At 48.0% G+C, this 71,234-nt stretch overlaps 5 protein-coding genes across 5 annotated transcripts; all 5 read right to left on the reverse strand.

The window, feature by feature from the left end:
- Positions 1-5,736: 5,736 nt before the first annotated feature.
- Positions 5,737-11,432, reverse strand: LOC114251603 (NADH dehydrogenase [ubiquinone] flavoprotein 2, mitochondrial). Its single transcript, XM_028185930.2, has 5 exons — positions 11,322-11,432; positions 9,307-9,494; positions 8,236-8,443; positions 6,693-6,769; positions 5,737-5,866 (listed from the first exon to the last, which is right to left on the reverse strand). The coding sequence occupies exons 1-5, from the start codon at positions 11,412-11,414 to the stop codon at positions 5,737-5,739; spliced, it is 696 nt and encodes a 231-aa protein (XP_028041731.2). The 5' UTR covers positions 11,415-11,432.
- A 10,947-nt stretch (positions 11,433-22,379) lies between these two features.
- LOC149502972 (uncharacterized) lies at positions 22,380-25,122 on the reverse strand. The gene is made up of 2 exons (XM_089727500.1): positions 24,959-25,122; positions 22,380-24,924 (listed from the first exon to the last, which is right to left on the reverse strand). The coding sequence occupies exons 1-2, from the start codon at positions 25,120-25,122 to the stop codon at positions 22,380-22,382; spliced, it is 2,709 nt and encodes a 902-aa protein (XP_089583626.1).
- LOC149502973 (uncharacterized) lies at positions 25,121-28,231 on the reverse strand. The gene is given in 2 exon segments (XM_089727699.1): positions 25,121-25,239; positions 25,242-28,231. Coding segments are annotated over 2 exon segments (2,631 nt in total). The 5' UTR covers positions 27,769-28,231; the 3' UTR covers positions 25,121-25,135.
- Positions 28,232-34,160: 5,929 nt separating this feature from the next.
- Positions 34,161-36,903, reverse strand: LOC149502974 (uncharacterized). Its single transcript, XM_089727501.1, has 2 exons — positions 36,740-36,903; positions 34,161-36,705 (listed from the first exon to the last, which is right to left on the reverse strand). The coding sequence occupies exons 1-2, from the start codon at positions 36,901-36,903 to the stop codon at positions 34,161-34,163; spliced, it is 2,709 nt and encodes a 902-aa protein (XP_089583627.1).
- Positions 36,902-40,326, reverse strand: LOC149502975 (uncharacterized). The gene is given in 2 exon segments (XM_089727700.1): positions 36,902-37,020; positions 37,023-40,326. Coding segments are annotated over 2 exon segments (2,631 nt in total). The 5' UTR covers positions 39,550-40,326; the 3' UTR covers positions 36,902-36,916.
- Positions 40,327-71,234: the final 30,908 nt, after the last annotated feature.

Below are 71,234 nucleotides of genomic sequence, written 5' to 3' on the forward strand. Positions count from 1 at the left end.
GCGTGCCTTTACAGGTCTCATAGCGGAAATTCGGAAATTGACCGGCTCTTCGAGCACCTGCAGGTGTCCACTGACAGAATACTTGAGCAGATTCCTACCGCAGAAATTGCGGTTTTGGGCGACTTTAATGCCCACCACTCTGACTGGCTTGGGTCAACACGTACTGACCATGCGGGAGGGTCTGCTCACGATTTTGCCATTGCCAATGGTCTGACGCAAATGGTACCTTCTCCCACACGTGTGCCGGATGTGGAAGACCATTCGCCTTCCTTATTGGACCTTCTGCTGACCTCTCGCCCCGAACCCATTCGGGTATGGGTCGATGCTCCTCTCGGGTCATCGGACCATTGCCTAGTTCGGAGCGTGGTGCCTCTCACCGTCTCGTCACAACCACTTCCATCTGGTAGACGACGTGTTTGGCACTACAGGTCAGCAGACTGGAACGGGATGCGCTCTTTCTTTGCATCCTACCCATGGGGGCAGATTTGCTTCAAGTCAGAGGATCCTAGCACCTGCGCTGACTCGGTTGCCGGCGTCGTGCTGCAGGGCATGGAATTGTTTGTTCCTAGCTCAGCGGTGCCTGTCGGTGGCAGGTCTCGGCCCTGGTTTGGTGGGTCCTGCCGTGACGCACATCGTCGCAAGCGGGAATGCTACCAGGCTTGGGCTATGGCAAAGGCCGCTAAGGATGTAAACTCTGACTCACTCAAGAAGAAGTACAACTCTGCTTCCAGGTTCTTTAAGAAGAAAATTGCATTGGCAAAGTCAAATTACGTTGGGAGAATTGGCGAGAGACTGGCGCGCCTGCCATCTGGCTCTCGTGCGTTCTGGTCTCTCGCCAAGGCTGTCCAGGGTAATTTCTGTCGGTCGACGCTTCCACCTTTGCGTGGGGAGGATGGTTCATTGGCCTATTCCGCAAGGGAGAAAGCCGATCTTCTTGGCTCTATCTTTGCGGAAAACTCGACTCTTGACGACAGGGGGAACACTCCTCCTACCATCCCGAGGTGTGAAACCACAATGGCGGACGTCCGCTTCACACAGTGTGCTGTGCGGAAAGCACTATTCTCCCTGGATGTCAACAAGTCGAGTGGGCCCGATGGAATATCTCCTATTGTGCTGAAGGTGTGTGCTCCAGAGCTGGCACCGGTTTTAACGCGCTTATTCAGACACTCTTATGTCCTCGGCGTTGTCCCACATTCATGGAAGACGGCTCTAGTACACCCGATCCCTAAAAAAGGCGACCGCTCAGATCCGTCCAACTACAGGCCTATCGCTATCACCTCCTTGCTCTCCAAAATTATGGAATCCATAATCAACCGCCAGCTCATGGGCTACCTGGAAGAGCACCAGCTGATCAGCGACCGCCAATATGGCTTCCGCAAAGGCCGATCAGCTGGTGATCTTTTGGCTTTACTAACTCACCGTTGGGCGCAGGCGGTTGAGAGTAGGGGTGAGGCACTAGGCGTTAGTTTGGACATTGCGAAAGCCTTCGATCGGGTTTGGCATAAAGCCTTACTATCGAAGCTTCCTTCCTATGGGCTTCCTGAGAGACTTTGTAGGTGGATCGGCAGTTTCCTTGCGGAACGGAGAGTTAAAGTCGTCGTTGACGGCTCATGCTCGGACCCCCGGACCGTAAATGCTGGTGTTCCCCAAGGCTGCGTGTTATCCCCGACATTGTTCATTCTGCATATCAATGATTTGTTGCATACCAGTGGCATTCATTGCTATGCGGATGACAGTACCGTGGATGCACTGTATTTCGGCCGCAGCAATATCTCTCGAGATCACGTCGATGAGTGTCGGAACAAACTTGTGTCTGAAATCGAATCATCCTTTGTGAAGATTTCCGATTGGGGGGGACTAAATCTAGTCCAGTTTAACCCTTCTAAGACTCAAGTTTGCGCGTTTACCGCTAAAAAAGCCCCCTTTGTCGCATCGCCACTCTTCGGAAACACTCACCTTTGTGCCAAGCCGAACATGGGCATTCTGGGCGTAGACATTTCGAGTGTTGTCCAGTTTGGCGGTCATTTGGAGAGCAAGGCTAAAATGGCCTCCAAAAAACTCGGAGTACTCAACAGGGCCAAACAGTACTTCAAGCCGGCTCACCGCCTTAAGCTGTATAAGGCGCAGGTGCGGCCTCACATGGAGTATTGTTGCCACCTTTGGGCCGGGGCTCCGGGTTATCAGCTATCTCCCTTTGACCGAATTCAACGTAGGGCATCTCGGATTGTCGACGATCCTGTACTTACCGATCGGCTAGATCCTTTGGCACTGCGTAGGGATTTATCTTCCCTATGCATACTTTACAGAATTTACAATGGGGAGTGTTCCGAGGAGTTGTTCAATTTAATAGAAGCCGCTGATTTTCGCAACCGATCGTCTCGCCGGAACTATCATCCGCACCATCTGGATGGTTGGCGTTCCACTACAATGCGTTTTAAAAACAGTTTTCTGCCACGCACAGTAAATCTCTGGAATTCGTTGCCATCAGCGGTCTTCCCCAACAACTGCGACATTGGGTTATTCAAGAAAAGAGCATATTCTTATCTGAAGGGTAGGCAACGCACTGGCGTAAACGCTGGTGACCGTGGGCGGCGGTGAATCACTTACCATCAGGTGACCCGTCTTGCTCGTTTGCCTCTTACTTGTTATAAAAAAATAAAAAAAAACACTATTTTAATTCAAATTTATTAAAATTTATTTTCTATTTATTAGTTGAATTTTCTATAAAAGCGTATTTTTTTTAAACTATTCTTTATTTTATTGTTCTCTATACACTCCTAATTGGCTAGACTGACTCCAATAAAACTTTCAGGAAGTTTTCAGATTGACCTAGAGAATGATCCGATGTTCGGTATCGATTTAATCAATGTCAAACCATAGATCGACCAGCAAAACGGGCTGGGTTTGACGTAGTTTCATCGTAAAATACAAACAATCTTCATTTAACACTAAGCTATGTTTAATGAATTGAACAGTGATTCCCAAAGTAGTTTGTCTATGTAGACCAGCGGGCTTTTAAGTTAGCCAAAAAAACGGATCTATACGATGTGTAAATGGGTTCTAAAATATAAGGGAACTTATTTGATCTTACATAAGGAGAAGCTTATTGAAAAATATCTAGGCGTATCTAAAATTGTAGTAGTATTACAGAGGGTTTCGTAATATCTAATCCAATTAAACGAAATGAAGAATAATTATATTAATGTCCCTTTAACTCTACACCAAAGAAAATAATTCCTAATCTCTTTATTCGACATAACCGGTACGAAACAACAAACAAAATGTTATCTGCCCATTAAATAACTCCATTCTTCAACACTTTAAGCGCACTAACGTTGTTAGCGAGAACAAAGAAAAAACATTCACAATTTCACCCGCAATATACGAAACAAAAGCTTTCGCGATCCACGAACACTCCTCATTGTTGAACGTAGGAGATAGTTTTCATGTGTAATTAAAGTTTGCCGTTCGGATAATATCGGTTGTGATTGCAGGCAACTACTTAATTACGGCGATCCCCCGGGAACCGATCGACTCGGCCCGCGAACGCCTTCGAAGATTTACTGCTCTTGACCTCATTTGATCCGAGTCTCTGGTCGGCAAACAACTTGTAAATTATTACGACGAGATTAGAATCAAATTAACGAAACTTTACGGTTTGATAGAGCCGATGCGGAAAACAATTTAAACTAATCAAGAATGGGTCAGTCGAGTTCGTTTTTGATTATGACAAACTTTCATAGTTTGCTCGCTGTGTTTTTGTTAAATTAATATAATTGCACATATTTATAGAATAACTAGCTGAACTCGTCCGCTTCGCTGGGCATTTAAAATTAACCTTTTTATTTCTCACCCCCACAAAGATTCTCATCATTAGCGCCCCCGCAACTGGTGTAGGGAGTCCAACACTCATATAAATAATATGTATTTTCTACATGGATACCAAGTTTCAAGTCAATCGGATGCACAGTTCAGTAGTTATAACGGAAAATCCGTAAAAACCACTGTAGATTTATATATTAGTATAGATTTAGTCATTTTTATATTTACGTCATCAGTACTAAAAAAGACAGCAAATTTACAAGCTATTAAAAGATTAAGAAGTCAATATTGAGATCGTCATTAAAACAAATCAGAACGTAAACCTGTACGCTAGTTAATTTAACTAAATGTCTCCACCTATTTATGATGTGAAGCAGTAATGCGTTTCGATTTGAAAGGTTCGATTCGGTTCGGTTCGATTTGAAAAAGGTCAACTGTTGCAATGTAAAACTGAGACTTAAAAGCCTTGTCTCAAGGTCGGTGGCAGCATTTACGTTGTGGATGTCTATGGGCTCCGGTAACCACTTAGCACCAGGTGGGCCGTGAGCTGGTCCATCTGGGATGGCCTATGCCCATTTAGTAAAAAAAAAACTAGGCAAATATCAACGAATTATTACCACCATCCTGCCGAACTGCCACGAAGCAATGTATTGTAATGTATTCAAAAATCATGAAACTCATTAGTTAGTACTTTACTATTGAGATTTTTATACTTGAAGGTGGATAACGTCATTAGCTTTAATTAAAACACCAGGCGGGCCATAAGCTACTACCCATTATGCTTGTAAAAAAGCTGTTTATCCAAATTTCCACAAAATAAACTTTGTCACAAATACCTACTGAATCAGGGAACATTTACATCTGCTCACTCACAGATATTTCGATATATCTAAACATTTTTTTTATTAGTTCATAGTCCGATTTTTCCGACAGGAAAATTGGAATTTTATACGGTCTTTTTTCGGCAGGATATTAAAACGTTCGTGGTGTATCTAAAATTGAAATTCTCATCAGAATATTTCTTGTTTACTCATTTCCTAGGCTAACGGTGCCACGTTTTCCCGTAAACAAAAACATCGCTGTTTTAATTAACTATACCGGGAACATCACGGGTTCGAATTGCAAAATGAAAAAAATATATATCAAAACAATAATACAACAAACTTATCTACGAAACAAGCCTAAAGCACGTACATTTACAAATGTAATGAACGAACCTAAGCAACGAAAAACGATGTCAGCATAAATGAGGAATCAAGCCACGTAGACCGTTAATTAAGGCAAATTCTTGGTGAGAAAGAACTTGAATATTTGCATCAAGGGAACAATCCGGGCAGGAGCGATTTCATTAAAAAAAAAAAACGACAAAAGAATCACGTTCCTTAAGAATTTCATCGCTATCGTGAAGAGGGAGAAAAAGAAAATACAATTAGATTATAAGGGACGGCAAATAAAATTAGTTCGCATCTGAAAGTTCTCGAGGCAGATTTTATTGATACTCGTCCTTCAATAGTAATAGAAATAACTCGTAACATTTTTCATTTATGAAATTTCTCAAAGCGGAAGAAAATAAAGTAAGGTTTAAATTATTATTTTTGTGTTCGTATTATGTACTATATTTAAATGTGTATGTACATAACTGTTTAAAGTAAATTACAAAATACTTTCAAACATTTAGAGCTATCAAAATTAAAGAGTAATCAACTCTCCTGTTAAGGCTGCATAGATGTATTGACCCATCCCTAATTTTATTGTTTCATAAGAAAATTGACCGTGTCGATAGTCGCTAATCAAAAATCCAAAATTAAAAACTCTTTAGAAATTAGTCGAAAATAAAACATATAGCGTTATCTATATTATAAACTTTAATATGTTTTCGATAAAAGTAAGTTTTTTAATATTAAAATAAATACACTATGATCTTGGTGCCGTAGGACAAGGGCATGGCATCAATAGTGCCTGTTGTAATCCCCAACCAGGCGGAGGGGGACACTGCTGTAAGCTTGTTAGGCCGCATGCTGGTTCGGAGGCAAATCTACCATTTCTGTTCAACAAATAATTAGTATCTATTAATCTAAAGTTGTCTATAATGTCTTATTACAAAATATTTACTCTGAAATGCACTTTTACTCTACAATTCAGTTATTTTTTTCCGAATCTCAAGGCAAGATACTATAGTCATCGTCGCCCAAAGGATAAGAAGCCCAGTGCATTCGTATTGAGCGATGAGCCTGTGTCGATCTTCTAATTCCGTTCACAAGCATTAATTATTTTAAGGAAATACGTAATTAACACATGCTTACAATAAATGACTTCGACGATAACATTCCGGTGGATTCAGTGAAGCACTGCTCTTGCTAGGGCTAGTGTTAGCAAATTCTCTCAGGTTGAGCCCGTGCGCTCACTTACCCGCCTGGGCGTAACTGAAATAGCCCCTTAGACTACCAACGAATAGGTAGGAAACGCTTTTTAAAAATGGGATAACGGAACAATATCTTTAATAAAAATCAGCCATACATCAAGCGATACGACTGTTGTATGCTCGCGGATTCGCCCACTATTCAGACGATTTCTGAGACGAAATCTTTCAATTCCAATCTAAAGGATGGTAAAGTCTCATGATGAATGGCAGCATTTAGTATGGTAATGCTCGTGTGCTCCGATAACTACTTAACAACAAATGGACCGTGAACTTATTCATCCATAAACGCAACAAAAGCGAGATATAACTTTTTAAGTGACATACTTTACGTTTACTTCAGTGCCAAACCAAGTAGGCTTAGTAACCTTTATATTTCGGAATCGATCCTAGTCAATATGTATCGATATTTCACAATTAAGAATTTATGACTAAGTAAGTATACACATACTGAGGTCCCGCCGGTGGAATTCCTCCGCATCTCAAGGTCTGTATTATGTTGTAAACATCACATACATCAACGTCTTCCTGTAATTTTGTAAGATGTTGTAAATGTTTTGAATAAATCATATGAAATAATTTGTTTAATTTAAAAAAAAATTGTTAAATATGTGAAACACATATGAACGTGATGAGTATATTTTACTCGATTACTCAATAATAAAGATTTTCAACGTAAAGAATTAGTAGAATTCGTCCCGGCTTCTTGGCATCACTAGCATTTCCAAACGACATTTACTGGTGGTAGAACCTCTTGTGAGCCCGCACGGGTAGGTACCACCACCCGCCTATTTTTGCCGTAAAGCAGTAATGCGTTTTGGTTTGAAGGGTGGGGCAACCATTGTAACTATATTGAGACCTTAGAACTTATATCTCATTGTGGGTGGCGCATTTACGTTGTAGATCTCTATAGGCTCCAGTAACCACTTAACACCAGGTGGACTGTGAGATCGTCCACTCACATAAACAATAAAAAAAAATCCACGTATCCCAGGCTGTGGGATAATGTTTCGCTACTAGAGGCTCTTCAAACCAGTTTATAAACAAACGCACTGTAGATAAACAAAGTATTTCCTGTTACATTGCCGACATGAACGTCAGATATCATTTACTAAATAAAAATATAAGGCGACCCAAGCTTATAGGTTTCTGATTTGTCATCTCTAATAATAATAAGAATATTGGAGATAAATGGAGAAACTTTCAAGAGTAAGATGTTATTTTTTACCTAACACATTATATTAAATTAAAATGATGAAAAACATGAATAATTCAAACTGGACAAGGCTACATTTGCTACATTTGTGTACTACACTACATCAGAAGTGAATGAAGAAAGAGAAGATGAGATTATTGAGATATATGTATATGTACAGAACCGACATAGATGAATGAATGATGACATTATGTATCGAAATGTACATTTGTGTTTCTGTTGCTAAGCAATGATGTGTTCCAGCTTAAAGGGTGGGATAGCCCTTTTAAAATACAATTGGGTCTTCCATCTCGTAGTAAGAGGGGTGATAACATTCACATTCTAATGTTTTAAAGGCCCCACTAACCAAGTGGGCTTTTAGTTCATCTACTCGAAAACAAAAATCAAATACACTTTTACAGTCGTTAAAGTGAGTTCCTTTAACAGTGAAGTGGAAAGGTTCAAAATAATTTGAGATTATCGAACTTCAAAGGAACTTTTATTGAAAACGGAAATGAACTGATTCCAGATCAGAAGGTTGCGTGTTCAAATCACGTCGGGGTCACCAGTGTGAGGTTTTAGTGGTGAGGTTTGTTGTCCGTTGGTTAAGTTGTCCTCCAGAAACCTCATCAGAGCGGTCAATAAAACACTACGTATAATTACATGCTTATTCACATCAGCGACCGCGGTGGATCCCTGTACGTTAACCATGAACTGATGCACGTGTGTTGCTTATTACTATAACTGCATAGTAAGCTAAGCGGGGCGGGGTATCATTCCCCTACAGTTTGATACTTACGTAATAGTCATCATCAACAACAATCATGGGAGCGTTGACGCATGCTCCTTGACATTGGACTGTGTCAACTCCGAACAAGCCATCAGCGGAAACACTCCCGATGCAACAGCAGGTCGCCTGTTCAACTGCGCTCAATATACTGTCTGACCCACGGAGCATACAAGGGGTCGTTATGCAAACTTTAACGTTGAACTTTCCCCTGAACCTTCTAGAACATTGGAAACAAAATCTAACATTGTATTACATTCACTGCAGAAAATTGCATCCACATCGAAAACAGAGGTACTTTTGCTGCTAATAAAACCCGATTGCGCTCCGATGTGACGCGTATATCACGGAAATACACCAATTTATCGAAACTGCTCCCGCGCCAATTGTACGTTGAAAGTACTGACAAAAACCTTCCCTGAAATGCCAAGAACAACATTACCAAGTCAATCGTAAAAATGTTGTTTCTTGCCTGAAAGGTAACGACGAAAAAGACCTTTGCACGGTGAATTTTCTTTTTTTTTAACATCACATGTAATTCTAACTTGTCATTTGAATATACATATATTTTTAATTGAAAGAAAAGACGAATGAGTATTCAACTTTCCCATTAATTGTGTCTTATTTGCTTCAGTTTAGAATACCTAATTATCGCATGGAGCTGTTATTTTTCTCCAGTAATAAGATAAGAGGGGAAGACCAAAGGAGTCTCTGAAATGCAATCGATCCCTAGCGATATCACCAACACTTCATCGTGTCTTGCTGCTCATTCGGTCAATGACCCTAGAATCTTGGTAATGAGTAATAATTCCGTAAACAAAGATCCGTTAAATTTGTAAAAGTTTCAAATGGAACATAGTTAACTTAAGCACCTTTTTTATTGCCTTTTTAGGCAGACGAGCATACGGTCCACCTGATGGTAAGTGGTCATCGTCGCTCATGGACGTCAGCAATGCCAGGGGCAGAGCCAAGCCGCTGCCTACCATTAAGTACTCTCCGCAAGCCTCGTTTGAAGAAGGACATGTCATAGCGCTCGGAAGACACCGTGGAGGGGAGTTCATTCCAAAGCCGGATGGTACCTACCTTTTGTTCATAGTATAGAATGTAGCCCACTCATAGACTCTCATTCTAGGGACGCTTAGTATTTCAGCGACCTTATGCATAGCTGAAATCGGGACCCATCCGATCTGACGCTGTGCTATATCCAAGCAAGCACCAAGAGCCGCTCTTTCAGCTCCTTCTGGATAATTTTGTACTAAAGCGGCAATCCTCTGAAAATGAAAAAGAGAGTGTGAGAGAAGTTCTCATTTTTGGAACGAAGTTCCTTATGGGACGATGCGGAGGGGTACCCTAACCGGGAAAAAACGTCCGTAACGTAAGATTTTATTATTGGCTATACAGTGTCTAATATAGTAGTATAGTCTACGCGATGACGGCTATTATTATTATTCATATAAAGTTGTTTCTTTGTATATTATTATTATATATTTTTTATAAATCATTGTGAATAAAATAAAGTTAATAACTATGTGAAGTAGTTTTATTTTTATTTTTATCAATAAAAAAAATCACAATAAAAAATATATACCCGAATAACTATTTTCTTTATACCTCGAATAGAACTTAAAATTAATATTTTCATAATAAGGAACTTCGTTCCTATCCGGTGTCCCACGACACCACACATCTTTTTTTATTTTATTACTTAGATAGGTGGACGAGCTTATAGACCACCTGGTGTTAAGTGGTTACTGGAGCCCATAGAGATCTACAACGTAAATGCGCCACCCACCTTGAGATATAAGTTCTAAGGTCTCAAGTACAGTTTTACAACGGCTGCCCCACCCTTTAAACCGAAATGCATTACTACTTCACGGCAGAAATAGGCGGGGGGGGGCTGGCACCTACCCGTGCAGACTCACAAGAGGTCCTACCACCAGTATACTACACCAGTATTTATTACACACCAAAACACAAATGACATTAAAAAACAGTCCACAAACATCTGTCAAACCGGAAAGATTCCGGTTTTTGTCACAGAAACAAATCGGATGTTATAAAAAGTGCGGGCATGAAAAAATACAACCTATATTTTAATACAAAATATAAAAATCAACTTATTTTTTCTTATCTTAAGTGGAAAAAATAAATTACATTATAACTCAATCAGTACTATCCCAATAAAAAAAACCAAAAGAATGTATTGTACCTAAAATTATTTGCAAGGTTAATTATTTGTAGCAAAAAATTTTCACGCAAAAAATCATTTTCACTTTGATAAACGAGACGAAAAGCCACGTCAATTCACTACTCAATTCCATTCGTTATAACGGTAGCTCATTATAATTGTATTGATGTTTGTTCAGTTCCAGTCGTCATATTATTTTTAATAAATACACGTTTTGAGTTTACACGTAATTTAGTTTTCATTTCGTAGATAGGTCGGTGTTAAAAATAACAATTTTTACAGCCTTCCTAGTAGTTATCAGGGCCCATAGATATCAAAACGTAAATGCGGCCACTGAACGGGCTAATTAGAGGCCTAGAACCTAAACAAACCTCAGGGACACTTCGGAGAATGGGCAGCATCGTCCTCTTAATATATTCCATACCATACCATATATACATATCATATATACCATACCATATAGGTATACCAGCGTACTGCCCTCATCAGGGGTATTTTACTTGTAGTGGAGCGTATTGTAAGCCCGCACAGAAAGGTAACTCCATCATACTTATTTTTTCCACGAAGTAATCATCCATTCCAGCTTAAAGGAAGCTTCGTCCTCATGAGCCGTGAGCTCAGAAGCGCCCATTAAACAAATCAATTGTAACTAATAAACTACAATATCTAGCTTTCATTTTAACGAACCACTTATGCACCAGTAAAAGAAATTCCCAATGCCCGAATAAAACATAAAATTTGAGCAAAATTGACAATTTGCCAAATTGACAACTAATTAATACCAAAAAACAATTGGACACTGATGTATTATTTTTATGTCCCATTTCTTATAAACACCACATATAATTCACGCTGGGCATCGCTTACCCAATGTGTGAACCAACATTGTAATATAGAAATTCCAGCTCACCGTCATGTTGGCTTCGGTGAATTCAAAAGGTGTCTTGGCATTGTTATCTTCACTATCTCTGTGGACGTTTAACTCTTCACTACAAAGTTTCATCGTAGATGAGACTCCGCGTGTGAGTGTAATCTGTGAAATAGCCGTTCCGTGTTTATTTTATTTAAGACATCACTGTAAGTGGACTGTAAAAAAGATGTTGAATTCCAAGTATTTTATTGTTCTTTTATTATTTTAAAAACGTTTTATGATGAAGTAAGTAATTACTTTTTTGGAACATTTGACAATTTTGACATAATTGCATATCCCTTTTCGAGGTTTCTAGTGTTCGGAATAACCTACATGCTAGCCTTCGACCACATTCAACGCTATTTTCTATTGCCGGGGCAGTAAGTAATGATAATATTTTTAATTACTGAGTACTTTGTACAGCTGATAAGCAACTATCTGCGTATCAATATTTTAATAAAATCTCTCACCTTACGAAAAAAACGTTTGATAGACAACATAATTATTTGTTGAATCCTACTGGGTTTTACGATGGAAAAACCAATTATACTTAAACAGTTCACTTTTAATCTGAAAACCGAAATCACATGTCAATGTCACAGACAAATAAAACGGTAGACAAACTCTTTAAAATTAAATTTAAAGTAGGTATTCGCAGTGAAAAGAAATTCGTGAAGGCGTGCTCTGCGGAGATAAGCTGATTCAATTAATAATGTACATTCAAACGGACCTTGAACCTTCTTCTAAAATAAATGAGAGCTAAATAAAATAAAAACCCTTTTTGTATTTATTACATTGTACATTTCGCAAATTAATTCGTTTTACACATTGTGTTATTATTAGAAATTGGATCACTGGTTGCGATTTTAAAGCATCAAATTACACATTAAGAAGAATAGAATCGCTTTTTTTTTAAGTTGTCCTATGTAATTTAGGCTAACACGCTCAATGAGTACAATAATTGACGGCGTAATATGAGCACACACGATAATGGTTCACCATCCCGCATTTTTCTGTTACGAAGCAATCGCGCGTTTCGGTTCCAAGGTTGAAGCAGCCGTTATAAATAGTAATATACAATTGAGGCCTTAGTGTCTCAAATTGCGATATCCTATTTATCATTTGTGTGGACTTCGGTAACAGCAGGTAACAATATGAGATCGTCCTTTCTAGATGAATGATCACTTAATTCAAAGAATATATTTAAATATCCAAGCGCAGTGAACCCCTTTTTCAGTTTTTTGAACTAGAAACAACACAAAATATTTGCACACTTTGTTTGTTTACCTCGAATACTCGGGCAATAAAAAGAAAACAGAAAGTTTAGGACGCGGCGCGGAAACGTTAGGGAAAGTGTTTTCAACGATATAAAAAGTTGTTAGCCGCCGACCGATATTAACGGATATTGGAAAAAGATGGTAAAGACGAGCGTTGCCGGATCAAGAAGTGGGCACTAATATTCCCTGGGTGCAATATCGGGGTTCATTGCTATAAAATCGCTCGAGGCGAATATCTCGGGAAAGATATTGACCCACTGGTATTCGCTGAGGAAGCAGATATCTGAGGCAATTTCAACATCGTAAGCGATGTTTATCGTGTAACCCACTGACCTATGTAAACTCGTCACATGTCATATCGTTACGTAGCCCCTCGCAAATACCTAACGGTTCGGATAAGTACTTCTGTAGAACTTCAGTAACTGGCTTAACCATCAACTTTAATAGGTCACTTACGGACCAAAACGCACACATAAATTACAACTTCCAAAAGTCAAAAGTTTTCAGTAGTAGTAGTATGCTGGGATTTTTTTTTATTGCTTAGATGTGTGGACGAGCTCACAGCCCACCTGATGTTAAGTGGTTACTGGAGCCCATAGACATCTACAACGTAAATGCGCCACACACCTTGAGATATAGTTCTAAGGTCTCAGTATAGTCACAACGGCTGCCTGACCCTTCAAACCGAAACGCATTACTGCTTCACGGCAGAAATAGGCGGGGCGGTGGTACCTACCCGTGCGGACTCACAAGAGGTCCTACCACCAGGATATGATTGAGATTTGCTAATTTTTCAAGCTACTGACTTTATTTTGCTAAAGTCTAGACGTACTGTTCACTGGCGCTCAAAGTCTAGTTACAAATTCAAACCCAAATAATTTAACAGTGAATTCTTCGCTTACTTCATATAATTCAATGAAATTTCAAGCTCCCTTGCAAATATATAGGAACGTTTTACCAAATTAAATTTATTGTTGACTGCGGCGTCGCTCGTTAGGTGAAAACGCATTTTCAATCAAGCGGCAAAAAATGTTCGACATCTATTTTTAAATCAGCGGTAGGCAGCGCGTCGTAACCTTGTTGCCCTTTCTCAAATATGGACTTGATGTTACAAAATTTGAATATAAGATAACGTTAAAAAGTTGGAAATTACGTCAATATTAATAATGATTAAAACATAATTATGAACAACGACGAAACTCATTAAAAAGTTACACATAATTTTTATACTATGCAACTTTTGGATGAAGCATATAAAATATTTGGTCAAAAGGTCTTAATTTTTCAATGGCCGAAAGTTTTCGTGTCTTTGATAAGATAACTTTTTACTTATGTAATTTTTATTGCAAATATCCGAAAAATCGTAAATCAGCAAAGCTATTGTAGTAAATTTATAGGTTGCCTTAACTTGAGCCGCCAAAATAATAAAGAACTTGATTATGAACATAACGCCTATTCCCTTAAATTTTACAGATAAAAGACATTCTCACTGTTCTATGAATCCAAAAAAAAACTTGGGGCGTAACAGTACCATTTGGCAAGAATATTTCTAATTACAATTTGAATATTGAAAGAGAATTCTTGTCAAAAGGCAAACCATTAGTCATTTTTGTATCTGTTATGTTTTTAATATACCATAACGTTATTAAAGCTTACTATTTCATCATCTGATTACCGTTTTATTACTAGCCTGATCGAAAGACCCTTCATCCCTTTTTAACCAACTATAAAGTTATCTACGATTACCTAATCGAAATAAATCTCTACAGTACTTTTGGTTCACATTCGAATCTAACTGTGAGGTTTGCCTCCAATTTCGTTATAAATATTAATCGATATCATCATACCATATCATCGATATCAAAGTATGATATGGTTCGAACTGGAATATGGTTTTACTGGTGGTAGGACCTCTTGTGAGTCCGCGCGGGTGGGTACCACCACCATGCCTATTTCTGCCGTGAAGCAGTAATGCGTTTCGGTTTGAAGGGTGGGGCAGCCGTCGTTAGTATACTTGAGACCTTAGAACTTGTATCTCAAGGTGGGTGGCGCATTTACGTTGTGGATGTCTATGGGCTCCAGTAACCACTTAACACCTGGTGGGCTGTGAGCTCGTCCACCCATCTAAGCAATAAAAAAAAAAATTAAAAAAAAAAAAATATATATATATATTATTTCACTGAATTGTGAATTTCAGTTACTATTTAGTTCTAAATTTCCAATTAACATCAAATGACGGTTACATGGTACCTGCATTACACTCCAATATGGCATTTTGTTACATTAAAATATCATCTACTATTATAAAAACAATCACAGTAAAATATTGTTAAAAAAGGTAAGTGTATCTAAGTCTAAATCTTTTTGAATTCTGGAGCTAGTTTCGTTTGGGTGATGCTGTTTCGTTTATCGTGATATTGCATACATTAATAGATAATCTTTTTTCATCAATCATCAGATTTTAATCAAATCAAAATGGGACCACGTTCGAATCAAACCCGAGCGATGTAAACAAAAATCAACGTAACCGATTTAGTTAAAGCCGAGTTATTGAAAGGCACCCAAAAAAATCCGAATTCAAAGCTTTACTTTTATTCAAATGAGTAAAACTCACTAAAGTACTCAATAAAATACGTTGCTACATACAACAAAGGTATATGAGATATGTAATTTGTAAATACTAAATAATATATAAATAATAAAAACTAAGATAAAGCTCATGAGAACCCTTATCTTCTCCATATTCTTGTACGCTTCTGAGACGTGGAACCTCAAGGCCCGTACCCGATCGAGAATTGACGCATTTGAAATGTGGTGTGGGCGCAAAATATTGGGCGTATCATGGACGGAGCGCCGAACAAATGTGTCAATTCTCAAGGAGCTAAACATCAAGACCCGTCTATCTGCAATCTGTATGCAGCGTCTCCTCAAGTACTTCGGACACGTGGCCCGACAAAATCCTGAGAACTTAGAAAAATTAATAGTTGTAGGTCACGTGGAAGGAAAGAGAAGTCGAGGAAGATTGCCAACCAGGTGAACGGACATTGTCAAGGAGGCCACAAACACCAGCGTCCCGGGCGCCATTAAGCAGGCCGAATGCAGGCAACATTGGAGGAAGCTGGTGCAAAAACTGGCCCAAGGTGGTCACTACCCTCAGTAATGAGGAAAGGACAAAGAAGAAGAAGAAGAATTTGTAAATTGTAATTCTAATCTATACCAGATTCAATTGATTGTTGGCCTCTTTTAAAAAAAATATGTGTTTGCTCTAGTCACCTCGGTCTATTAAATGAAAGATTGTAAATATGAAGATGCTTATGAACTTTAGCAACCGATTAACACGAGGAAACGATCTGATTATCTGCGGAAAAAAATAATTGAGAACGCAATAGAATAAGGAACTTGAGTTCAAGAAGTTTTGTAATTTGTATTTAAGGATAGAAAATTCAATTTAAAGTATATTCCGGACGGCCACCGCTCAGGTTTCGGCCACCACGTGTGATTTTTAGACTTCTTACTCGTTGAAACGTGGTGGCTCGAGTATTGCCGCAGTGGCTGTCGCGGAACGGGTGCTGGGATTGGTTCGAGGAAAATAACGAAGGCTTCAAGTATGGCGTTCACACGGTCCTCGTGGCTTGACCGGCGCAGGGCGTAGGAGCGAGTCTTTTCTTGTTCGGTTGGCTCTCTCCTCTTCTTCCGGAGAGGTCTTGACTCGTCGGCTCGCTGTCTCGAACTGAATTTGCAGACGGAGGGTCGTCGTATCCCTTTGCGGGGGCACGGAGCGGGCCTCGGGGAAACCCCTCTGCCCGGGCTGAATCTCCCTACCTAATGAGGCAGGGGTGATGCACTGCTGGCTGGTCTTTCTTATTTATCTTTTCCTCTTCCGTCTACACTTCTCTTCTTCTTTCTTCGTCTTCGTTCTTGGGGGCGGTCGCTGCTCTCCTCCATGTTTTTTTTTTTTTTTTTTTTTTTTTTTTTTTTTTTTTTTTTTTTTTTTTTTTTTCTCTCTTACAATACAATCTTAACCTAGCGTAATCTAAACTAGCCTAGCTTAATCTAACTTAGAACAAGTGACGGCAGCGCGCCGCTCCTGCCCTCCGTGGAGTGCCGGGGCAGCGCGAGCCGTCACAACTAAACCTAAACCTAATCTAACTTAACCTAACATAACCTAGCTAACCTAATATGGGGGAGAGAGCTAAGCCGCACTCCACGCTAGAGTCCTCCCCCCCTCTCCCCATTATTATAATTTTGATGGGAGGGAGGACTGTAGCGGGTATAAATACCCCATCCCAAAAGGGGGTGGGGGGTGGGGTCTAAGCCCCTAATGAAAATAAGGCTTCACCTTCGGGGTGCAGCCGCGGTCCCCACATGGGGGACCCGCCAAGCGGGCAAGAGACGTGGGCCTAGAGGCTGATGAAACTCAGCTCCAAGAGGGGCGCTCATAGGTCCTCCCCGGCCTCACAGCCGGCGAGGAGCTTTATCTCCGAACGATCGTCGGGGGTACCAATAGCTCCCGCGGCAACGCCGTACCATCAGGTGGTCTGGCGTGCAGCGGGGCTATGTTGTGGAGATGCTCATGGGGGCCGTTTTCAGCTCGCTCGTACATATTACGAGCGAGCCTAGTCACGAACTCCCTGAGCGACTCCACTCCTAGGTCCCGGGCGATGACGTCATTTCTGACGTACCGCCCGGCCCCGACGATAGTACGGAGGGAAAGACTCTGCTGGGCCTGCAACCTAGATCGCTGGGACGGCGACAACAGGTGATACCAGGCCTCAGCAGCGTATGTGAGGCGGGAACGGACGTATGTCTTGTAAATGGCGAGTTTGGTCCTGGTCGGAAGCCCCGACGCAAGTACCGGCCGCAGCAAGAACCTGGCCGCGCGAGTCTGACCGATGACTCGGTTGACGTGCGCGACCATGCTCAAGGAGCGGTCGATGTCGCATCCGAGATACCGGACCATGGTCCTGAACTCGACATTCACACCTCGGAGACTGAGTTTCTTGGGGACGACTCTGATACGGACCGGACCGTAGAGCAAGGCCGCGGTCTTTCCCACATTGACCGCGACTCTCCAACGGTCCAGCCACTGGGGCAATAAATCCAAAAGCCTCTGCATTCTCATAATGGCTGCAGAGGGGAACGGAGAGGACGAGAAGTAGGCCGAGTCGTCTGCGAACAAGGCCAACTTCACGTCCTCCTCCCACGCTCGAAGGTGACCCTCCAGGGTGGGGATGTCATTGGTGTAGAGGGCGTATAGGATAGGAGATAGGACACTACCCTGAGGAACTCCGGCCGTAATGGGACGCACGGAAGACCGAGCGCCCTCGACCGCGACAAAGAAGGTTCTGCCCTCCAGATACGACCCGAGCAGTCGCACGTGAGTGTGCGGTAGGCCCGCGTCCCGCAGCTTGTGGACCAATCCCTCGTGCCACACACGGTCGAAGGCCTTCTCGATATCGAGAAGGACTGCGACCGTGTATTGGCCCGAGTTACGCCGGTCCGCCAAGTGATGCAGGACACGGGTCAGTTGCAGAGTCGTCGAGTGGCCGCTTCTAAAGCCGAATTGCTCCGGCCTGAGGAGAATATACGGCGATATTCTCCTCAGGAGCGGCCGCTCGAACAACTTGCCCACGTGCGACAGCAAGGTAATCGGTCGGTAACTGGAGGGCTTTCTCCTGTCCTTGCCGGGTTTGGGCAAGACGATAATCTTGCCCAATTTCCAAGTTCCAGGGAAGTGTCCTACCCGGAGAATGGAATTAAACAATCGTGTCATTGCTGACACGATTGAGGGTGGGAGGTTTTGCAGGGCGAGGGGAGGAATACCGTCCTCGCCGGGGGCTTTGCGCCTCTTCATCAACTTGATAAGGAGGCGCACCTCGCTGGGAGTGACTAGATCGTCATCTCCCAGCTCGACTCCCGGCGATTCCGGTTTGAGGAGTTGGATTACACCCTCTGCCACCTCCCGATGGAATGCAACCATCGAGGGTGCAGAGACATTCGGAGTGAACTGCCCCTCCAGCGAGTTGGCCAGGACTTCGGCACGAGCCACCGGTGTAAAACACCGTCTTCCCGCCTCATCCTCCAGGGGACAAGTGGGGGAAGGCTTGTGGGTAAGCCGGCGACAGATGCGGTGAAGGGGGGCCATCGTACGGTCGTCGGACGCGTCCAACAGTCCCCCCTCCCAGGAGTCACCCCGGAAAGTCCGCATCTTAGTCGCCAGCTCATCCTCAAGTCGGTTTAGCTCGCGCTTGATCCTGGGACACCTAGATGTCACCCAGAGCCTTCTCAGTGCCCTCTTCCGACGAATTAACGTCTTGAGGTGCACCGGGAGTACCACTCTGGGCCCCCCGCTGGGTACCAGAGTCGTCGCTTGGTCCAGGGCTCCCCTGATGGTGTCGACGAGACGGGAAGCCGCCGTGTCGACCTCATCAGGGGTAGACGGGTCTCGAAACAAGGATTGGTTGGCCAGCAGTCCCGTAAAGGACTGCCAGTCGACCCTAGGCCTGAGAGGGGATGTCGCGACCCGAGTGAGCCCCAAACCCACCGAGACCAAGATCGGTAGGTGAGGGGTACTCAGGTCGTACAGTGCCTCTATCGCTAGAGGGCACCGTAGCCCCTTGTGAACACACACGTCCAAGACGTCCGGTTGGTACCGGGCCAACGTTGGAACGTGGGTGGGTTCGTTGGGGCCGACCACGCAGTAGTCCCCCCTTTCGGCATCCTCGTACAATCGCCTTCCGGGCGCCGTGATGATTCGGGAGCCCCAAGCGACATGTTTCGCATTGAGGTCCCCGACCACCAAGGCTGGATGGCGATCATGGTTCAAGGCCCGTCTAATATCGTCCTCGACAAAATCAGGACCCGGGGGTCGATACGCGGCATAAATCCGCAATTCGGCCCCCAGTACGTGGACCCTCACCCCGACCGTTCTGGTAGAGGCGAAGGTCAGTAGCTCAAGCTCCTCGTGCACCACGTCCCTCCTGACGAGCGCCGCAGTGCCCCTGAACGGGCGCCCGTTGGAGGTCAGTTCGTCCCGTCGGTACACGAAGTAGTTGGGCATCCTAAAATCTTGTCGAGGTTTGAGTTTGGTCTCGCCCAAGAGGATGACCTGCGGGTCATACTCTTGGGCGAGTCGGATGAGCTCCGGCCTCCGGGACCCTATCCCGTCGGGGTTCCAGTAGATGATGCGCAGCTCTTGGCTAGCCATTGAGCTGCGCTAACATCCGGTAGAACCCCGCGAGCAAGGCCCCGAAGGGACTGGCTCCCGAGGCGATCTCACGGATTACTCCGGAGATCACCTCGGACAGTTTCTCCCACAGGGAGAGGAGCCAGGCAGCGAAGCCGACAGGCTGCGTGTCCTGCCGACCTCTGCGCCTCTCCCGCTGCGGGCGTGGAGGAAGTGGGGGCTGCGAGTCGCCCATAGTATTCGTGTTCTGGGGAGGGTCGGTGACTGTTATCTCCATGGGAGATGGAGGTTGGATCGTCTGGGCAGCTTGTCCTTCACTCATGGCGGCTGCTTCTTCCTTTTCTTTTTTTTTCTTCTCTCTGGCTTTCATTTTTTTCTTTTTGTTTTTTTTTTGAGATTTGGTCAGTACAGTGAGTTGGAGATCAGTCCCTGCCTTGTTGATTGAACGGGGGGCCGGGCGGGGCTTTATGGCCTGTCTTTGAGGGTTCGCCTCTGCCATCAGGGTAGCCGCTGTTGCGCTGGCCTCCACGGTGGCAGGTTGAGTATTAACCGGAGGGAAAAGGGGGGCTTGTGAACTCTTTCCCTTGCCTTTGCCCTTCCGAGATGGACTTGGTGCGGGACGTGGAGCAGGGGTAGGGGCTTGACCGGCGCGCCTCGCTGGCGGTACGGGGGGAGGAATAGTGACCCCCATCATCCGCGCCCTCCTGCGGTAGACCACACACCGCTTGTCAATAGCGGCGTGGCCCTTCCCGCAGTTGGCGCAGATGAAGGGTCCCTCCCTTGGCCTCGGGCAGTCCGCCACGATGTGCTCACCCGCACATCGCACGCAGCGGACCGCTCGGTGGCAGTTGTTGGAGGCGTGTCCGAAGGCCTGGCAGCGATGACACTGCGCAGGTCCTCGGCTTGGACGCCATCCCTCAACTGACACCCCCGGCAAGTACAGCAGTTCTTCAACTGCGTACAAACGGGCGAGGTCATCCTTGGAGAGGTGGTCCAGGGTTACGTAAAAGACGCAACCCGGCCGCCCTCTCTTGGCCCGTATACACCGAGCATAACGAGCCGGAAACCCTAACTCCTTTAAAGAGTCTACGATTTCTGCCGCGTCGGTGTCGGCAGGTAGGCCTCGAATTGCCACTCTCGCGGGAATATCCTCCTCCAACGCGTAACAGTACCATTTAATGGCACTGTCAGCGGAGGAGGCTCCCGCGAGATAGGCTTGGACCACCCTATACTCCTCTGCCGACGCAGGCAGAAATCTGAAGCCTGACCCGTAAGGGCGCACAGAGGGGGCCCGCCCTAAGCGCTCCCTGATGGCCGCCATGTGGCGGGACCAATTGGGGAGCGTTTCCACCATAATGGGTGGATGGCGGCGTGGCTCGTCCCCGGCTCGCGATTTTGTTGGGGCAGAGGCATTCAATTGTGGGCGCAGTGTAGGCTCCGGTCGCGTTGCTGCAATGGTTGCGTATGAAGTCGAGGGCACTGGGGAGGGATTGGGGATGGAGTTGGGTTGAGGGTTGGAGACTGTTGGCTCTAGGTCCATGTACCTGGTTGACTCCAGGTTGCCCACCGTGCAGCCTGTGGTGGGGGCACCCCTGGGCCTGTCCGTCAGGATCGGGGAGATGGTAGGAGAAGGAGACCGAGGAGGCGTACGCAGCTGTTTGTCTGCGTAGACTTCCGCCGTCCCTGTACGCTTCCTTGGCTTGGGAGTTGGTTTGGGGGGTGAAAGGGACTTCGCCCTCGATGAGGAAGAATGAGAGGATTTGGTTGAATCGGTCTCGGATTCTGAGTCGGACGTTTCATGGGAGGAGGACGTCTCCTCAGTGTCCTCGTCCTCATCGTCCTCGTTAATAGATTTGGACGAAGGTCCAATACGTGGCCGTTTGTCTATAGCCTCGGAAGGACTCCGGTCGGACTCGGACCTGGCCTTCTTCCGCGGCCGAGGGGGCCCAGAGCGATCCGTCAAAGGGGGAGACGAAGCTTCCTCCGGACGAATCCTCGGAACCCCCTGGGCCGCGACCGAAGGCCCGGGCCGATCGTCCTTTCCGGAGTCCGGTTCCAGGCCGATAGGTTGGGAGCGATGGCCGAAAATTCCCGCCATCGCTTGACGTCCCCTGTGGGACGGAATTTGCAGCGAGGTAGGCCCTCTATTTATGGTCGCCCACGCGCACTCGTCCAGCGCTATTATGAGTCCGAGCACGGTGGGCGTCTATTGTTCTCTCGGCCGCCTCGCTCGCCTATTGTTTGCCTGGTCGCTCCATTAGCGCTCGCCCGTATTGTGACTCGCTCCTGCGTTCCCACGCCAAATTAAAGACCACGAGGACCAATCTTTATTTACAAAATAATATTTACAATATTAACTTATTTCTATGTTTTAGCTATTTCTATTCTCTCTATTTATTTCACAGTCATTTTTCACATACTATCTATTTTACGGACATTTTTCTATTATAACTATTTATTCTTTAACTTGTTTTAACACACTATTCATTTATTTGTTACGGACATTTTCTATTATTTTACAGCCAACCTATAACTATATTTTCTATCTACTTTTAAAACTATCTATGTCCGTCGTGAACAATATCTGTTCTACATTTATTCATGTCCGTCGCGAACATCCTCCCGCCGTGCAGCGTCGTTCACGTCGCTGCATCCTCCTTGGTGAGCAGCGGACATCGTGGGCAGCACGACGATCTTCTTTGCCGGGCGTCGCAGGATACCGCCGGCGGTGCGCACGTCGACCACTCGTGTGATGCCGTCGGCCCCCGGGTAAACCTCCTGGATGATCCCACGTGGCCAGGTGTTCCGTGGGAGCGTTCCGTCTGCTATTATTACGACGTCGCCTATCTTCAGGGCGGGCCCGCGGCTGTGGGGCTCCCGCCGGTTCTGCAGGTCGGGCAGGTACTCCCGGAGCCAGCGACTCCAGAACACATCTGCCAGACGTTGAGCTGCGCGCCAGTGTGCGCGCCCTATGAGGTCGGCGTCGTCAAACTTGCCCGGCACGGGGACTCGCGCCGGGCCTCCCAGCAGGAAGTGGTTCGGTGTCAGAGGGTCGGGATCGTCGGCGCTCACTGATACGTGGGTGAGAGGTCGGCTGTTTACGGTGAACTCTGCCTCTGCTTGCAGAGTATGAAATATTTCGGGCGTCGGGTGCCTCGGCTGTTCCGTGGCCGAGAGCGCGGCCTTTACTGCCCGTACCATTCTTTCCCAGGCGCCGCCCATGAAAGGCGCGCCCGGTGGGATGAAGCGCCACTGGATAAGTTTTAAGCTCGCTTCATGCTCGGTCGCCTTTTCCAATGCTTGGCGCAGCTCCTTGTCGGCACCTCGTAAGTTGGTGCCGTTGTCGCTCCATATCTCCGTCGGGGCTCCCCGGCGCGCGATCATGCGCCGGAGTGCCATCACCGCTGAGTCCGTGCTGAGGCTCGCTGCCGGTTCTAAATGCACCGCACGCGTAGTGAGACATGTGAAGATGGCCACGTAGTGCTTCTGGGTGCTTCTGCCGGTGGTAACTTGATACGGTCCGAAGTAATCGAGGCCCACGTATGTGAATGGTCGCCGATGGTGTGCCAGTCTGCTTGGTGGGTGATCGCCCGTGGCTGGACGCGGTGGTGTGTCCTTGCGGATACGACACGGGAGGCAATTGTGGATTACGCTCCGTGTCACTGGGCGTAGGCGTAAGACCCAGTACAACTGTCGGCACTCGGCGATCGTAGCTTCGGTTCCGGCGTGGTGCATCTTTCTATGGATGAAGTCTATCATCAGTCTCGTTTCGCGTCGGGATCCGTCTAGCACGAGAGGCGAGGTGATGACGTCAGCTCCCTCAATGTTGCCGATGCGTCCGTTTATTCTCAATATCCCGTCCGCGTAAGTTACGGACAAGTTTCGCAGTCGGCTCGCTGGGGATACTTGTTTCCCTCGCTGGAGCGTCAAAATCTCTTCCTCGAAGGCTGCCCGCTGGCTCTGTCGCCAAATGAGCGTCTCGGCGCGTCGAAGCGTGTCGGCGTCTAAAGTCTTCCATTGAATGACTGCTTGCTCTGGCGTCCGCGGTGTGTTCAGCGGGGTCTTCGAAGTCGTCTTCTTTCTATTTCTCTCCCACGTCGGGTCCGAGCGCGGGTTCCGTCTGGTCCTCTTGTAATAAGTGCGCTCGCGACTTCTGCGGCATAGGTCGACGAATTGCAGTATTCGCCCCGTTGCACGCAGGTACTTTTCCCATTTCGAAAAGCGTCTTGGGTCCGGGATCGCTTCGCCGAGGCTCTCTCTGCTCACGGCGAGCGTTGCGCACTTCTCTTCGCCCGTCTCTTCTGCCCTTTTTGCAGTTCGTTGTACGGGCCAATCATCCGGATGCCGTCTTAGGTATTCCGGGCCTATGAACCAGCGGTGGTTTCTTTCAAAGCCGACGGGTAGTTCTCTAGTGGCGTCGTCGGCGACATTTTCCTTCGTGGGGACCCAGCGCCATTTCTCCGCAGTGCTGTTCTCTTCTATCGCTGCAATGCGGTGAGCGACGAACGGTCGATACGACCTCGACCCCGTTCGTAGCCAGGTCAGTACGGTGGCGCTGTCTGTCCAGAACACTCTCGCGTCTGGTTTTCTATAATGTTTTTCCGTGACGGCCGCGGCCATGCGGCTGCTCATCACGGCGGCTTGTAGCTCGAGACGCAGTATCGGTGTTGGCTTCACGGTTGCGACTCGGGCTTTGGCTAGGGAGGTCCTCATCTCCCTGTCGGGCGTCTCCACGCGCCAGTACAACGCGGCGTCGTGGGCGTACTTGCTCGTGTCCACGTACGTGTGGAGCTTGAGGTCGGCGGCGTCCGGGTACTGCAGTCGGTTCTTCACGTAGATGGCGGCCGCGGGTGAGCTTGTCGCGCCGAAGATGATGAACCTCATCCGGTATTCTATAGGTTCTCGTGAAGGGTCCTCCCTCCACAAGTACCGGAGCGCGTCGCGGTCCTCGCTTCGGACGCCTATCTGTATGATCATCTCCGCGATGTCCGCGGCGACGGCGATGGCGTGCTGCCTGAAGCGTATCATCACTCCGGGCAGCGACTGCAGCAAGTCCGGGTCGGTGAGCAGGAAGTCGTTTGGGCTTCTTCCTTCTATTTTTCGCAGCGGCGTCGTGCACGATGCGAAGCTTCTCCTGCTTCTTGGGATGTGTCACGCCGAAGTGTGGCAAGTACCGGGTTCGCTTCTTCGTACCCGTCGACGGAGTTACTTCGGCGTATCCTTTCGCTACCAGTGCGTCCATTTGTTGTTTGTAGCGCTCTTTTAAGTTTGGATCCTTCTCCAGCTTCTTTTCTACGGACGTCAGGCGATTCAGCGCGGCTTCAAAATTGTTGGGCATCTTCAGGCCCTCCTCACGCCACAGCAGTGCGGTCTCGTAGCGGCCGTCGGGTTGCTGTTGAGTGGTCTCTCGCAGGATCTTCAGCGCGCGCTCGTCTGGGTCGTTCTTCGGTGTCTTGGCGGCGACGGTGAGTCCCTCGATCGCGAAGTAGTGCCTGAGGGCTTCGTCCATGTTCGCGTCGGCCGTCGTCGCGTGTGCCACGAAGTTGACGCGCTGTCTCTTGCCTCCCGGGTGTGCTCCGTGCACGACCCACCCGAGCGGAGTACGAGACGCCACTGGTTGATCGCGTCGTCCCGTCCGCATCTCCTCCGTCACCAGCAGGTGCCAGTTGTCTTGGCCGATCAGTATCTTCGGCGAGGCGTAGCTCGTTTTGAAGTGATGGCGGAGGTCGGTGAGGTGATGGCACGACGCGAGGACTTCGACGTTCAGTCGCTGTGGTGTTAATTTTAAGCCGTTGACTGTCCGTAGATTCAGTTCTTGCGGTTCCCCCGTGCGTCCGCATAACTTCAGCGGGACGCGTCGTGAGCGTGTTGCGTCTATCTTGTTGTCTCCGATGGCAGTGATGAAGAGGGGTTCAATCGGTCCTTTGGCGCCGACTCGTCTCGCGAAGTCTTCGTCAATCAGCGAGATCGTTGACCCGTCGTCCAGCAGGGCCCATGTATCTGCTTCTCCCGCCGGTCCGATAACAGTAATTGGCGTCATCTTTAGGTAGGCTGTCGCTCTGCTTGCGGCCCACGTCGAGGTGACCGCCTCTTCCTTCTCTGCTGGTTTCTGCCATGCTGACTTCTTATGCAACAGCTCGTGGTGCGTGCGTTCACAGCTGTCGACGCCGCACTTCTTCTTTTTGCATACGTGTCCCCGGGACCGGAACCGTAGGCACCGGAAACACAAATTTTCGCGCTTCGCCGTATCCCAGCGCTCGCTGACGGCTGCTCTCTTGAATTCGGGACAATCTTGTGGGATGTGCCCCGGCTTCTGACATGCTGCGCATTTCCTCTCTTCCTTCGCTTGCGTGGTGTGCGTCCTCTGGGGCATGTTCACCATCTTCCGCCGACCGCTGGTGTTCTCCACTCTCGTCTCAGGTTCCGGCTGTGCGTATGGGCTGCACAGGTCCGCCTCGCGCTGTAAGAAGCGCGACAGCTTGACGAGGTCCGGTTCTCCCGCCGGTTGAGTCGCTGAGAATTCGAACCAGCGGTGGCGTAGAGTGGACGGCAGCTTCTCTGATGTGATGTTGGTGAGCTCCGGGTTGTACATATAATGTACGCGGTCGAGGGCCCTCAGAGCGGCGACGACGTTGTTCACCTTATTCGCGAATACGCAGATGTCCCTCGGTGTGTCCGTGCAGCGTGGCAGCGCGCGCAGTCGTTCCAGCTCCGTTGCGGCGATTGCTTCTGGACGTCCGAAGCGCGATTCTAGAGTCCGCATGATCTCGGCGGGCTCGGTGTAATGCAGCAACAAGTTTTCGACCGCTTCTCTTGCTCTTCCTCTTAACGTACGCCGAAGTCTCGCAGTGTTCTCTGCGGCGCTGAAGCTGTCCGCTGATTCGGCGTAGGCGACCTTGAAGGAGAGCCATTCTTGGTGCGATCCACTGTACACTGGAAGCTCCCCGTAGTACCGATGCGATGGTCCGGGCCTGGCTTGGCGGGCGGCCGTCGCGATGGCAGCTGCTAGTTCGGCGATGTCGCTCTTCGGTGCGACAGGTACGGCAATTGGTGCCGCGGCAGGGGCCGGTAGCTTCAGCTGTTCTATTGGTGCGGGAAGTTCCAGTTGCGGTTGCTCGATGGTGGCTGGTGATCCATGTGTTGGCTGCATTACTCTTTCTTCGACTCCGTGTAGCGCGATCGATCGTTGTTGACTGAGCCATGTATCGATGCGCTGTGATTGCTCGTTCTCGTCCTCCGTGAGTGTTGTGCGCGCATCTTCCTCTTCTTCAACGAGCGCTTCGGCTTCTAATGTTGAGATGCGGGCGGCGACGAGCTCTGCTTGGAGTCGGGCTTGTTCTTCCTTGGCGCGGAGATGCTCTTCTTTGAGGCGCGCCATAAGCAACAGCCGTTGTGACTGTTGACTCGACTTTCTTGAAGATCCTCGTACTGGTGGCGCCATCCCGTCGCGGAGTGTGGAGCCTTCTTCTGTCGTCGAGATTTTGGCAGCGGCGTCCGTGATGTGGGACCCGTGTACTATTGAATCGGCCGTGAGCGCTGACTGCTTCTTGTTCTGGCTCGCGGATACGACGCTCTCCGTTGCTGCGTCGCCTGAAGTTGTTGCCGGTGTCGCGGTGCTGGGAGGTCTGACCACTCGACGACAGACCCCGCTGTTCGGTCCCGTTGGCGACGCCGGCGAGTATTGCGTAGGCAATATATGGCGGGAGGGGGGCATCGCTTGTGAGCCCCGCGGCACTCCCGGACACTTTTCCACTTGGGAGGAGGGTGCCGCCATCGGTGGCGGTCCCTGCGTCACTCCCGAACGCGGCGCGGTTGACTGGGAGGAGGTTGCCGCCAACGGTGGCGGCCCCTGCGTCACTCCCGAACGCGGCGCGGCCGTCACAGCTCGTTGCTGTGCGTCTTGCGATGTTGAGCCCGAGACAGCTTCGTTGCCGGGCCGGTCAAGGCGCGACGACCTCATCTTCTCGGACCGTGTGAGCACCATTTCTTCTATCTTCAAATTTCGATTTTCTTCGGTCTTCCCCAAATGAATCCGGCTCTCGAAGGACCAATATTCCGGACGGCCACCGCTCAGATTTCGGCCACCACGTGTGATTTTTAGACTTCTTACTCGTTGAAACGTGGTGGCTCGAGTATTGCCGCAGTGGCTGTCGCGGAACGGGTGCTGGGATTGGTTCGAGGAAAATAACGAAGGCTTCAAGTATGGCGTTCACACGGTCCTCGTGGCTTGACCGGCGCAGGGCGTAGGAGCGAGTCTTTTCTTGTTCGGTTGGCTCTCTCCTCTTCTTCCGGAGAGGTCTTGACTCGTCGGCTCGCTGTCTCGAACTGAATTTGCAGACGGAGGGTCGTCGTATCCCTTTGCGGGGGCACGGAGCGGGCCTCGGGGAAACCCCTCTGCCCGGGCTGAATCTCCCTACCTAATGAGGCAGGGGTGATGCACTGCTGGCTGGTCTTTCTTATTTATCTTTTCCTCTTCCGTCTACACTTCTCTTCTTCTTTCTTCGTCTTCGTTCTTGGGGGCGGTCGCTGCTCTCCTCCATGTTTTTTTTTTTTTTTTTTTTTTTTTTTTTTTTTTTTTTTTTTTTTTTTTTTTTTTCTCTCTTACAATACAATCTTAACCTAGCGTAATCTAAACTAGCCTAGCTTAATCTAACTTAGAACAAGTGACGGCAGCGCGCCGCTCCTGCCCTCCGTGGAGTGCCGGGGCAGCGCGAGCCGTCACAACTAAACCTAAACCTAATCTAACTTAACCTAACATAACCTAGCTAACCTAATATGGGGGAGAGAGCTAAGCCGCACTCCACGCTAGAGTCCTCCCCCCCTCTCCCCATTATTATAATTTTGATGGGAGGGAGGACTGTAGCGGGTATAAATACCCCATCCCAAAAGGGGGTGGGGGGTGGGGTCTAAGCCCCTAATGAAAATAAGGCTTCACCTTCGGGGTGCAGCCGCGGTCCCCACATGGGGGACCCGCCAAGCGGGCAAGAGACGTGGGCCTAGAGGCTGATGAAACTCAGCTCCAAGAGGGGCGCTCATAGGTCCTCCCCGGCCTCACAGCCGGCGAGGAGCTTTATCTCCGAACGATCGTCGGGGGTACCAATAGCTCCCGCGGCAACGCCGTACCATCAGGTGGTCTGGCGTGCAGCGGGGCTATGTTGTGGAGATGCTCATGGGGGCCGTTTTCAGCTCGCTCGTACATATTACGAGCGAGCCTAGTCACGAACTCCCTGAGCGACTCCACTCCTAGGTCCCGGGCGATGACGTCATTTCTGACGTACCGCCCGGCCCCGACGATAGTACGGAGGGAAAGACTCTGCTGGGCCTGCAACCTAGATCGCTGGGACGGCGACAACAGGTGATACCAGGCCTCAGCAGCGTATGTGAGGCGGGAACGGACGTATGTCTTGTAAATGGCGAGTTTGGTCCTGGTCGGAAGCCCCGACGCAAGTACCGGCCGCAGCAAGAACCTGGCCGCGCGAGTCTGACCGATGACTCGGTTGACGTGCGCGACCATGCTCAAGGAGCGGTCGATGTCGCATCCGAGATACCGGACCATGGTCCTGAACTCGACATTCACACCTCGGAGACTGAGTTTCTTGGGGACGACTCTGATACGGACCGGACCGTAGAGCAAGGCCGCGGTCTTTCCCACATTGACCGCGACTCTCCAACGGTCCAGCCACTGGGGCAATAAATCCAAAAGCCTCTGCATTCTCATAATGGCTGCAGAGGGGAACGGAGAGGACGAGAAGTAGGCCGAGTCGTCTGCGAACAAGGCCAACTTCACGTCCTCCTCCCACGCTCGAAGGTGACCCTCCAGGGTGGGGATGTCATTGGTGTAGAGGGCGTATAGGATAGGAGATAGGACACTACCCTGAGGAACTCCGGCCGTAATGGGACGCACGGAAGACCGAGCGCCCTCGACCGCGACAAAGAAGGTTCTGCCCTCCAGATACGACCCGAGCAGTCGCACGTGAGTGTGCGGTAGGCCCGCGTCCCGCAGCTTGTGGACCAATCCCTCGTGCCACACACGGTCGAAGGCCTTCTCGATATCGAGAAGGACTGCGACCGTGTATTGGCCCGAGTTACGCCGGTCCGCCAAGTGATGCAGGACACGGGTCAGTTGCAGAGTCGTCGAGTGGCCGCTTCTAAAGCCGAATTGCTCCGGCCTGAGGAGAATATACGGCGATATTCTCCTCAGGAGCGGCCGCTCGAACAACTTGCCCACGTGCGACAGCAAGGTAATCGGTCGGTAACTGGAGGGCTTTCTCCTGTCCTTGCCGGGTTTGGGCAAGACGATAATCTTGCCCAATTTCCAAGTTCCAGGGAAGTGTCCTACCCGGAGAATGGAATTAAACAATCGTGTCATTGCTGACACGATTGAGGGTGGGAGGTTTTGCAGGGCGAGGGGAGGAATACCGTCCTCGCCGGGGGCTTTGCGCCTCTTCATCAACTTGATAAGGAGGCGCACCTCGCTGGGAGTGACTAGATCGTCATCTCCCAGCTCGACTCCCGGCGATTCCGGTTTGAGGAGTTGGATTACACCCTCTGCCACCTCCCGATGGAATGCAACCATCGAGGGTGCAGAGACATTCGGAGTGAACTGCCCCTCCAGCGAGTTGGCCAGGACTTCGGCACGAGCCACCGGTGTAAAACACCGTCTTCCCGCCTCATCCTCCAGGGGACAAGTGGGGGAAGGCTTGTGGGTAAGCCGGCGACAGATGCGGTGAAGGGGGGCCATCGTACGGTCGTCGGACGCGTCCAACAGTCCCCCCTCCCAGGAGTCACCCCGGAAAGTCCGCATCTTAGTCGCCAGCTCATCCTCAAGTCGGTTTAGCTCGCGCTTGATCCTGGGACACCTAGATGTCACCCAGAGCCTTCTCAGTGCCCTCTTCCGACGAATTAACGTCTTGAGGTGCACCGGGAGTACCACTCTGGGCCCCCCGCTGGGTACCAGAGTCGTCGCTTGGTCCAGGGCTCCCCTGATGGTGTCGACGAGACGGGAAGCCGCCGTGTCGACCTCATCAGGGGTAGACGGGTCTCGAAACAAGGATTGGTTGGCCAGCAGTCCCGTAAAGGACTGCCAGTCGACCCTAGGCCTGAGAGGGGATGTCGCGACCCGAGTGAGCCCCAAACCCACCGAGACCAAGATCGGTAGGTGAGGGGTACTCAGGTCGTACAGTGCCTCTATCGCTAGAGGGCACCGTAGCCCCTTGTGAACACACACGTCCAAGACGTCCGGTTGGTACCGGGCCAACGTTGGAACGTGGGTGGGTTCGTTGGGGCCGACCACGCAGTAGTCCCCCCTTTCGGCATCCTCGTACAATCGCCTTCCGGGCGCCGTGATGATTCGGGAGCCCCAAGCGACATGTTTCGCATTGAGGTCCCCGACCACCAAGGCTGGATGGCGATCATGGTTCAAGGCCCGTCTAATATCGTCCTCGACAAAATCAGGACCCGGGGGTCGATACGCGGCATAAATCCGCAATTCGGCCCCCAGTACGTGGACCCTCACCCCGACCGTTCTGGTAGAGGCGAAGGTCAGTAGCTCAAGCTCCTCGTGCACCACGTCCCTCCTGACGAGCGCCGCAGTGCCCCTGAACGGGCGCCCGTTGGAGGTCAGTTCGTCCCGTCGGTACACGAAGTAGTTGGGCATCCTAAAATCTTGTCGAGGTTTGAGTTTGGTCTCGCCCAAGAGGATGACCTGCGGGTCATACTCTTGGGCGAGTCGGATGAGCTCCGGCCTCCGGGACCCTATCCCGTCGGGGTTCCAGTAGATGATGCGCAGCTCTTGGCTAGCCATTGAGCTGCGCTAACATCCGGTAGAACCCCGCGAGCAAGGCCCCGAAGGGACTGGCTCCCGAGGCGATCTCACGGATTACTCCGGAGATCACCTCGGACAGTTTCTCCCACAGGGAGAGGAGCCAGGCAGCGAAGCCGACAGGCTGCGTGTCCTGCCGACCTCTGCGCCTCTCCCGCTGCGGGCGTGGAGGAAGTGGGGGCTGCGAGTCGCCCATAGTATTCGTGTTCTGGGGAGGGTCGGTGACTGTTATCTCCATGGGAGATGGAGGTTGGATCGTCTGGGCAGCTTGTCCTTCACTCATGGCGGCTGCTTCTTCCTTTTCTTTTTTTTTCTTCTCTCTGGCTTTCATTTTTTTCTTTTTGTTTTTTTTTTGAGATTTGGTCAGTACAGTGAGTTGGAGATCAGTCCCTGCCTTGTTGATTGAACGGGGGGCCGGGCGGGGCTTTATGGCCTGTCTTTGAGGGTTCGCCTCTGCCATCAGGGTAGCCGCTGTTGCGCTGGCCTCCACGGTGGCAGGTTGAGTATTAACCGGAGGGAAAAGGGGGCTTGTGAACTCTTTCCCTTGCCTTTGCCCTTCCGAGATGGACTTGGTGCGGGACGTGGAGCAGGGGTAGGGGCTTGACCGGCGCGCCTCGCTGGCGGTACGGGGGGAGGAATAGTGACCCCCATCATCCGCGCCCTCCTGCGGTAGACCACACACCGCTTGTCAATAGCGGCGTGGCCCTTCCCGCAGTTGGCGCAGATGAAGGGTCCCTCCCTTGGCCTCGGGCAGTCCGCCACGATGTGCTCACCCGCACATCGCACGCAGCGGACCGCTCGGTGGCAGTTGTTGGAGGCGTGTCCGAAGGCCTGGCAGCGATGACACTGCGCAGGTCCTCGGCTTGGACGCCATCCCTCAACTGACACCCCCGGCAAGTACAGCAGTTCTTCAACTGCGTACAAACGGGCGAGGTCATCCTTGGAGAGGTGGTCCAGGGTTACGTAAAAGACGCAACCCGGCCGCCCTCTCTTGGCCCGTATACACCGAGCATAACGAGCCGGAAACCCTAACTCCTTTAAAGAGTCTACGATTTCTGCCGCGTCGGTGTCGGCAGGTAGGCCTCGAATTGCCACTCTCGCGGGAATATCCTCCTCCAACGCGTAACAGTACCATTTAATGGCACTGTCAGCGGAGGAGGCTCCCGCGAGATAGGCTTGGACCACCCTATACTCCTCTGCCGACGCAGGCAGAAATCTGAAGCCTGACCCGTAAGGGCGCACAGAGGGGGCCCGCCCTAAGCGCTCCCTGATGGCCGCCATGTGGCGGGACCAATTGGGGAGCGTTTCCACCATAATGGGTGGATGGCGGCGTGGCTCGTCCCCGGCTCGCGATTTTGTTGGGGCAGAGGCATTCAATTGTGGGCGCAGTGTAGGCTCCGGCCGCGTTGCTGCAATGGTTGCGTATGAAGTCGAGGGCACTGGGGAGGGATTGGGGATGGAGTTGGGTTGAGGGTTGGAGACTGTTGGCTCTAGGTCCATGTACCTGGTTGACTCCAGGTTGCCCACCGTGCAGCCTGTGGTGGGGGCACCCCTGGGCCTGTCCGTCAGGATCGGGGAGATGGTAGGAGAAGGAGACCGAGGAGGCGTACGCAGCTGTTTGTCTGCGTAGACTTCCGCCGTCCCTGTACGCTTCCTTGGCTTGGGAGTTGGTTTGGGGGGTGAAAGGGACTTCGCCCTCGATGAGGAAGAATGAGAGGATTTGGTTGAATCGGTCTCGGATTCTGAGTCGGACGTTTCATGGGAGGAGGACGTCTCCTCAGTGTCCTCGTCCTCATCGTCCTCGTTAATAGATTTGGACGAAGGTCCAATACGTGGCCGTTTGTCTATAGCCTCGGAAGGACTCCGGTCGGACTCGGACCTGGCCTTCTTCCGCGGCCGAGGGGGCCCAGAGCGATCCGTCAAAGGGGGAGACGAAGCTTCCTCCGGACGAATCCTCGGAACCCCCTGGGCCGCGACCGAAGGCCCGGGCCGATCGTCCTTTCCGGAGTCCGGTTCCAGGCCGATAGGTTGGGAGCGATGGCCGAAAATTCCCGCCATCGCTTGACGTCCCCTGTGGGACGGAATTTGCAGCGAGGTAGGCCCTCTATTTATGGTCGCCCACGCGCACTCGTCCAGCGCTATTATGAGTCCGAGCACGGTGGGCGTCTATTGTTCTCTCGGCCGCCTCGCTCGCCTATTGTTTGCCTGGTCGCTCCATTAGCGCTCGCCCGTATTGTGACTCGCTCCTGCGTTCCCACGCCAAATTAAAGACCACGAGGACCAATCTTTATTTACAAAATAATATTTACAATATTAACTTATTTCTATGTTTTAGCTATTTCTATTCTCTCTATTTATTTCACAGTCATTTTTCACATACTATCTATTTTACGGACATTTTTCTATTATAACTATTTATTCTTTAACTTGTTTTAACACACTATTCATTTATTTGTTACGGACATTTTCTATTATTTTACAGCCAACCTATAACTTTATTTTCTATCTACTTTTAAAACTATCTATGTCCGTCGTGAACAATATCTGTTCTACATTTATTCATGTCCGTCGCGAACATCCTCCCGCCGTGCAGCGTCGTTCACGTCGCTGCATCCTCCTTGGTGAGCAGCGGACATCGTGGGCAGCACGACGATCTTCTTTGCCGGGCGTCGCAGGATACCGCCGGCGGTGCGCACGTCGACCACTCGTGTGATGCCGTCGGCCCCCGGGTAAACCTCCTGGATGATCCCACGTGGCCAGGTGTTCCGTGGGAGCGTTCCGTCTGCTATTATTACGACGTCGCCTATCTTCAGGGCGGGCCCGCGGCTGTGGGGCTCCCGCCGGTTCTGCAGGTCGGGCAGGTACTCCCGGAGCCAGCGACTCCAGAACACATCTGCCAGACGTTGAGCTGCGCGCCAGTGTGCGCGCCCTATGAGGTCGGCGTCGTCAAACTTGCCCGGCACGGGGACTCGCGCCGGGCCTCCCAGCAGGAAGTGGTTCGGTGTCAGAGGGTCGGGATCGTCGGCGCTCACTGATACGTGGGTGAGAGGTCGGCTGTTTACGGTGAACTCTGCCTCTGCTTGCAGAGTATGAAATATTTCGGGCGTCGGGTGCCTCGGCTGTTCCGTGGCCGAGAGCGCGGCCTTTACTGCCCGTACCATTCTTTCCCAGGCGCCGCCCATGAAAGGCGCGCCCGGTGGGATGAAGCGCCACTGGATAAGTTTTAAGCTCGCTTCATGCTCGGTCGCCTTTTCCAATGCTTGGCGCAGCTCCTTGTCGGCACCTCGTAAGTTGGTGCCGTTGTCGCTCCATATCTCCGTCGGGGCTCCCCGGCGCGCGATCATGCGCCGGAGTGCCATCACCGCTGAGTCCGTGCTGAGGCTCGCTGCCGGTTCTAAATGCACCGCACGCGTAGTGAGACATGTGAAGATGGCCACGTAGTGCTTCTGGGTGCTTCTGCCGGTGGTAACTTGATACGGTCCGAAGTAATCGAGGCCCACGTATGTGAATGGTCGCCGATGGTGTGCCAGTCTGCTTGGTGGGTGATCGCCCGTGGCTGGACGCGGTGGTGTGTCCTTGCGGATACGACACGGGAGGCAATTGTGGATTACGCTCCGTGTCACTGGGCGTAGGCGTAAGACCCAGTACAACTGTCGGCACTCGGCGATCGTAGCTTCGGTTCCGGCGTGGTGCATCTTTCTATGGATGAAGTCTATCATCAGTCTCGTTTCGCGTCGGGATCCGTCTAGCACGAGAGGCGAGGTGATGACGTCAGCTCCCTCAATGTTGCCGATGCGTCCGTTTATTCTCAATATCCCGTCCGCGTAAGTTACGGACAAGTTTCGCAGTCGGCTCGCTGGGGATACTTGTTTCCCTCGCTGGAGCGTCAAAATCTCTTCCTCGAAGGCTGCCCGCTGGCTCTGTCGCCAAATGAGCGTCTCGGCGCGTCGAAGCGTGTCGGCGTCTAAAGTCTTCCATTGAATGACTGCTTGCTCTGGCGTCCGCGGTGTGTTCAGCGGGGTCTTCGAAGTCGTCTTCTTTCTATTTCTCTCCCACGTCGGGTCCGAGCGCGGGTTCCGTCTGGTCCTCTTGTAATAAGTGCGCTCGCGACTTCTGCGGCATAGGTCGACGAATTGCAGTATTCGCCCCGTTGCACGCAGGTACTTTTCCCATTTCGAAAAGCGTCTTGGGTCCGGGATCGCTTCGCCGAGGCTCTCTCTGCTCACGGCGAGCGTTGCGCACTTCTCTTCGCCCGTCTCTTCTGCCCTTTTTGCAGTTCGTTGTACGGGCCAATCATCCGGATGCCGTCTTAGGTATTCCGGGCCTATGAACCAGCGGTGGTTTCTTTCAAAGCCGACGGGTAGTTCTCTAGTGGCGTCGTCGGCGACATTTTCCTTCGTGGGGACCCAGCGCCATTTCTCCGCAGTGCTGTTCTCTTCTATCGCTGCAATGCGGTGAGCGACGAACGGTCGATACGACCTCGACCCCGTTCGTAGCCAGGTCAGTACGGTGGCGCTGTCTGTCCAGAACACTCTCGCGTCTGGTTTTCTATAATGTTTTTCCGTGACGGCCGCGGCCATGCGGCTGCTCATCACGGCGGCTTGTAGCTCGAGACGCAGTATCGGTGTTGGCTTCACGGTTGCGACTCGGGCTTTGGCTAGGGAGGTCCTCATCTCCCTGTCGGGCGTCTCCACGCGCCAGTACAACGCGGCGTCGTGGGCGTACTTGCTCGTGTCCACGTACGTGTGGAGCTTGAGGTCGGCGGCGTCCGGGTACTGCAGTCGGTTCTTCACGTAGATGGCGGCCGCGGGTGAGCTTGTCGCGCCGAAGATGATGAACCTCATCCGGTATTCTATAGGTTCTCGTGAAGGGTCCTCCCTCCACAAGTACCGGAGCGCGTCGCGGTCCTCGCTTCGGACGCCTATCTGTATGATCATCTCCGCGATGTCCGCGGCGACGGCGATGGCGTGCTGCCTGAAGCGTATCATCACTCCGGGCAGCGACTGCAGCAAGTCCGGGTCGGTGAGCAGGAAGTCGTTTGGGCTTCTTCCTTCTATTTTTCGCAGCGGCGTCGTGCACGATGCGAAGCTTCTCCTGCTTCTTGGGATGTGTCACGCCGAAGTGTGGCAAGTACCGGGTTCGCTTCTTCGTACCCGTCGACGGAGTTACTTCGGCGTATCCTTTCGCTACCAGTGCGTCCATTTGTTGTTTGTAGCGCTCTTTTAAGTTTGGATCCTTCTCCAGCTTCTTTTCTACGGACGTCAGGCGATTCAGCGCGGCTTCAAAATTGTTGGGCATCTTCAGGCCCTCCTCACGCCACAGCAGTGCGGTCTCGTAGCGGCCGTCGGGTTGCTGTTGAGTGGTCTCTCGCAGGATCTTCAGCGCGCGCTCGTCTGGGTCGTTCTTCGGTGTCTTGGCGGCGACGGTGAGTCCCTCGATCGCGAAGTAGTGCCTGAGGGCTTCGTCCATGTTCGCGTCGGCCGTCGTCGCGTGTGCCACGAAGTTGACGCGCTGTCTCTTGCCTCCCGGGTGTGCTCCGTGCACGACCCACCCGAGCGGAGTACGAGACGCCACTGGTTGATCGCGTCGTCCCGTCCGCATCTCCTCCGTCACCAGCAGGTGCCAGTTGTCTTGGCCGATCAGTATCTTCGGCGAGGCGTAGCTCGTTTTGAAGTGATGGCGGAGGTCGGTGAGGTGATGGCACGACGCGAGGACTTCGACGTTCAGTCGCTGTGGTGTTAATTTTAAGCCGTTGACTGTCCGTAGATTCAGTTCTTGCGGTTCCCCCGTGCGTCCGCATAACTTCAGCGGGACGCGTCGTGAGCGTGTTGCGTCTATCTTGTTGTCTCCGATGGCAGTGATGAAGAGGGGTTCAATCGGTCCTTTGGCGCCGACTCGTCTCGCGAAGTCTTCGTCAATCAGCGAGATCGTTGACCCGTCGTCCAGCAGGGCCCATGTATCTGCTTCTCCCGCCGGTCCGATAACAGTAATTGGCGTCATCTTTAGGTAGGCTGTCGCTCTGCTTGCGGCCCACGTCGAGGTGACCGCCTCTTCCTTCTCTGCTGGTTTCTGCCATGCTGACTTCTTATGCAACAGCTCGTGGTGCGTGCGTTCACAGCTGTCGACGCCGCACTTCTTCTTTTTGCATACGTGTCCCCGGGACCGGAACCGTAGGCACCGGAAACACAAATTTTCGCGCTTCGCCGTATCCCAGCGCTCGCTGACGGCTGCTCTCTTGAATTCGGGACAATCTTGTGGGATGTGCCCCGGCTTCTGACATGCTGCGCATTTCCTCTCTTCCTTCGCTTGCGTGGTGTGCGTCCTCTGGGGCATGTTCACCATCTTCCGCCGACCGCTGGTGTTCTCCACTCTCGTCTCAGGTTCCGGCTGTGCGTATGGGCTGCACAGGTCCGCCTCGCGCTGTAAGAAGCGCGACAGCTTGACGAGGTCCGGTTCTCCCGCCGGTTGAGTCGCTGAGAATTCGAACCAGCGGTGGCGTAGAGTGGACGGCAGCTTCTCTGATGTGATGTTGGTGAGCTCCGGGTTGTACATATAATGTACGCGGTCGAGGGCCCTCAGAGCGGCGACGACGTTGTTCACCTTATTCGCGAATACGCAGATGTCCCTCGGTGTGTCCGTGCAGCGTGGCAGCGCGCGCAGTCGTTCCAGCTCCGTTGCGGCGATTGCTTCTGGACGTCCGAAGCGCGATTCTAGAGTCCGCATGATCTCGGCGGGCTCGGTGTAATGCAGCAACAAGTTTTCGACCGCTTCTCTTGCTCTTCCTCTTAACGTACGCCGAAGTCTCGCAGTGTTCTCTGCGGCGCTGAAGCTGTCCGCTGATTCGGCGTAGGCGACCTTGAAGGAGAGCCATTCTTGGTGCGATCCACTGTACACTGGAAGCTCCCCGTAGTACCGATGCGATGGTCCGGGCCTGGCTTGGCGGGCGGCCGTCGCGATGGCAGCTGCTAGTTCGGCGATGTCGCTCTTCGGTGCGACAGGTACGGCAATTGGTGCCGCGGCAGGGGCCGGTAGCTTCAGCTGTTCTATTGGTGCGGGAAGTTCCAGTTGCGGTTGCTCGATGGTGGCTGGTGATCCATGTGTTGGCTGCATTACTCTTTCTTCGACTCCGTGTAGCGCGATCGATCGTTGTTGACTGAGCCATGTATCGATGCGCTGTGATTGCTCGTTCTCGTCCTCCGTGAGTGTTGTGCGCGCATCTTCCTCTTCTTCAACGAGCGCTTCGGCTTCTAATGTTGAGATGCGGGCGGCGACGAGCTCTGCTTGGAGTCGGGCTTGTTCTTCCTTGGCGCGGAGATGCTCTTCTTTGAGGCGCGCCATAAGCAACAGCCGTTGTGACTGTTGACTCGACTTTCTTGAAGATCCTCGTACTGGTGGCGCCATCCCGTCGCGGAGTGTGGAGCCTTCTTCTGTCGTCGAGATTTTGGCAGCGGCGTCCGTGATGTGGGACCCGTGTACTATTGAATCGGCCGTGAGCGCTGACTGCTTCTTGTTCTGGCTCGCGGATACGACGCTCTCCGTTGCTGCGTCGCCTGAAGTTGTTGCCGGTGTCGCGGTGCTGGGAGGTCTGACCACTCGACGACAGACCCCGCTGTTCGGTCCCGTTGGCGACGCCGGCGAGTATTGCGTAGGCAATATATGGCGGGAGGGGGGCATCGCTTGTGAGCCCCGCGGCACTCCCGGACACTTTTCCACTTGGGAGGAGGGTGCCGCCATCGGTGGCGGTCCCTGCGTCACTCCCGAACGCGGCGCGGTTGACTGGGAGGAGGTTGCCGCCAACGGTGGCGGCCCCTGCGTCACTCCCGAACGCGGCGCGGCCGTCACAGCTCGTTGCTGTGCGTCTTGCGATGTTGAGCCCGAGACAGCTTCGTTGCCGGGCCGGTCAAGGCGCGACGACCTCATCTTCTCGGACCGTGTGAGCACCATTTCTTCTATCTTCAAATTTCGATTTTCTTCGGTCTTCCCCAAATGAATCCGGCTCTCGAAGGACCAATATTCCGGACGGCCACCGCTCAGATTTCGGCCACCACGTGTGATTTTTAGACTTCTTACTCGTTGAAACGTGGTGGCTCGAGTATTGCCGCAGTGGCTGTCGCGGAACGGGTGCTGGGATTGGTTCGAGGAAAATAACGAAGGCTTCAAGTATGGCGTTCACACGGTCCTCGTGGCTTGACCGGCGCAGGGCGTAGGAGCGAGTCTTTTCTTGTTCGGTTGGCTCTCTCCTCTTCTTCCGGAGAGGTCTTGACTCGTCGGCTCGCTGTCTCGAACTGAATTTGCAGCAGTCGGGGTCGTCGTACCCCCTTGCGGGGGCACGGAGCAGGCCTCGGGGAAACCCCTCTGCCCGGGCATATAACTCCCCGCCTATCGAGGCAGGGGTGGTGCGCTGCAGGACTGAGTGAAGCAGGCTTGGAGTTGTGATGTTGGGTGGGATCGCTTTTTCTTCTTTCTTCCTTCTCTAACTTCTTCGTCGTCAGCAGGGGGCGGCCGCTTCTCTCCACCATGGTTTTTTTAACCTAAACTAAACCTAACTTAATCTAACTTACATCTAAGTGACAGCAGCGCGCCGTTCCTGCACTCCGTGGAGTGCCGGGGCAGCGCGCGCCGTCACACCTAAACCTAAACCTAATCTAACTTAACCTAACATAACCTAATCTAACCTAGCATGGGGGAGAGAGCAAGCCGCACTCCTCGCTAGAGTCCTCCCCCCCCCTCTCCCCATTGTTACAATTTTGATGGGAGGGAGGACTGTAGCGGGTATGAACACCCCATCCCAAAAGGGGGTGGGGGGTAGGGTCAAAGCCCCTAATGGAAATGAGGCTGCACCTACAGGGTGCAGCCGCGGTCCCCATACGGGAGACCCGCCAAACGGGCAAGAGGCGTGGGACTAGAGGCTGATGAAACTCAGCTCCGAGAGGGGCGCTCATAGGTCCTCCCCGGCCTCACAGCCGGCGAGGAGCTTTAACTCCGAATGATCGTCGGGGGTACCAATAGCTCCCGCGGCAACGCCGTACCATCCGGTGGTCTGGCGTGCAGCGGGGCTATGTTGTGGAGATGCTCATGGGGCCCATTTTCGGCTCGCTCGTACATATTACGGGCGAGCCTAGTCACAAACTCCACGAGCGACTCCACACCTAGGTCCCGGGCAATAACGTCATTTCTGACGTACTGCCCGGCCTTGACGATAATGCGGAGGGAAAGACTCTGCTGGGCCTGCAACCTAGATCGCTGGGACGGCGACAACAGGTGATACCAGGCCTCAGCAGCGTATGTGAGGCGGGAACGGACGTATGTCTTGTAAATGGCGAGTCTGGTCCTGGTCGGAAGCCCGGACGCAAGCACCGGCCGCAACAAGAACCTGGCCGCGCGAGTCTGACCGATGACTCGGTTGACGTGCGCGACCATGCTCAAGGAGCGGTCGATGTCGCATCCGAGATACCGGACCGTGGTCCTGAACTCGACATTCACACCTCGGAGGCTGAGTTTCTTTGGGACGACTCTGATACGGACCGGACCGTAGAGTAAGGCCGCGGTCTTTCCCACATTGACCGCGACTCTCCAACGGTCCAGCCACTGGGGCAGTAAATCCAAAAGCCTCTGCATCCTCATAATGGCTGCAGAGGGGAACGGAGAGGACGAGAAGTAGGCCGAGTCGTCAGCGAACAAGGCCAACTTCACGTCCTCCTCCCACGCCCGAAGGTGACCCTCCAGTGTGGGGATGTCATTAGTGTAGAGGGCGTATAGGATAGGTGATAGGACACTACCCTGGGGAACCCCGGCCGTAATGGGACGCACGGAAGACCGTGCGCCCTCGACCGCGACAAAGAAGGTTCTGCCCTCCAGATACGACCCGAGCAGTCGCACGTGAGCGTGCGGTAGGCCCGCGTCCCGCAGCTTGTGGACCAGCCCCTCGTGCCACACACGGTCGAAGGCCTTCTCGATATCGAGAAGGACCGCGACCGTGTATTGGCCTGAGTTTCGCCGGTCCGCCAAGTGATGCAGGACACGGGTCAGTTGCAGAGTCGTCGAGTGGCCGCTTCTAAAGCCGAATTGCTCCGGCCTGAGGAGAATATACGGCGATATTCTCCTCAGGAGCAGCCGCTCGAACAACTTGCCCACGTGCGAAAGCAAGGTAATCGGTCGGTAACTGGAGGGCTTTCTCCTGTCCTTGCCGGGTTTGGGCAAGACGATGATCTTGCCCAGTTTCCAAGTTCCAGGGAAGTGTCCTACCCGGAGAATGGAATTAAACAATCGTGTCATTGCTGACACAATTGAAGGAGGTAGATTTTTTAGGGCGAGGGGGGGAATACCGTCCTCGCCGGGGGCTTTGCGCCTCTTCATCAGCTTGATGAGGAGGCGCACCTCCCTGGGAGTGACTAGATCGTCACCTCCCAGCTCGACTCCCGGCGATTCCGGTTTGAGGAGTTGGATTACGCCCTCTGACACCTCCCGATGGAATGCAACCATCGAGGGTGCAGAGACATTCGGAGTGAACTGCCGCTCCAGCGAGTTGGCCAGGACTTCAGCACGAGCCAACGGTGTAAAACACCGTCTTCCCCCCTCGTCCTCCAAGGGGCAAGTGGGGGAAGGCTTGTTTGTGAGCCGGCGACAGATGCGGTGAAGGGGGGCCATCGTACGGTCGTCGGACGCGTCCGACAGTCTCCCCTCCCAGGTGTCACCCCGGTAAGTCCGCATCTTAGTCGCCAGCTCATCCTCAAGTCGGTTTAGCTCGCGCTTAATCCTGGGACACCTAGATGTCGCCCAGAGCCTCCTCAGTGCCCTCTTCCGACGAATTAACGTCTTGAGGTGCACCGGGAGTTCCGCTCTGGGCCCCCCGCTGGGTACCAGAGTCGTCGCTTGGTCCAGGGCTCCCCTGATGGTGTCGACGAGACGGGAAGCCGCCGTGTCGACCTCGTCAGGGGTAGACGGGTCTTGAAACAAGGATTGGTCGGCCAGCAGTCCCGTAAAGGACTGCCAGTCGACCCTAGGCCTGAGAGGGGATGTCGCGACCCGAGTGAGCCCCAAACCCACCGTGACCAAGATCGGTAGGTGAGGGGTACTCAGGTCGTACAGTGCCTCTATCGCTAGAGGGCACCGTAGCCCCTTGTGAACACACACGTCCAAGACGTCCGGTTGGTACCGGGCCAACGTTGGAACGTGGGTGGGTTCGTTGGGGCCGACCACGCAGTAGTCCCCCCTTTCGGCATCCTCGTACAATCGCCTTCCGGGCGCCGTGATGATTCGGGAGCCCCAAGCGACATGTTTCGCATTGAGGTCCCCGACCACCAAGGCCGGATGGCGATCATGGTTCAAGGCCCGTCTAATATCGTCCTCGACAAAATCAGGACCCGGGGGTCGATACGCGGCATAAATCCGCAATTCGGCCCCCGGTACGTGGACCCTCACCCCGACCGTTCTGGTAGAGGCGAAGGTCAGTAGCTCAAGCTCCTCGTGCACCACGTCCCTCCTGACGAGCGCCGCAGTGCCCCTGAACGGGCGCCCGTTGGAGGTCAGTTCGTCCCGTCGGTACACGAAGTAGTTGGGCATCCTAAAATCTTGTCGAGGCTTAAGCTTGGTCTCACCCAGGAGGATAACCTGCGGGTCATACTCCTGGGCGAGTCGGATCAGCTCCGACCTCCGGGACCCTATCCCGTCGGGGTTCCAATAGATGATGCGCAGCTCCTGGCTAGCCATTGAGCTGCGCAATCATCCGGTAGAACCCCGCGAGCAAGGCCCCGAAGGGACTGGCTCCCGAGGCGATCTCTCGGATTACTCCGGAGATCACCTCGGACAGTTTCTCCCACAGGGAGAGGAGCCAGGCAGCGAAGCCGGCAGGCTGCGTGTCCTGTCGACCACTGCGCCGCTCTCTCTGCGGGCGGGGTGGTAGTGGGGGCTGTGGGTCGCCCAGAGTGATATTTACGTTCTGGGACGGGTCGATGTCTGTTGTCTCCAAGGGGCATGGAGGTTCAGACGTTATCGGAGGCTCATTCGTTGGCGCAACTTGGCCTTCCCTAAGGGCAGCTGCTTCTTCCATTTCCTTTTTTTTCCTTTCTATGGCCTTAATTTTTTTCTTTTTATTTTTTTTTGGGTTTTGGTTAGGGCAGGTTGCAAATTAAAAACTTCCTTATTGCTAACACGAGGGGCAGGTCGCGGCTTTGTAGCCTGTCGCTGTGGGTTCGCCTCTGCCATTAGGGTGGCCGCTGTTGGGCTGGCCTCCACAGTGGCAGGTTGTCTGTTAACCGGAGGGAGAGTAGGGGCTTGGGATGTCTTTCCCTTGCCCTTGCCCTTCCGAGATGGGAGTGGAGCGATACGTGGAGCGGGGGTAGGGGCTTGAACGGCACGCGTCGCTGGCGGTACGGGGGGAGGAATAGTGACCCCCATCATCCGTGCCCTCCTGCGGTAGACCACACACCGCTTGTCAACAGCGGCATGGCCCTTCCCGCAGTTGGCACAGGTGAAGGGTCCCTCCCTCGGCCTCGGGCAGTCCGCCACGATGTGCTCACCCGCACATCGTACGCAGCGGACCGCTCGGTGGCAGTTGCTGGAGGCGTGTCCGAAGGCCTGGCAGCGATGACACTGCGCAGGTCCTCGGCTCGAACGCCATCCCTCAACTGACACCCCCGGCAAGTACAACAGTTCTTCAACTGCGTACAAGCGGGCGAGGTCATCTTTCGAGAGGTGGTCCAAGGTTACGTAAAAGACGCAACCTGGCCGCCCTCTCTTGGCCCGTATACACCGCGCGTAGCGAGCCGGAAACCCTAGCTCCTTCAGGGAGTTAACGATTTCTGTCGGGTCGGTGTCGGCAGGCAGTCCTCGAATAGCCACCCTCGCCGGGATCTCCTCCTCCAACGCGTAACAATACCATTTAATGGCATTGTCTGTGGAGGAGACCCCGACGAGATAGGCCTGGACAACCCTATATTCTTCTCCCGACGCAGGCAGAAATCGAAACCCTGTTCCATATGGACGCACAGATGGGGCCCTCCCCAAGCGCTCCCTTAAGGCCGCCATATGGCGGGACCAATTGGGGAGCGCCTCGACCATAATAGGGGGATGGCGGCGGGGGACCACGCTGTTACCGGACTTACCTGGAGCAGGGGGATTACGTTGAGTATTTTTGGTGGGAGCGAATTGCTTGGCTGCCATAGCAGCGTATGAAGTTGAAGGGGTCGGGGACTCGGGTGCACCGGTCGTAGGTTTGGAATGTTCGAGGTCCATGTACCTTGTTGATTCAAGGTTGCCCACTGTGCAGCTTGTAGTGGGGGCACCTCTGCGCGGGATTGTTGGAATGGGTGAGATTGGAGGAGAGGGAGACCGAGGAGGCGTACGCAGCTGCTTAGCTGCTGCAGCCACGGCCGTCTCGACACACATCCTCGGTCTGGGAATGGGCTTGCGAGTGGGGGGGGATTCCTTACTCGAGGAAGAAGAGGAGCGAGAAGAATGAGTTACATCGGACTCATATTCTGAGTCCGTTGTCTCGTAGGAAGTCTCCTCGCTGTCCTCATCCTCTTCGGCTTCATTTATTGATTTGGACGAGGGTCCAATTCGGGGTCGTTTGTCCTGGGCTTCGGAAATGCTTCGGTCGGACTCGGATCTGACCTTCTTTCGCGGCCGAGGGGGTCCAGAGCGATCCGTCAACGGGGGAGACGAAGTTTCCTCCGGACGAATCCTCGGAGTCCCCTGGGCCGCGACCGAAGGCCTGGGCCGGTCGTCCTTTCCGGAGTCCATTTCCGGGCCGGTGGGTTGGGAGCGATGGGCGAAAATTCCCGCCATCGCTTGGCGTCCCTTGCGGGACGGACCGGGCGTGCTGATAATGGGGGGAGATGTCCCCCCCGACATGATATTGGCTATCTAGTGGGCAGCAGCAGGGTCACCAGGCATCAGTGCCTTATTAAATTACAAATGAATTAGAAATATATAGATACAATCCCTTACGAGGGTTCAGACCGACTGAATAAATACTTATAAATAATATTATATATAAATATGGTTCCGGTCTATTGATGCTACTTATATAACTATTGGACTATATAAACTTGCTAATTTGGAAAGAATTAGAATAAAATAAATAATAAAAGAAGTAAAAGAACTAACTACACAATACCATACAATAATACGATAACAGACAACGAACATACGTAGTCATGCATTGAGTCAGCGGGTTGTCTGCAGGCAGCCGCTGACCTCGGCTTCGACCGGGAGCCACGAACCTAACACCAGATCAGTGAGATCGATGTCAAGCCCGAGCCCACGGTCGCGCGATCAATACCGCTGCTCCCTACCGACTTACTCACCAAGTCAATGCTACCCAGAAACAAACAAACAAACAAACAATAATTTGGAAATTACTGGTGTTAGTTAAATTAACATCAGCTTTTTCACGAACAAACAAGACGAACAGGCAGGTTAAACCGGTCACTAAAAATTTAATTTAATACTACTAACATAAAACGTAAAGGTAAGCTTACAATCTATGGGCAGTCGTCAGTCGGATTACGTAGCTAAATTAAGGTAAAAAAATTAAATGTATTGAAATCTAAAAATATTAAAGTGAAAGAGGGTAGAAATGGGGGAATTCTGTAATTTGGAAGAAGGAATGTGTGTTATTTCAATTTAAAATAAAACAACGATTCCTATTGGCTATAGATGTGACAAAACTAGTGATGCGATAAGGGATTGTTGTAAAGCTGAGAGCAGACTATTAATTTAAAATGAATTAATTTAATTGATTTTTTTATTTTTATTTATTTATTAATTTATCAAAACTAGGTTTAACTGAGACTAAGGGGGTGGAAACTATGGTGGTAACTATACTAACTAAAAACTATTATTTACACTAATCTAAACTAAACTAACTAAGGCACCTACACCCATGTACTCTAGCCTATACTGATCCGACTGCCAGTTCGGGTTTAGAATTCAGCCCTTCCTAGCCCCGAAGGGTAGGGGAGGACTGGGATCGGACACAGGTGGCCAGACTCAGCGGCGCTAACGTAACTCAATGTTATTCTCAGAATAAAGTGAGTACGCAGCTTAACAGGTATGAACGACACCTACCCGCAATTAACAAATGTTAAGAAATAAAGTGTCGTTCGACTTACCTGGTCCCGGGTCCCGAATTTGTTCTGTTCGGAGCGTTGACAGCGCGCCTACACAGAACTTCAAGAGTTTTGTACACTCGCGATGAGGAGAGTATCCAAGTCAGCACAGCCTTAGTTCACACGTCCGTCACTCGCACTGGTACCCCGGGGAATCTGAATTTGCAGCGAGGTAGGCCCTCTGTTTATGGTCGCCCACGCGCACTCGTCCAGCGCTATTATGAGTCCGAGCACGGTGGGCGTCTATTGTTCTCTCGGCCGCCTCGCTCGCCTATTGTTTGCCTGGTCGCTCCATTAGCGCTCGCCCGTATTGTGACTCGCTCCTGCGTTCCCACGCCAAATTAAAGACCACGAGGACCAATCTTTATTTACAAAATAATATTTACAATATTAACTTATTTCTATGTTTTAGCTATTTCTATTCTCTCTATTTATTTCACAGTAATTTTTCACATACTATCTATTTTACGGACATTTTTCTATTATAACTATTTATTCTTTAACTTGTTTTAACACACTATTCATTTATTTGTTACGGACATTTTCTATTATTTTACAGCCAACCTATAACTATATTTTCTATCTACTTTTAAAACTATCTATGTCCGTCGTGAACAATATCTGTTCTACATTTATTCATGTCCGTCGCGAACAAAGTAAATTCCAAATCCAAATATTTTCTTGTTTAATTTCGAGTTTGTTATTTTTCTTTCAATTCTCATCATTTAGACAATTAAGTTTTTATAGTCGCCAAATGTGTTATCGAAGCACAGCAACATGGCTTTGAAACTCTGCAAATACTGTAGGGCTTTACTAATATTAAATAAATATATGGTTTAAATAATCAAAGTATCCATGAATGTTCACCGTCGACATTCTGTTAATATTTCTGTATTTGTATTATAATTTTGTATGTGTTCATTTTGGAGCACGGAAAATGAGCGATAAAAAAAAAAGGAAATTTCTGCGCTGTTCTAATCTTGAAATACACTGACATCTTGGACGAGGTGGCCCTCATGCGAAGGAAAATGTCACTTGCCACTTGGCTGTAATATTATTATAGTACACAAACAGGCCGTCCAAACAAGATTTGATGGCTCCTTCAGCTTTGATATCATTATATATACGGTAAGTATTTAGACTATTATTTATTACTGGTGGTAGGACTCTTGTGAGTCCGCACGGGTAGATACCACCACCCTGCCTATTCCTGCCGTGAAGCAGTAATGCGTTTCGGTTTGAAGGGTGGGGCAGCCGTTGTAACTGTACTTGAGACCTTAGAACTTATATCTCTAGATGAGTGGCGGCATTTACGTTGTAGATGTCTAAGGGCTCCAGTAACCACTTAACACCGGGTGGGCTGTGAGCTCGTCCACCTATCTAAACAATAAAATAACGTTTGATTACTTGAAATTAATATTATGAATATTGTATTCGAATTTTCTTTTTGGATATCAAAAGATTTTCGTAAATCCCCTTTCAAACCTTAGATAACTCAAGGGTTTGAAGTTATCGGTACGTACCACCTGACAGCGAATAAGAGAAACTCCATATTTTGTCGTTAAGGGAGGTATGCAGAATAAATTATGCCAGGGATTATGCTGACATAGGAAAAGGTACTCTCTAAAAAGACCCTTGTAATCAAAAACCTTTACCTCGGCAAAAATTGTTTCATAATTAAAATAATTAAAGAGTTATGGAGAAAGTGTGATTATTTAATGTTATAATTTATATTTTGTGGTATTTCTTTAATTTTATGAAGGGTTAGCCTAGGTTGAATTCCAAATTAAATAAATTTGTTCGTTACTTTTTTATAATACCTTACCAAAACATACGTCGATATTGTTTGCCCTAATCAATTACCCCGACGCTTGGTTTTGAGTCGACTGTATGCGATACTTATTAGTTATGGGAACTGTGGAATGAGGGATGAAAAGAGACCGTGCGTTAACTTGCTCATTACTTTTCTTTATAAAACTTGGACTTTAGTTATTTCCGTGCGCAGCCACACTTTGTCATCACTCGACATTTCTTCAATACAAAGGTTGTTAACATTTGATGATGACATTTGACGAGCTCTCTTTTGAAGAACTAATACTTTTTTGTCGCCTATTCTAACATGGTCACAGATTATAATATACATATTATCTACCACCAGTTACTGTTCTTGAGAACTTGAGATAGTATCTTGGGGATTTCGAGTTAAGAAATAAGTAATAAAATAAGTGAAATCAGAACCGAATATTGCCTCAACTTTAATAGGGTATGCTGATAAAATAGCCGGTAGTTTTAAAATCTACTTTCTATTCGATAAAATCACTGACCGGTTCGTGTTCCTAACAATAAAAAATTTTGCACATTATAATAATAAGAAATTGAAATTTTAAATAAAAATTTTGCACATTATAATATACCTACATCGTACTAAATTGTGAGTTGAAAATTGAATTACTTATCTTGATACTTTAAGTACATGTAAACTTCAGTAGCAAACATAAGAGCATTGAATCGAGCTCTTTTCATAAACATTTCAAGAATTCTTGCCAAAGCACCGAAGAACTTCTTTTAATAGTTTACTAAAGTAGAATAGTACATTAACAAGAAGAACAAAAGTAATTTAAAATTCTAAAGTAAACTGACTTGGCATGGCTTTGCTAAGAAATCATAAAAGTAAATTCTTAAACAAAACATTAAATCTATACCTACAATATTATCATTTAGTACACAGAAAGTTAAAGTCATTTGTTTACAGATATTTTTTTATTGCTATCAATCAAAATAAACTTGCCGGACATGGATGCTTCTCTGCCTGCACAGTGGTAACTTTTCAATGCCCTTTTTGAAGAAGTCAGTTGCACGGGAGCAAACACCCTCTTCAAAGGCATAATGCCTCTTGGGTATAATATTTTTTTATCTGCCAAGAAGTTTTTCAAGCTTTGGAAAAGTAAAAGTCGGTCGGTGCAAGGTCTAGCGAGTACAGAATATGACGCAATAGTTCCAACCCTAACTTTTTTTTTAACCTTTGTTGATAGCCTTGAAAGAGAGGCTATTTCAGCTTCACCCTAACATGTAGGTGAGCTCACGGGGCTCAAACCGGAGTGTTGCTAACACTAGCAAGAGCGGTGCTTCGGGGAATTTACCACCGGATCAGAAACGCGAATCATTCGAATCATTCAAACCAATAATTCGTCATGTGTTAATTTTTAGGTCAATCTTCACACGTCATTAATGCTGTAAGCCGTTTGTGCGGTAATAGAATTCCAGATTTTAGAATAGAATTCATTGAATTTGAATTTAGAATTTATTATCACATGAATTACGTTTCAGATGACCGGTATTGGAAAATGACAACATTATAGGTTAGACTATTAAATAACACCCATACTGCTTAATAAATTTCAAAAAATAATAACTGTTTAATTTATATCACTTAACCAACTAAAATACCTTATCGCTCCAAAACCATCTTCCAAAACTCGGGAAAATAAGCAAAATCAAAAGACTATGGTTCAGCTTCGAAGTGTCAGTATAAGTATGTAGAAGGACCGAAATCACGAACTAAGGAGATTAAGCCTCAACATTAAAACTGCATGTTTCTGTACAATGCTCAATCAAGTTTGGGGGAAAAAGTTTAGGGTACCTTAAGCGACTCATCATATGCCTCACAAGAGCCTGTAATTTTAACGCTATCTAAATCTAAAAAAAACGCAGACAAAACAGCATCCTTGCGAAGTTTATCATCACAAACAAATTCAATGGGAAAAGACCCGAACGACGAATATATCTGATTAGGTCGAAGCAACGAAGTTCCAATATACATTCCTAAAATTCAACCGTTAAGACAAAACTCTCCGAAATCACCTAAAGATGCAAAACGGTTAATTCTATCTGTTTTACGAGACAATTAAGGAGCGGAAGACATCGGGGCTACGTCGCGTCACGGTTACATTTTGTCTGTAATAAAAGAAGCTGGAACATTTAAACAGAAGATTGAAAACTCGTTACGACCGCCCGTTAAGACTGGGGCGATAAAAGATATAGTCTGCGGCAGCTATACTGTTTATCCATTAATTTTAAATTTATTTTTAACTTAATTTTGCTAAAGGCGACCGAGTGAGTGCTCCGGGTAAAGTGATGCAGACCTGTTTATTCATGTTCTAGTCGTACTTATTATTTTGTACTGATTAAAAAAACAATCTGTTTCTGATTTACGAAAGAGTAAGCCCTATGTATCGGCCCTCTGAGTAGAGAAACTGAATTCGGAATAGAAGATTATGCCTTGTCCATTTGAAAGGATAACTTAGATTTGATGGTTTTATTCCTAATTGTGAGGTTATATTACATTGATCTTTTATTTGATGTATTTTACGGTTTGTATGTATGTATTTTTACAATTTTTTTTTTATCTGTCTGACTTTACGTACTAATTAGTTTATAATTCCAAACGATAATTATTTACCAATTGAGTTCTGATTTTTCGGGTCTAGTTTCATTGTACAGCAATAAGTTCTTTCAGTAACAAGGTTACGACAAACGCTATTTTCAAGAAAATCAGATGATGAATTATTTCATCATCTTAGGCCTTACAGCCCAGGGTAGGCCTTAGCCTGGTGCAGTATATCTCTCCAGATTGCTCTGTTCAGGGCTTTCTCCTTCCAGCTCCTGACACAGATAGCTTTGAGGTCGTACTCTACGCCATCTAATCATCGGAGTTTGGGTTTGCCACGACTTCTGCGCCCCTCTGGTTTGCCATAGAGTAGTTGTCTTGGCATTCTGGTCTCCTGGTCTCCTCCATTCAAACTACAAGTCCTGATGAATTATTTTCTCCACGTAAAATAAAATGTGACACTACACGATGAGACACCGTTTTCCATCAGGCGTACTGCACGTTCATTACCTAATAATAAAAAAACAGTAACGACAATTTGTTTATAGAATCATCAAACTAACGGTCACAGTATCAAGAAAACTCAATCAAATATTAAATCGGTGTTTCTTGAATGTGAAAAAGAAACAAATCGCTTTGTTTCGAAAGTGTACGCTAACAATTTAACGGAATGCATTGTTGTTACCGACTCTAAACTTTTCCATTAAAAGTTTATGAGCAAGGCGGCTTCCTTGTTATAACCGCTTTTAAATTCCATTTATCGTTAGATCTACTCAGATTGGTTAAACAACTAAGGTTAATTAAATTGGCAGTGGTTTTTGTGGTGTCCTTAATCTATCGTCTCACCATCGTATGGTTTATACACCATCTAACTTCGAAGACAATGAAAAATATTATTACTAAAGCAAGTTTTAACGTTAATGTGAAATATTCGCATTTTCTGTCATTCGTTAATTAAACCGTAATAAAGTTATTTCGACGTCTGACATAATAACAATAAAAATAAAAAAAAGCTTGTATGCAAAAGGTCAAGCCGTAAAGCTTATCTTTTTTCGACCCTTGTCAGAAGTAATTCGTTTATAGGCTAATTAATTTACCTGTGAATTCGTTCCTCATGAATCGTTTTGTTTCACGGTCTAAAAAGCAGGGCCTAAATAGGGTCTCAGACCCTCAGTGATAGATTTCATTGTGACGAGAGCACCATGGTACTTCGGGGATTAACACTCATTTGTCTAATTGCCACCGAAGCGATACAAATGCCTTTTACACATTTTTCAAAGTGCCCACAGAGATAAATCTTAGCACATTACTTCAATCTCCACCATTAGTCCCCGCTGCGCTGTTCCAGACTTTGTTTTTTGACTAGACTTAAAAATACTTTTTGACATCAGGCAGCTCTTCGGCTTTAGAATTCCGAAGCTTATTATTCAAAGTACTCAAAGCCAGTTGGATCAGGTTCGATTGCCATCCATGATATTTTTATATAATATAATATTCTTAGTAAATCTAGTAATTCCCAGCCCTAACCGAAATATTAGAATACATAAATTTGATAATACACACACGATGAAATTGAGTATTGCTATAGTAGACCGATATTGGACCAAACGATTTTGGATCGAAAAATCTTATCATATTATTATTGTATTGGAGTGTTGTAGGTGAAATAAAAGAGAACTGTTCAAGTCGACAATTCGTATAATACTGTTCTAATTTAGTGTGTGCAGTTACAAATATAAGGTTAGGCGAGCTGCACACTACACCTCCCCCCTTTTTTAAAAAAAAATGATATTATTATATAATTCTTTTTTTTTTTTTTACTTAAACTAAATTACGCAAAATATTATTAAATTTCATACTTTACTAACAAAAATCCAATAAAACAATATTTTAAGTTACAAACTTATTTGTATTATTTTTATGAATGCTTTATTATCTTTATGCTTTATTATCTATATGCTTTATTATCCTTTAACATTATCTACATCTAATGACCCCATTAAAACTAAACTAACTCTCTCAAAAACAGTGGATGCCGTGGATGAGATAACCATTGGCTCCTTCGTATATCTATTGGAATGTTTATTAATCTGACAACTTTTACATTTCTTTACGTATTCTGATACGTCATTGGTCATTCCTGGCCAATAATAATACTTCCTAATATTATTTAACATTCTGTTTACTCCCGCGTGGCCACTCGTGGGTAACAGGTGGAAGTCATTTAGGATCACAGTCTTTGTGTCTTTGTCAGTAATACTTGTCACATCTTTAATAACAAGTAACTTGGGAAAATCTTTCAAATGGCTCATTTCCTTTATAAAATTGTTTACAAATCGTTCATAGCGCTTGCTTTTAATTATTACGAGCACGTTTATTTTGATTTGCTTGCAAAAACGTTATAATTCTCTCATTAACACACTTACGGTAGACAACGATTGAGAAATTATAAAAATTGCTGATTTTTCAGGCACGAATTTGCAATTACCATTATCACTAGTAAAATGTTTGAATTTTTCTATCTGTTTTAATATATTTTTATTACAAAATAGAATCAATTCAACGCCGTGAATTGGTCGTTTGAGGATTTCCACTACTTTAGGTTGATCAGGCCTTGGAGTAGAGGATACCTCCGTAGTCATGTTATTATTGTCACAGTCAATTCGTAATCTACGAGCCTGTGCTCTTGTCATGAACGATACTACATGCTGTTGCACTTCCTTTAAGCTGTTGGATGTAAAAGGTATCCGGCTCAATGCATCTGCAGCTGCGTTGTGCAAAATTCACATGATTATTTATAATATTTAAATAAATATATCCCATAGACTCTAAATTACCACTAATTCCTTTTATAATTATTATCTTATCATGTTTTACTAAATTCAATAAATTCTTATGTCGCGACAACCATTCATACTTAAGTACACATAAACTAGCTCCACTATCGATTAATAAATTAAGATCGATATTACTACATATTTTTAAGTTGACACTTAATTACACAAAAATTACTCTAACTAAAAATAGAATGAGTGCACTGTTTAGGTGCGAAAAACTCTAAGTTGTCATAATTATTTGCGTTATCGTTGCGCAAGTTGTCTTGGACATTGGACTCTTGCGTATTATGCTGTACACGCTGATTATTCATCGGCCATCCGCGAAAATGCTGACGCTGGCGTTGATCGCCTGCGTGTTTACCTCGATTTACGATATGTGAAGTTCTTTGACCTGTGCTATTTTCATAACAATTATAGGTACGATTATAATCTAATTTCTGATCTTGAATTTCTTGATTCGGTTGAGTCAAAATACACTCCAATTTACTATATTCTTTTTGAGCTTCCTCTAGTTTCTTAAAACCTAAATCTTCTGTACGCCTATTTGGACCCAGTTTTACTACATCTTCTCTTAAATATTGTAAATTAGCATGAAAATCTCGCAATTATCGTGATATCATTTCCTTAAACTAAATATAAAGAAATTCCGCATGAACTAAATAATAACAACATATACTCGTAATAGAGAACATTAAAATAACGAAAAAAAAAAATTACAATATCAAAGCAAAAACTTACATTGCAGTAAGCACGTATTTACTGTCAACGTATATGTAGGTCATGACGTCTTACGTAGCACGGGTGAATGAACTCCTCAGCATTGGACTCGAACTGACTCCTAGCTGCTCCACCTCGGACCCGTACAATTTATCTCCCGGCGCCCTGCATATCCTCTCATCATAAGGCTTGAGCATTCTCCCGGCTCCCGGCAGCAACACCCTTTTCTGTCTTCTTCTATTGTTCTCATCGCTTCATCCAAATCAATCTTCTGTGAGGGTTTTTTTTTTCTTCTTTCGAGCTACTCTTGTAGTTTATGTATGTTGCAAAATTTTAACTGCTGGCTAAGGGTCGCCATGTATTGGAGTGTTGTAGGTGAAATAAAAGAGAACTGTTCAAGTCGACAATTCGTATAATACTGTTCTAATTTAGTGTATGCAGTTACAAATATAAGGTTAGGCGAGCTGCACACTACATTATACAGTTCGTTTTTAGAAAAAAAAAATTATAAAGGCACAACTATGTACATAAAATGTTCATCCCATTTGCTTAATACCAGTAAATTTCGGAAACAAATCGAAATTACTGCAACCGAAACAGATGGCGATGATAAAAAAAAAATAGCGATCTCCGTAAGAAAAGGAATTCTAAAGAAATCCCTAGCAAAATTAACGAAAGTCGAATCATCAACTTTTGAACAAAGGAACTAGGTGACTACAAATTCAGGATTTATAAAATAACCTTATCTTAGACCCTTATAATCCCTACCCGGAACTTTGATCCGTTCAAAATGTAGCAGTCCTACAGAGATTGACATTTACAGCGTTATCTGTCCCAGCAGGCACACCGCGCTTTGAAACTAGCTTTCAACAAAATGTGTCCACGCAAACAGTAAATTAAAGTTAGAAGACGAACAATACTAGAAAGCTGAACGTATTAAATATAAAATATATTCAATACCAAAAGTAGTACATGAATAATACAAGGCATAATTTTCACTAATAATTAAAGTAATGAAATTATCTAGACCTAACCGAGCTTTGGCTCCAATTTTTTCTGGCAATAGTTAAGTCATATGAACTTTTTATAGACGGAATTATTTATTCTGAATAACTGCTTTTAGCCATTTTCAGGTAACTTTAATGAGACTGCCGTTTCGAATTAAAGATAGGACAAGCTCCGAAGTAGAATATTAAGTACTACGTACCAACTTTTACGTGATAATTTATTCAAATAAAAAATTTATTGACAGAGGAACAATTTAGTTGATAGATGTATTTTTTTTGTTTGATATTTTTGTATTGTTCCACATGGTAGATTGCAATTCAGTTACTGTGTGCCCTTTTGCTATGACCATAAACTGAAATAGACCCGTACACATCAGAGGGAGTAATGTCACCCTCGGTGTATTTCATACGTGTTATGCGAAATCTTCTTTTGCGCTTTGATCGTGGCCCCGGAGTAAATTTCTTTCACAAGAATCTGTATTTCTCATTTCGTACGAAAACGTTTTAAATAAGTACCTACGTACATGTGGAGCTGTTTCATTGACTTTCTGTATCTTTTCGAATGTCGTATCTTTGGTATCTTTGATATTCATTAGGTACTCACTGATTTTGACGGAAAAAAATTTACTCGTTTGTTTTGAAGTTATAATAGTTGACGTTAAATCAAAATTAATTTTGAAAAGGGCAAGCCTATATTTCAACAAGCAGCAATTGATGCTTAAACGTCTTTTTTTCTTTTGAAGCCTTCACTTTAAAAGCAAGAAATACTTTGAATTCCTGATACTCGTCACTACGTGATATTGGATAGGGAAATAACATTAAGGCAAGAAGTGATCATCGGCTTTTTTTTTAAGTGTGTAAAGAAACTTGAGGAAAAAACTTTTTACTTATTAACCAAAAAATACTTATTACTTATGAAATATACTTTTATAGGCTATATTAATTATGCTAATATATTTTAATTATAATTACTACTTAATGACACTGGATGCAGGCAGCGCAGAACCGGTCTTTTTGGCGAGGCCTGGTATAAGCCTATGTCCAGCAGTGGACGTCTGTGGGCTAATAAGAAGACACTGTTAACTTTAATTGGGTAACATTTTAATCAATGAAGTCAATAAATGAATTTAAGTATTTGGTGTGGACGTTTCTGTGCGTTTTACAAATTTTCATGAAATAGATAATTACGTACGCGCCTAAAAAGACTTCGACGGAGTATAAGAAATAGGATATGCCAGAGAAAGATGACCACGAAGGATATAGATCTGAATGATAGACCTGAATGGACAAAGAGGACATGCTGCGCCGACCCCACATAGTGGTATAAGGACAAGAAGAAGAAGGTAAGTACGTACATTTCTTGAATCACAAACGTGCAGGGCTAAACCCTACTTTTGGTTACGTCACAGTAATCCTAGAGGCATTATAGAGTTGATACCAAAGTTGATATTGGACTAAGCCGGTATTATAATCTAAATCAAAGTTATATCAAGGATTATAAAGGTTTAGAGGGGATTTGCCGATGAACAGAAGAAAATCTATGATATATTATTAGCGAGAATAATAAATCTCAGAATTTGAATTTAAATTTCGATGTATTAAAATAGAATTTCTGGGCCAGCTGTATTAAGTTGGCCGTAAAACCATAAGCACCGTCCGCTAGTTCCACGACCAGTTCAATCAGATATCTTGGGACATGAGGTCGAAATCTACTGTAAGAAGGACTGCCCAATCTTATTTGATAGAACGCATAAATGTTTCGAGGCGACAAAAGACAGTGTGGCGCTAGCAATTATTTTAAACCATGTAATAAATAAATTTATAAATCTCCACGTTTGATTTAATTACGCAATCTTAATATTTCGTTCTTAAATAGGCTTTTAAAATTTTATTACATTAGTAAAATTGGTAAATGTCAGAGGTTGAGAGCGATGGCATAATGCATCATTTGTTACAAGATTATCGGGCGCATTACCAACTAGGCCTCGTTAGGAAAAATAAAATCTAGTTATGTCCGAAATGTCAAATCCGTACACACCATATAATATATTTCATGAATCGATATGAACCCAGATTATTCACCCATGTAAAATACAGCTTAAGTATTTCACGTATAAATTTGTAAAATTCACGTTGATTGTGCGGCGACCTTAATCCTTTCTGCTTGCGATGAGCCGAAACCCAGAATTCGAGTCCCTTGTGCCTGTGACATCCTTTGCGTTCAAAGGAGCTTACTTCAAATCCACTGAAGCCGTAAATATGATCTTTGCGGCACTTTGACGGCGGTAAATAAAAATTTATCGTAATCTTTTAATAACTCTCGTGTGAATCTTTTTGTTGGTTAGTGTTAGGTAAGTTATTTGGTTTATTTTCGAACGATCAATCAAGTAAAGTGATGGTGGTATTTTTTGTATGTCTATGGGTTCCAGTGAGTACGGATATGTTAATATAATATTATTCGCGTTTGCGTATCGTCAAGTCAAAGCGACAAAAAACTTCAGATTTTCTTGATTTGGCTGAAAAGTATCAGTAAATAGTAAAAATAAGTATATATTTCCTATGCAGTCTCGAAGGCTCTTTCTTTCAACAGTCAACAACAGCTTTGTTTACATATACTCAACGAATACTCGTTAAATGTTCCAACATTAGTACTTCTAATCCTATACAATACACTAACAACAATAATAGGATTTCGTCGAAAATTTGGTCAAATTCAAAGGTCATTATCGTATTTTAACTCTTTCAAATTTGTTTTCTTTTGTCACAAAGTAATTAAAGCATCAAACATTAAATCGCCACAGACCCCACGAAACATACACCGAAACATCTAGAATGATTGTCGGGCAATTCATTTATGTTTAACTACGTGTCACGAACACAAGTCGAAAGTCAGACGAATTGTATCTAACGACGAAATAATTTAAATAAATAAATTCGTACAAATTAATGTGTCACCATTCCGTTTCGCGCTCTGAGTAATTGCGAAAAAATTACATTGAGAAATTTGTGCCGCTTTATTTCTAGAGCGTTTAACTTTTCTGTTTCAAATTAGCGTTATTTGTGCAAAACGAATTTCTTGTGAAGTTGCGATTGATATCAGGTTTTTTTTTAGCTAAGCCTGAGAAACGAGCTCACTGGTTGTTAGGCGGTTACCAAAGGACACCACAATAGATATAAAGACACAAGATATAAGTCCAAATCTCAATCATAAAATGGCTGTCTTACCATTTAAACCTTAAAGGATAATTGCTTCACGGCAGAAATATACTGGGTGATAGTGCCCACCCATAAACACAGGAAATACAAGTGCTCAATACAAGAAAGTGAGGCAACTACGCATGAAACTAAGGTGAATACAACAGAAAGCTTAGCAATGAATAGTGGTTTCTGCTTCGTTAAGTCACCTTTATCACATTATTACTAATCCATTAACGGTGCTTTTAGGCACCACAAGCCCCGGTCACCGTCTTTGTCGAGCCCTTTGTCGCGAGCGACGGGTTCGACGAGCGAATTGACCCATAGACACAGCCCACTGAGTTTCTCGACGGATCTTCTCAGTGGGTCGCGTTTCTGATCCGGTGGTAGATTCTGCGAAGCACTGCTCTTGCTAGGGTCAGTGTATCAGCATAGGTAGGAAAAAAAATAACATTATTTTTTCGGCTTTAGGTGAGTTACCTTAGATATTTAGTAAATTTAACAGAATTCACATATAAATCGGATTCTATCCATATTGACATTCAATACGATTTTATATTTTTACGTCCACTAATGGTAGCAGTAGCTTAACGTTTCAGCGAGACTACGCGACGACACTCCATTAACCGACGCATTATCTCCCTCTGCCTCGAACACTCTTCATTTTAAAATATCCCTTATAATACAACTGTCATAGAATATTGTTTAATAGAACTGTCTTACAAAACAGCTGTTGAAGAGCTAACGTAAACTACTTGCACGAAATGATACATACTGGCCATTAATAAGCGTTTGTTTTTAAAAACATGTCTGTCATTAATATTCTATTGTATTGATTTTAATATGAACGTAATCTATATCTACACTAATATATAAATTTACAGTGGTTTTTACGGATGTTCCGTTATAACTACTGAACCATGCATCCTATTGACTTGAAACTTGGTATCCGTGTAGAAAGTACGTGTGCTTAATGGATAAGCTAGTATTTATATGAATGTTAGACGCTCTAATAATAATGATAATAAATAATAAGGTTAATTTTAAATGCCCAGCGAAGCGGGAGAGTACGGCTAGTGTCTTATAAAAATTGTAATTGTTGAATGTAAATAAAACAACAATATTATCTTACAGATAATTTTAATTAATATTAACAACTTATTGTAATTACTATAGGAATTCGGCACGTGAAGCTTAGGACCAAACAGGTTCTTTACTGTTGTTTTGATGTTAATAGATAACTAAGCTGCTCTCTATTGAGATTTGAATATTATGCTGACTATCATCTATCTTTTTCATACTTGCGACTAACTAATGTGCTCTTATTTACACTCAGAAAACACGATACTCTATTCAAATTCAAAAGTATAAGTATACAACACTCTTCGAGTAGGTAGACAGGATAATATGGTACACAATCGTAGGGATGACTGCTATGGATGGATGTGGTCAAAACTATCATACATGATGAATACGCCTGAAGGCCGAGGATTCCTAGCCTAGCCTAAAGCACCGTCCTATTTCTTGCCAGGGCTGCCATAAAGGCGACTAAAGGCTTCAACTAGTGGGCCGTAAGCTTGTTATGGCCCATAGTATTTAAGCTTCTCTCGACTGCAACTCTTCTTAGTTACTGCCTAAATACATTTGCTGTATCTCCGCTTTACAGGACCCATAACTAATTATTTATCCTTCGGGCTATCTGGACCACATCCTTTAATCTGTTCCGGCGGTAGCCTGAAAATCCTAGCTAAGAATCAGTTACAGTGACGGCGAGTACTTGTAAATATATTAAACGCCTTAAAACAGGAATAGCATGTTTCAATATTGTTTGCATTATCAGCGTATAAAATAAATACCAGTTCAGTTCGGTAAAGATTTAAAAAAAAAAAAAAAAATTTATCCGGTTTTTTCATACCAAACTTTCAGTAACAGGAAATGCCAATATTAATAGCCTCAATCAAAAACGATGCGTGTCCTAAAATAAATACCCAAAACGGGAACCGTCCACGGACCTTAATCTCCTTTCATCGTTCTATCTTGTTCTGTGGCGAATAGCACTTTACGCGAAACCCACGTTTTATGTACACTCACGAGGCGTTGACTAAAACTTCGTATAGACGTAGAGAGTGATGTGACATGTTGGTTTTATTTTATGAGCTTTCTCCGCAATTCGTTCCGATTTATTGTGATCATTCTAATAAACAAATGTGTAGTTACATGCTAAGGCATACCCAGAATTAAGTTTATTAGCACCATTTCTGGCTTCAAAAAAAGGTTTTGAAACTTGGTGATATTATTTGAACTGCAATTTATAATCTTATAGCTGTATGTCATCATAGCTGTTACTAGCGGCTTCGTACGCGTGGTCAAAAGAAAGTGTGAGCTTTTTAAGTTATATTTCTAAAGATAATAAAACATGGGATTGAGTAACTTTTCAGGATAAAAAGTAGCATAAGTCAGTCTCCTGACCTAAACTATCACTTCGAAAAAATCATATCTATCCGCTGCTTCCTTTAGATGTAAAAGAAGGACAAACAAACAGAAACACTTTTATAATATTAAGTATGGATTTCATATTGAGGTAATTTGTTTTTGAAGACGATTTAAGTGTTAATTTTTTTCTCTGGCTTGTTCCGTTCTTTTTAAAACTGCAAACTAGAAATACTGAAAAAGCAACAATAATCAAACGAGCCATTCAAACAAACAAAAACAATACAATGTTTAAAAAAAACGATTTAACTTTGCAATGACAGACTCAAGAAAACATCTAAAATTATTAGAACTTCACACGTGGCCAAGCTATTGTATATCGTTTTCCATTTGTATTAAGGTGCACGCCTAATTACCATTTCGGCTTAGGTAACTGCCATCCCAGTAAAACCAATAATTCCCTGAACAAAGTCAACAACAGCGCAACACCATTTCAAATTCTTGTTGCCAGAGCCCAACACAAACAAACCGATTTAGATAATATTTATTAATATAGCGGACCCTTTATACACCCCATTAAATCCCATCTTATTGTTCAAGACAAAATGTAATAAAATCTTTTATAGTCTGCAGATACTAATCCGGGGGCTTAGCGACTAATTAACTGGAACGAGTATTCTCATCAGCGATCTGACGTCCCTTGTAAATTAAGGACAGCTTCGTTTTTAACGAGATTAACGGGAGACATGAAGGATCTATCACCGTCGCCGTACAATGTACTGACACTTTCAAGTACAGTCAACAACAACTTTGTTTACATTCATTTATGAGGTGGAATGATCTATCAGTTAATGGTATGTTGATATGTTGCTCAAAATTCAAATATTTTCGATTAATACGTTAACCGTACTTGTCTCTTTCTGTCTTTTTCTTTTGTCTATTTGTTGGTGTAAATATATCTGATAGTCGTCGTGGCCTAAAGGATAAGACGTCCGGTGTATTTATATGTTGCGATGTAACGGTGTTCAAATCCCGCAGGCAAGTACGAATTTTTCTAATGAAATACGTGTTTAAGAAATGTTCACGAATAACATCGTGTAATAAAAATGAAACCCGTAAAATTATAATTTGCGTAATTACTGGTGGTAATTTATAAATATTATACATAGGACGGATATTAGGAAGTCTTGCGAGTCCGCACGGGTAGGTACCACCACCCTGTCTATTTCTGATGTGCCCGCCGCCCACATAAGCAATATAAAATTGTTTTAAAAACAAACTGTACCTTAGAACATATGGCACTTATAAATGAGTCTGGAGCATCCGTGAGCAAGGCACTTGATTTCCTCCAGGGTTCAAATAGAGCAGTAATTAAATAATGATAGCAAATACGCACTTAACTTATAATCAGGATTTATTTCAATATAAAATAAATAGCATCCATCGTGTTATGAATTTAACAAATCATTCTCGCTCACGACTCGGTCGTGCGCGGACGTGCTTTCCGATCCGTGGCCCGCTTGCGAGCTGGGTCTCTGAACTCACAGTTGTGCTCGACAGTGTAGTGACCGTGAATACATCGTGCTTACGATTCGGTAGTGCGGACGTTCCGATCCGTTGGTTGCTTGCGATATGCGTCTCGGAGTCCATTTTTGTGCGCTAAAGTGTTTTAACCGCGAACCCACCCTTTACCAACTGTCTTTTTCAAGGCAAAACCAATCGCTACGATCAGGCTTCCTGTGGCACTATCACAGGCTAGCGATTTCCTAACCCTTCCCAAAACAACAGTCTTTTTCAAGACTAGACCCCCGCTCGCGATTCTGCCTGCTGTAGCACTATACAGCCCGAGCGGTTCCTTTCCTTTTCCCCGCCGATTGCCGTTTTCACGGCATAGGCATTCCCCCCCCCTGCTCCTTGTTGTCCTGCAGCACAGGGGGGTTACAAATCCTATCCGGGGCCTCGCCTTTCGGCGAGTTCAACAAAAGTCCCGGGGCCGCCCCCCCCGGGCAAGAAGACCGAAGATGAGTGAAGATTTTGTGTGTGACAGTGAAAGTGCTAGGGACGTTGTCGGGTTCCTCCGGGATAGGTACCCGTCAATTAGGGCCGAGTATCTCAGCTATAGGGCCGCTCGTGGCAATCCCTCCCCCCCCGCGTCCGTCGCCGCGTTTCTCAACCGTGCCTCGGAGGCACGCCGCGCGCCCCCCGCCGCCGCGTCAAGTTCGAGCGCACGTTCCCACGATGCGGCTCACATAGCGCCTAACGCTACCCCCACCCCCGCGCCCGCGTCGTTTACGTCATCGCGCGCTTCGTCCGTCGCGACCTCGATCGTTTCGAGTTCAGGCTCCGATACCGAATCGGAGATGGACTTCGAATCCGCGTCCAGCCCTCAGCCCGGAACCTCGGATGGGTTCCAAACCGTAACGCGCGGTAAAAAACGCACTCGCGCCGTGGAGTCCCGGAGCTCCACGACGAAGCAGACTAAATCCACTACCGCCTCTCGACCGAAGGTAGTAGTTACACCGGAGTCGGACTCCGCGCGCCGCGTAACCCCACCTCCGCGTCCCAAGCCCGCGCCCGCTCCTAAAGAAGCTGCCCCGCCCCCGCTGATACTTCAAGAGAAGACAGCGTGGAATCGAGTGTCCCAGGCCCTTCAGGCAAATAAAATTAACTACACCCATGCGCGTAACGTCGCGCATGGGATTCAGATCAAGGTCGCAACGCCGGGCGACCATAGGGCCCTCTCAGCATACCTCCGAAAGGAGAACATAGGTTTCCACACCTATGCTCTTCAGGAGGACCGCGAGTACCGAAAGAACTAGACATAGACTACGTTAAGGAGGATCTGATCGCTCAGTCACTCCCTATAGTTAGTGTGCATCGGATGCACAGTGGGCGGGGCAAGCAGCCCTATAATATGATTCTCGTCGCGTTGGAGCCAACCCCGGAGGCAAAAAAGAAAATCTCATGCCTCTCGACAGTTTGCGGCCTATCCGGGGTCTCCATCGAAGCCCCCCATAAACGTGGCACTCCCGGGTAGTGCTACAGGTGCCAACTCTATGGCCACTCGGCGCGTAATTGCCACGCGCGTCCCCGCTGCGTGAAGTGCCTCGGCGATCACGCTACGTTAGATTGCTCGCGAGTTAGGGAAACCGCGACCGAACCCCCAAGTTGTGTCCTATGCCTTAAGCAAGGGCACCCCGCAAACTACCGTGGATGTCCTAGGGCTCCGCGAAAACGTCCAACCCACCCAGCTCCGCGAACCGTCGGCCCAAAGACTTCGGCACCTTCAGTGCCGAAACCCGCCTTCGTGCCGGCTGCAGTTCCCACGGTCTCGGCGTGGAAAAAGCCGCTGCCGTATACGAAGGCGGGAACGGAAACCGCACCCCCGCCCCCGCTCGTGACACGCCCCGCGCCCCAGCCCCTGCTCGCACCTCGCCCCGCGCCCGCGTTCCGTCCCCCGCAACCCTCTGCCGTCAACGACTTCGCGCTCGTGCGCGACTTCGTCACCGCGGTCAACTTCGACCGTCTGCGATCGTTCGCGGTAACCAATGGCGCAAAAAGGTAGAGAAAAACCGTATTCCCTTACGTTAGCATTCTATAATGCTAACGGACTCGCGCGGCAACGCGATCAAATTTTTGAATTCCTCCGCGACGATCTTGTAGATATTCTATTAGTGCAGGAAACCTGTCTGAAGCCCTCGCGTCGTGACCCGAAAGTCGCGAATTACGTCATGGTTAGGAATGACAGACTCACCGCCTCCAAAGGCGGGACTGCCATTTACTATAGGCGGGCCCTGCACGTTGTGCCTCTCGATACTCCCTCGCTCTCACATATCGAGGCGTCAGTGTGCCGTATCTCGCTGACGGGACACCAGCCGATCGTCATCGCATCCGTTTATCTCCCCCCGGACAAGCCCCTTCTGAGCAGTGACATCGAGTCACTGTTCGGCATGGGAGACTCTGTCATCCTGGCAGGCGATTTAAATTGCCACCACACTAGGTGGAACTGCCATCGTACGAACGTTAACGGTAGGCGTCTCGACGCGTTTATAGACGACCTCACCTTTGAAGTAGTCGGTCCCCCAACTCCAACATGTTATCCGTATAACATCGCGCTCCGTCCGAGCACTATAGACCTGGCATTGCTTAGGAACGTAACTCTGCGCTTGCGTTCCATCGAAGCACTGTCAGAGCTCGACTCAGATCACCGACCTGTCGTTATGCAGCTCGGTCGCCCTCACAACCCAGTCACTGTTACGAGGACCATGGTGGATTGGAATAAGCTGGGCACGTGCCTAACCGAAGCCGCTCCGCCAATCCTCCCTTACGGCCCGGATTCGAATCTATCCCCCGAGGACACCGTCGAGTCCATAAACATCATTACCGATCACATCTCTTCCGCGATCATTAGATCTTCAAAAGAAGTCGATGTGGAGGACAGCTTCCACCGCATCAGACTGTCCCCCGATCTTAGGAATCTCTTAAGAGTTAGGAACGCGGCAATCCGGGCCTACGATCGTCTTCCCACGCATTCAAACCGGATTCGGATGCGTCGTCTACAACGCGAAGTCCACTCCCGCTTAAGCGACGCGCGTAACGATAATTGGCATAGTTATTTAGAACAACTCGCGCCCTCCCACCAAGCATACTGGCGACTAGCTAGGACTCTCAAATCCGAAACTACCGCTACTATGCCTCCCCTCGTACGCCCTTCAGGCCAACCACCGGCATTCGATGACGATGACAAGACAAACACGCGGACCCCGAACACACTGAGTTAGTCGACAGGGAGGTCGAGCGCAGAGCTTCCTTGCCGCCCTCGGACGCGTTACCCCCCGTTACCACTGACGAAGTTAGAGACGCGATCCACAACCTCCAACCTAGGAAGGCACCAGGCCTTCTCTTGCCAGTCCAACTGATAGCAATGTTGGCTACAATTTTAAATGCCGCTATGACGCACTGCATCTTTCCCGCGGTGTGGAAAGAAGCGGACGTTATCGGTATACATAAGCCGGGCAAACCGACAAACGAAACTTCTAGTTACCGTCCGATTAGTCTCCTCCCGACGATAGGAAAAATTTACGAACGGCTCTTTAGGAAACGCCTCTGGGATTTTGTTACCGCGAACAAAATTCTCATAGACGAACAGTTCGGATTCCGCTCTAAACACTCGTGCGTACAACAAGTGCACCGCCTCACGGAGCACATTCTGATAGGACTAAATAGGCGTAAACAAATCCCGACCGGCGCCCTCTTCTTCGACATCGCGAAGGCGTTCGACAAAGTCTGGCACAACGGTTTAATTTACAAACTGTAGGTACAACATGGGAGTGCCAGACAGACTCGTGCTCATCATACGAGACTTCTTGTCGAACCGTTCGTTTCGATATCGAGTAGAGGGAACTCGTTCTCGTCCCCGTCAACTGACTGCCGGAGTCCCGCAAGGCTCCGCGCTCTCCCCGTTATTATTTAATTTGTATATCAATGATATACCCCGGTCTCCGGAGACCCATCTAGCGCTCTTCGCCGATGACACGGCTATCTACTACTCGTGTAGGAAGATGTCGCTGCTTCATCGACGACTCCAGATCGCAGTAGCCACCATGGGACAGTGGTTCCGGAAGTGGCGAATCGACATCAACCCCACGAAAAGCGCAGCGGTGCTCTTCAAAAGGGGTCGCCCTCCGAACATCACTTCGAGCATCCCACTCCGTAGTAGGCGCGCAAACACCTCCGCCGTTAGTCCCATCACTCTCTTTGGCCAGCCCATACCGTGGGTCTCGAAGGTCAAATATCTAGGCGTCACCCTCGATAGAGGGATGACATTCCGTCCCCATATAAAAACGGTACGCGACCGCGCCGCGTTTATACTAGGACGACTCTATCCAATGCTTTGTAGTCGAAGCAAACTGTCCCTCCGCAATAAGGTAACTCTCTACAAAACTTGTATACGCCCCGTCATGACGTATGCAAGCGTAGTGTTCGCTCACGCAGCCCGCACCCACTTGAAATCCCTTCAGGTTATTCAATCACGATTCTGCAGGATAGCCGTCGGAGCGCCATGGTTCCTTAGGAATGTGGATCTCCACGATGACCTGGAGCTCGACTCTTTTAGTAAGTATCTACAGTCGGCATCGCTGCGCCATTTTGAGAAGGCGGCACGACATGAGAACCCTCTCATCGTAGCCGCTGGGAATTACATACCCGACCCAGTAGACCGAATGGTAAACCGTCGACGTCGCCCAAAGCACGTCATTACGGATCCTCTTGATCCATTAACGGTGCTTTTAGGCACCACAAGCACCGGTCACCGTCCTCGTCGAACCCGTCGCTTGCGACGAAGGGCTCGACGAGCGAACTAACCCATAGACACAGCCCACTGAGTTTCTCGCCGGATCTTCTCAGTGGGTCGCGTTTCCGATCCGGTGGTAGATTCTGCGAAGCACTGCTCTTGCTAGGGTCAGTGTTAGCAACTCTCCGGTTGAGCCCCGCGAGCTCACCTACAAACGTTAGGGCGAAGCTGAAATAGCCTCTCAAGGCTACCAGCATAGGTAGGAAAAAAAAAAAAAAAAAATAATTTAAATGACTACTCGACACACAAGTATTAAATATGACCATTACCATATGAGATTAATATCATGCTCATCGCATGTTCTGGTAACCACAAAATACTAAGCATGCCGTGGACCCATTTATCCATAATTAGGAACAAACATTTTAACCGGTGGTAGGACTTAGTCCGACTGGCTGGCGACCACCCTCCAACTAGAGTCCGCCGCCAAATAGCCTAGCTGTGTTCCGGCGTGTGGGTTGGAGAGCCAGTTCTATCCCTTCCCTTTCCCCTTCCTTGTTGTGGGTGAGTCTTGGTGACGCCTGGAACTTGCGGAGCAGACGTGCGTGCGAACTCACGGGGCGTGATTGTTTGACGGGGGTATAGGGAGACCCAGTGAAACGGTACCCGCTGCCGCCCGCCGGTCAGTAGGGGACCTGAACCCGGGTGTCTCTACTAAGCTCCGCCCCGGGAAGCTGTCCCGCCAACCGGTGTAAAATTCTGTCGTGCGGTCGTCGTGCCGGAGTCGGAGACCGGAGTGGATCCCGGCGATCGCACGCAGAGTGGAATGGGGGCCCTTCCATGCCCTGCGTCAGTCTCTCACGCAACCCGTGGTCGAGCACGTACTATGTTCCGCGCTTCATTCAGGTGTTGCCTCGATCTCACCTCTAACATCCTACCTCTCCTTATCCTACTCTCCGGAAATATAACAACTTAATTAATGAAGTCGAAAAAAAAGAAAAGGGTTTTACAGGCGGCTCCCCATTCCACATTTAATGTGGATTTCAGCAATGTCAGGGGCCTACATAGCAACCTTGACGCCGTACACCACCACCTTGAGACGGCGCAGCCTGCCCTGCTTTTTTTAACGGAGACGCAGATATCTGCTCCGGATGATACCTCATACCTTGAATACCCCGGCTACGTATTGGAGCACAACTTCCTGCGTAAAGCCGGGGTGTGCGTATTCGTCCGGGCTGATGTCTGTTGTCGCCGTCTTCGGGGCCTCGAACAACGGGACCTGTCCCTCTTGTGGCTGCGCGTAGATCACGGGGGCCGTAGCCGAATCTACGCGTGCCTGTACAGGTCCCACAGCAGTGATGCAGGTTCAGCTCTGTTTGAGCATGTGCAAGAGGGGACTAACCGCGTGCTTGAGCAGTACCCATCTGCGGAGGTGGTGGTTCTTGGAGACTTTAACGCTCACCACCAAGAGTGGTTGGGGTCCAGAACCACTGACCTCCCGGGTCGGACTGCCTACGATTTCGCCTTGGCCTACGGCTTCTCCCAGCTGGTGACACAGCCCACCCGTGTCCCAGATATCGAGGGGCACGAGCCTTCTTTGTTGGACCTTCTGCTGACCACAGATCCGGCCGGATACAGTGTGGTGGTCGACGCTCCGCTTGGATCGTCTGATCACTGCCTTATTCGTGCTGCCGTACCACTCTCTCGTCCTGATCGTCGAACGACGACCGGGTATCGAAGAGTTTGGCGGTATATGTCAGCAGATTGGGATGGATTGCGTGAATTTTACGCATCCTACCCATGGGGGCGGTTCTGCTTTTCCTCTGCTGATCCTGACGTCTGTGCGGACCGTCTTAAAGACGTGGTGCTCCAGGGGATGGAATTGTTTATTCCCTCCTCTGAAGTGCCCGTTGGGGGTCGCAGCAGACCCTGGTATAATAATGCCAGCAGGGATGCTGCACACCTCAAGCGGTCCGCATACGTGGCATGGGATAATGCCAGGAGACGTCGGGATCCTAACATCTCAGGGGAAAGGCGGAAATATAACGCCACTTCCAGGTCCTACAAGAAGGTTATTGCCAGGGCGAAATCGGAGCACGTTGCTAGAATTGGCGAGCGACTGAAGAGCTATCCCTCTGGGAGCCGTGCTTTTTGGTCGCTCGCCAAAGCTGCAGAAGGTAACTTTTGCAGGTCTAGTCTCCCACCACTACGCAAGTCCGATGACAGTCTGGCCCATAGTGCGAAAGAGAAGGCTGACCTTCTGGTCAAACTCTTCGCCTCGAACTCGACTGTGGACGACGGGGGTGCCACACCACCGAACATCCTCCGGTGTGATAGTTCCCTGCCGGAGATCTGCTTTACACAGTGTGCAGTCAGGCGGGAACTCCGACTCCTGGACGTCCATAAGTCGAGCGGGCCAGACGGCATCCCTGCAGTGGTTCCGAAAACGTGCGCCCCTGAGCTGACGCCTGCGCTAACGCGTTTGTATCGCCTCTCTTATTGCACTAACAGGGTTCCGTCTTCATGGAAGACTGCCCACGTCCACCCTATCCCCAAGAAGGGTGACCGGTCGGACCCATCGAGCTATAGGCCTATCGCGATAACTTCCTTGCTTTCCAAGGTGATGGAGCGAATAATTAATATACAACTCCTGAAGTATCTGGAGGATCGCCAGCTGATCAGTGACCGACAGTACGGTTTCCGTCACGGTCGCTCAGCTGGCGATCTTCTTGTATACCTTACTCACAGGTGGGCTGAAGCCTTGGAGAGCAAGGGCGAGGCTCTTGCTGTGAGCCTTGATATCGCGAAGGCCTTCGACAGGGTCTGGCATAGGGCACTTCTATCGAAGTTACCATCTTACGGAATCCCCGAGGGTCTCTGCAAGTGGATCGCTAGCTTTTTGGATGGGCGGAGCATCACGGTCGTTGTAGACGGTGACTGTTCTGATACCATGACCATTAACGCTGGCGTTCCACAAGGCTCGGTGCTCTCCCCCACGCTTTTCATCCTGTATATCAATGACATGCTGTCTATTGATGGCATGCATTGCTATGCGGATGACAGCACGGGGGATGCGCGATATATTGGCCATCAGAGTCTCTCTCGGAGCGTGGTGCAAGAGAGACGATCAAAACTTGTGTCTGAAGTGGAGAACTCTCTGGGGCGAGTCTCCGAATGGGGTGAATTGAACTTGGTTCAATTCAACCCGATAAAGACACAAGTTTGCGCGTTCACTGCGAAGAAGGACCCCTTTGTCATGGCGCCGCAATTCCAAGGAGTATCCCTGCAACCTTCCGAGAGTATCGGGATACTTGGGGTCGACATTTCGAGCGATGTCCAGTTTCGGAGTCATTTGGAAGGCAAAGCCAAGTTGGCGTCCAAAATGCTGGGAGTCCTCAACAGAGCGAAGCGGTACTTCACGCCTGGACAAAGACTTTTGCTTTATAAAGCACAAGTCCGGCCTCGCATGGAGTACTGCTCCCATCTCTGGGCTGGGGCTCCCAAATACCAGCTTCTTCCATTTGACTCCATACAGAGGAGGGCCGCTCGGATTGTCGATAATCCCATTCTCTCGGATCGTTTGGAGCCTCTGGGTCTGCGGAGGGACTTCGGTTCCCTCTGTATTTTGTACCGTATGTTCCATGGGGAGTG

This window comes from Bombyx mandarina, chromosome 05 (genome assembly GCF_030267445.1).
Source record: "Bombyx mandarina strain Sakado chromosome 05, ASM3026744v2".
NCBI classification, from domain to species: domain Eukaryota; kingdom Metazoa; phylum Arthropoda; class Insecta; order Lepidoptera; family Bombycidae; genus Bombyx; species Bombyx mandarina.

What these genes read in the sequence shown, in the direction of transcription:
- LOC114251603 (XM_028185930.2), bottom strand. Translation starts at nt 11,414, where the DNA reads ATGAAACTTTGTAGTGAAGAGTTAAACGTCCACAGAGATAGTGAAGAT. An exon ending in TCACCGAAGCCAACATGACG is followed by an intron (nt 9,495 to 11,321) that starts GTGAGCTGGAAT and finishes TTTCATTTTCAG; the next exon opens with AGGATTGCCGCTTTAGTACA. An exon ending in TTCTATACTATGAACAAAAG is followed by an intron (nt 8,444 to 9,306) that starts GTAGGTACCATC and finishes CCAATGTTCTAG; the next exon opens with AAGGTTCAGGGGAAAGTTCA.
- LOC149502972 (XM_089727500.1), bottom strand. Translation starts at nt 25,122, where the DNA reads ATGCCCAACAATTTTGAAGCCGCGCTGAATCGCCTGACGTCCGTAGAA. An exon ending in GGTACGAAGAAGCGAACCCG is followed by an intron (nt 24,925 to 24,958) that starts GTACTTGCCACA and finishes ACACATCCCAAG; the next exon opens with AAGCAGGAGAAGCTTCGCAT.
- LOC149502974 (XM_089727501.1), bottom strand. Translation starts at nt 36,903, where the DNA reads ATGCCCAACAATTTTGAAGCCGCGCTGAATCGCCTGACGTCCGTAGAA. An exon ending in GGTACGAAGAAGCGAACCCG is followed by an intron (nt 36,706 to 36,739) that starts GTACTTGCCACA and finishes ACACATCCCAAG; the next exon opens with AAGCAGGAGAAGCTTCGCAT.